General features: G+C 40.1%; 1 protein-coding gene and 1 long non-coding RNA gene across 2 annotated transcripts; one reads left to right on the top strand and one right to left on the bottom strand.

Moving 5' to 3' along the window:
* Positions 1-38614: 38614 nt before the first annotated feature.
* Positions 38615-45724, bottom strand: LOC131949980 (SUMO-interacting motif-containing protein 1-like). Its single transcript, XM_059311956.1, has 6 exons — positions 45653-45724; positions 41834-43015; positions 41615-41673; positions 40981-41056; positions 39526-39766; positions 38615-39379 (listed from the first exon to the last, which is right to left on the bottom strand). The coding sequence occupies exon 2, from the start codon at positions 42995-42997 to the stop codon at positions 42149-42151; it is 849 nt and encodes a 282-aa protein (XP_059167939.1). The 5' UTR covers positions 42998-43015; positions 45653-45724; the 3' UTR covers positions 38615-39379; positions 39526-39766; positions 40981-41056; positions 41615-41673; positions 41834-42148.
* On the top strand, positions 44015-58015 carry LOC131949981 (uncharacterized). Its single transcript, XR_009388266.1, has 2 exons — positions 44015-44212; positions 57074-58015. It is a non-coding gene; the product is annotated as an uncharacterized LOC131949981 (long non-coding RNA).
* The last annotated feature ends 14074 nt before the right edge of the window (positions 58016-72089 follow it).

Here is a 72089-nt window from a genome sequence, read left to right as displayed (position 1 = left end):
ACAATCGATCAATCTTTGTTTAGGAATGAATAGACTTTTATGAACTAGCTGCAGTGTTTAAAAATAACAGCTCAGCATATAAAAAAAAATTCAATATATCTATTTTTATGACATTAATACCACTTTGCGGTAGAAAAGAGGGTAATAAAACAATCAATTATTTTAGTGCAATCGATTAGTGGTTGTAATGTTGATGTTAGAGCTCACGCAATTTTTAAAACAATATTTTGAGTTAATTAAGTGTTCCTCGTTGGCTTATGCTATTCAGCTCGTTCTTTTGTCTTCCGAGTTAGTTAGCTAATTGTCTATGTACCTGTCTACGTTGTTTATGTTTTGTCTTCCAGTTAGTTAGCTAATTGTCTATGTACCTGTCTACGTTGTTTATGTTTTGTCTTCCAGTTAGTTAGCTAATTGTCTATGTACCTGTCTACGTTGTTTATGTTTTGTCAAGCCTATGTGTCTTCTTTATCGGCTGGCTTGTTGTAAGTACGTCAACAATGTTGGGGTATTGTCACGGTGACTACTGTGTTGGTAATAATGCCCTGGGAGTATTAGGTTTATCTGACGTCATTCTATCCTGTATATTTTTGATAGACATATGGTGCTATGACTGTTTTAACTGGTTGGGTTTATTTCTTTTGTCCCCAGTTTATTGTGGATGGTATGTGAGGTTCAGTGGCGTAGCCAGGATCGTCTCAAGGGGGGGGGGGGGGTTCAATTTTTACCCGGGGACAAACTTTCGATTTGCACCCCCCCTCAAACTTTCGATTTCCACCCCCCTCATAATTTATACCTAGGGGTCTATGGGGGGGGGGGTTATGACCCCCCCCCCCTTACCCCCCTGCCTACGCCACTGGTGAGGTTACTGTTATCCATTTTTTGTTGTTCAATTCTGTATGACACCAGGTTTAAAAAAAATACTTTTCTCATGCATGAAATAAGTAGCCTGCTCAACAAGGACGATGAAGCGCTCTGATACGAGTTATATGTATTTATCCTCAGTTATTGACTGTAAGATGTTCGTCACTGGAGTTTGTTCAGTTGTTGTCTAACACAGATCTAAACGTCAGATTTAGTCAGCCATGACGACACGTGACCAATAATCAATCAGACAATACTTGTCGAAAGTTTGGTCATGAGTTGAGTGTTGGACGAGTAGACTGGCCTTCTCGTGTTATGTTCCACCTGTCTGGTAGCCATCATCAAGCCTGAATAGATTGTTGTCAGTTGTTTATAAGAAGCGTGAGTTGACTACCACAACGACCCCCTCCTCACAAACTACACCCAGCATAAGTACATCCTTCCTCTGTCATGACTCTTATTGCTAGTTCCTGATTCTGTTTGGTTTAGAGTAGACAATCAGGCGTGAGTATCGATTCATTGATTATATTGATTCATTGATTACTAATTTCACCAGTGTGGTGTGATTAACTTTTTTGATAGGATACAATCAATTGATCATTGAATCCGGGATGATTTTCTTGATAATCACTGTGTTGACTTGTGCTTTATTACACCGAGGAAGGAAATGGCGTAAGTCATTAGTTGTCTAGTGACGCTCCAAGGGATTGAGGAAGGAAATGGCGTAAGTCATTAGTTGTCTAGTGACGCTCCAAGGGATTGAGGAAGGAAATGGCGTAAGTCATTAGTTGTCTAGTGACGCTCCAAGGGATTGAGGAAGGAAATGGCGTAAGTCATTAGTTGTCTCGTGACCCTCGGAGGGATTGAGGAAGGAAATGGCGTAAGTCATTAGTTGTCTAGTGACCCTCGGAGGGATTGAGGAAGGAAATGGCGTAAGTCATTAGTTGTCTAGTGACCCTCGGAGGGATTGAGGAAGGAAATGGCGTAAGTCATTAGTTGTCTAGTGACCCTCGGAGGGATTGAGGAAGGAAATGGCGTAAGTCATTAGTTGTCTAGTGACCCTCGGAGGGATTGAGGAAGGAAATGGCGTAAGTCATTAGTTGTCTAGTGACCCTCGGAGGGATTGAGGAAGGAAATGGCGTAAGTCATTAGTTGTCTAGTGACCCTCTAAAGGATTCTGTACCAAATCACAAGTGGCTCATCGGACTCGGGTTACATTAAAAGGGAGATTCCCTTGGTGTAGTATCCTGGTAAACAGTTCAAAGGTCAAACACATTTTTTTACTGGACAGCTGAGACATTGATTTTTTTTCTAGTGTTGAATCTGAATTTAGTTACGGGGAAAGGAATTCTGGGTATGGGGAAGGAATTCTGGGTTTTATGACTATTTTCCTATTTATTTATTTTTTTTGGGGGGGGGGGGGGGGGGGGGGGGGGGATTTACTTATTTATTCTTTAAAAAGGGGAGATAATCACGGCGTTTGTTGACTCTTATAACGGACATTCAGTTATGGCGTTAAGTAACTGTTTTGGCCACTTTCACCTAACCAGCATTCATTCTTTGATAAGGCTATTAGCTGTTCGTGATGGGGCAATAGACCCGTTTTGGTGTTAAACTTGATCCGTCGCCTGATGTGTGAAGTATGCCAAACACTTTGATTAGCGTTATCTCCCTTTCTCTTCACTGTATCTGAAGTGGAGGTGTTGGAGTTAAGAAAGAAGATATCATCTTGAGAACGTGCGACACGGAATCTGTTATCAGTGTACTCATTTGTTTTAACTCTACGGCCTAGTTTTTAACAAAATTCTAAATTTTAAACTTTAAAAACAAATAACAGGAAATTAAATAGTAACCAATATAAGATGTGTCTAGTAGCAATATGTGTAGTTGACTGACTATATATGAAAACTGTATTTCTTCTACATGTAATTCAGGCTTACACATTTTATTTCTATTCTGTACAAGGCACGTGCAATTTTTAAAACATTTATTGATTGGCTTGTAAACTTTCTATTCTAAGAAAATGTCGTCATTTTCTATTTTTAGTCCACCCACAGGCAGTCTATTTTTACAGACACATTCTATGTTTTTTACGTTCGTCGTTCTATTAATAAACCGTAATATATCAATATTACATTATTGCCTTTAGCAAGAAAGGGCTTTAATTCTTGCAAACAAGTCAGGTTAGGGGAGAACACCTGTTGTCAAGTCGAGGTAGCGCAACCCACAATACAACCAACATAATCTCGTCTTTGGGTGCCACGGACGGTGGGATGTTATCTTCGGAGCTAGACAATGTAGGGGATAAATATAGACGTAATGAAAGCTATCGTGCTTAATCGACGGCGGCATTGTATGTATTCAAACAGGAAACTGAAAAGTGCACGGCTATAGGGGAGGGGAGGGGGGGGGGGTAGTTGTGTATCTGAGGGGAGGGGGGGGGGGTAGTTGTGTATCTCACAAAAAAAAGAAAACAAAGAACTAATCCTGATATCTTTTCTATAAGATTGGTCAAACGTAAATCTACGATCGACTAAACATTTATCGTGAGCTGATGGTACGAGTCATTGCGTGACTTCCTGAAGCCACAAGTATTTTTGTTGACACGTGTAACTAGCCGTCAAGTAGGTGCTTCATAAAACAGAGCACGGTCACGTCTGTCTAAAATCCGACAGTTTTAAATACAGTATCGCGTTCAAGTGTTATTAACTGTATATTGCTGTTACGGTGAAGGTCAGGTTTAAGCTCCAGGGCAGGTCTAGGATCAGATTAAGACTTATTACCCAAAGGCAGCGTCGAGCATATCATGTTATGTATTGATTAGCACCCCAGTCAATAGCTATTACCATGTCAAATGTTGCACTTTTGATACACGGCCTGCACTCAGATATCCTGATCGTCATAAACCATGTTGGTAGACACGGAGCTCACTAGAAGGGTGGGGGAGGGAGGGTGGTGGGAGATTTTTATTGATTGGACGTGCAATATTGTCTTGTGCTTCGCTTACGGGAAACTGTAGAGTTGTCGGGGTAAAATGTAGAAGGTGATGGATACAGTTTGTTACGTGTAGTGTTAAACCATATGTCGTTTGATAGACGTCTTATTCTATGATGTGTTTGAAGAATAATCAGTGTTTTGAATTTTTTTTTTCCTTCAGCAATCTCTCAGGTCGTCGCCCCCCCTCCCCCTAGTTACGCCACTGTGTGTTGTGAGTACCGGCACGTCTAGCAAAAATAAAAAGTACATCTGTAACAGCGGACATTGAGCCAGGCCTTGTTCAATGTCTATCTGGAGGTTTAGATTAGGGTTAGGAATAATTTGTTAGCAAAACGTGATCGCACATTTGAAGCCAAGCTGTACAATGACAGAACGTCGCTGTATCGACAACTAACATTGTCTCTACAAGGATGGCGCTATTGTGTGTTCCCTAAGTTAGGCCGGCAGCACAGTGGGCGTTACAGCCAGAGGCGTTACATTCTGTGATATCAATACAACTGCTTAACGACTGTTTGATGGGCACATCATGCACGAAAATGTTCCAGGTATCCATGGGGCATTCAACGAAGGTATGGTGGTAACGGGTGGTTAGGCATGATGGTAACTGGTGGTTAGGCATGATGGTAACGGGTGGTTAGGCATGATGGTAACGGGTGGTTAGGTATGGTGGTAACGGGTGGTTAGGCATGATGGTAACGGGTGGTTAGGTATGGTGGTAACGGGTGGTTAGGCATGGTGGTAACAGGTGGTTAGGCATGATGGTAACGGGTGGTTAGGCATGATGGTAACGGGTGGTTAGGCATGATGGTAACGGGTGGTTAGGCATGATGGTAACAGGTGGTTAGGCATGATGGTAACGGGTGGTTAGGCATGATGGTAACGGGTGGTTAGGCATGATGGTAACGGGTGGTTAGGCATAGTGGTAACAGGTGGTTAGGCATGATGGTAACGGGTGGTTAGGCATGATGGTAACGGATGGTTAGGCATGATGGTAACGGGTGGTTAGGCATGGTGGTAACGGGTGGTTAGGCATGGTGGTAACGGGTGGTTAGGCATGGTGGTAACGGGTGGTTAGGCATGATGATAACTGGTGGTTAGGCATGGTGGTTACGGTTGGTTAGGCATGATGGTAACGGGTGGTTAGGCATGATGGTAACTGGTGGTTAGGCATGATGAATTGGCAGTGGTTAGATAAACTTAAAGGTTGAAGAATGGGGATAAAAAGATATTGAAGTGAATGGAGTGAAGGGATTTGTTGAATTAGAGACACATGTACCGATATTCAAATGCCCCCTCCACCTCGCAAGAAACGCGCGATGTGCGATGAAAAATAAGAAAGACCTACGTGCAAAATAAAAGCTGAACTTTGAACTTCCTGGTTTGATGTTTATGCTAGGCCGGCCTATAGAGACATCACAAAATTATGTTTTAGTGACGCTTGAAGTTATGTACTAGCTGGGTCAACCCCCGTGTCTTACTCTCTTAACCTACTTGCCGGGTCAACCCTGTGTCTAACTGTCTTAACCTACTTGCATTTATTGACAAGACTGGCCAAGCCGTGAGTCACGCCATTTTTCAAGGAAAGGAAAATATTTCGCAATGTTTTCTATTCCTTTGATACTGCGATGTAATTGGTAGCTTAAGTGTAATAGGCCTTTACTTAAACATATAATTATATTTGTATTGGTTTAATTTTTACAAGTTTCCTTTTATTTAAATGCTCATATCGTCATCTTTTCATGTTCGTGCCCAAGACACATGAGACAGATGAAAACAGTTCAGAGACATCGGCTTATGAAAGGATAGTGTGGTCAGCACTATGTCCAGCCGCCTTTGTTTCCCTAACGTGAGTTAGGTACCCATCAGAAATGAATGGATTCAGGGACATTCTAATGACTTGAATCCATATTCGAACTTAAGACTTTCGGAAGAGCAATCTAGTTCATGCCTACCACCAGTTATCAGCTACAGGACATCACCCCCCCCCCCGGAAATTACCCCCCTGGACATTTCCCCCCGTATTTACCCCACGGTGCAAACCTTAAGAAAAAAACAAAAACCTAAGCATCCACCTCAGCATAAAACTTAACACTAAACCAAAACCAACGCTAGACATTAGTTGAAGCCTGACCCTAACCATAACCCTAGCAATGGTAATAGCCCTAACCCTAACCCTAACAATGGCAATAGTCCTAACCCTAGCCCTAACCCTAACCCTAACCCTAACCCTAATCCTAAACCTAAACCTAAACCTAAACCCTAGCAATGGCAATAGTCCTAACCATAACCCTAACCTTAACCCTAACCTTAACCCTAACCCTAAACCTAACCCTAACCCTAACCCTAACCCTAACCCTAACCCTAACCCTAACCCTAACCTTAACCCTAACCCTGACCCTGAACCTGAACCTGAACCTGAACCTGAACCTGAACCTAAACCTAAACCTAAACCTAAACCTAAACCTAAACCTAAACCTAAACCTAAGCCTAAGCCTAAACCTAAACCTAAACCTAAGCCTAAACCTAAACCTAAACTTAACCTAAACCTAAACCTAACCCTAACTCTAACCCTAGCCCTGTTCGGGGGGTAATGTCCTACTATTGAGGGGGTAATTGACAGGCGGGAATTATTCCGGGGGGGGGGGGTAATGTCGTGGGGGGGGGGGCGGAATTTCGGCGGGTAATTGACGGGGGGGGGGGGTAATGCCCTGTTCCCGGTTTTAGTAGTGTAGTGGTTTACAAAACAATATAGTCATCTATCTATATGTATAATTCTTTTCTTGGAGACCCTAGATAACACCAAGCTATAAAAGCGCCTAGCAGGCCCCTCTCTTCCTCTTTAGGCATATCACTACCACCCCCACCCCCACATGGTCTGATGAGCTGTGGTTCAGCTAAATGTTTACAATCGTAGAGCCGGGTTTAGTGAGGCTATTATGGGCAGATAATTTAGTTTGAAACGATTGTAAACTTAGGGGAGGTAACCATGAGGGGGCTGCTCTCACGGGGGGGAGGGGGGGGGGGTGTAGGGTAGGGGTTGGGGTTTGGGGGAAGGAGGGTAGGGGTATCGTCCTTAACGACCTACTGATAGTGTTTTAAAGCAAATATTTTCAGTGGCAGCATTGGTGCTGTCGAATTCACAAAATATTAATTACTGAAAAGTAGAAAATAAAACAACTAAATAGCAGCATATGATACGCCGCCGGTCGGCTCGTAAGTTTTAAAACAAGGAATAGGAAGTAACCAGTTTTCACACTTTCATCCTCATTCGTAAAACTTTTAACCAGTAGATTGGAAAACATTTTATTATGACTGAAGAACACATAATAGCAATAGAGTGGACACAAAGTTGTTTCAGTGGTTAGAAGACATGTTGGAAAGGAGAGGAAAATCGATGCATTTAAAAATGAACAGCATTTGGGGAAGTCGCTACAATGTTTAAAAAATATTCAGTTCGATAATAAAATCAATACACGATTAGACTCGTGAGCTATACAACCTGCCAGTGAGCTATACAGCCTGCCAGTGAGCTATACAGCCTGCCAGTGAGCTATACAGCCTGCCAGTGAGCTATACAGCCTGCCAGTGAGCTATACAGCCTGCCAGTGAGCTATACAGTCTGCCAGTGAGCTATACAGCCTGCCAGTGTCTATCCCCCTCCTACCTGCGCTACTTTGTAGTGAGTGTGGGTCACACAGCAGTCATACAACAATATCGTTTAGTGGCTTACAGTGGAGGTTACTAAACTGAATACAGAGGCGTCGTGAGGCGGGGGAGTGGTGCGGTACGCACCGGGTCACACCATTTAGTGGGGGGGGGGGGGGGTGACACCAAGACAAAAAAAAACTGCAAGATTTAGAGAATAAATGTTTTTCGCCAGTTCAGCGATTAGTTAATTAGAGTTTAAACACCATGACGTAAGCATTCAAACTAACGACAAAACAACGCTATAACCAGCTGTACAACCAACCTTAACTAAAAATCATCAGAATTAAATGTGAACACATCAAAGATTTTACCGGAGGGGAGAGTGTGACACGTACATCAAAATTTACAACAACAAAAATGGTGCGGAGGGGGGGGGGGGTGTAACAGCTTCTGAATTGTGTCTGTTATCTCTTAATGCGAGCTGAGATAAACACTTAAGTACCTTGATAAAGTAGAAGAGATAAAAGGCAGACATGGTTTACCCCCAAGAAATACCATTGGCCGTAAATGAGTATGCAATCTTAATCATTGTGATCTGCTAAAGTTGTTTTAGGGTTAAAGGTTAGAGGTCACGATGCTTGACCAGAAGCGAAATCCAGAATACTTGGAAAGGAGAAGTAAACATAAACTATTTCTCTATTAAACTGGGCAACATAAACTTTTCTTTTTTTAGACTGGGGAACATAATTTTTTTCTCTGTGTGTGTGTGTGTGGTGTGTGTGTGTGTCTGTGTGTGTGTGTCTGGAACCGGTTTAACAGCAGTTTAACGCAGGTCGACCCATGTTCATGTTGATTTCTTGTTTCTATTTTTTTGTCATTGCATCATCCTTATTTTAATGTGTCGCCTGCCAAGCGCCACCAGGATACACAAAGTAAACGGTTTCTCGTTTTAACTTCGGTGTGACTCATCCATTTATCCATGTTATGATTTCTCTAGTCTCGCTACTCTGACAAACTGCCCTGGCACGATGGTAGCATGACCTCTAACCCCTAGCCCAACCAGAGTCTTATCGTAACAAAAAGAACCAGCGATGTAATTCACACAAGGGCAGATAAACCGCGGGAACTCTCAGCCGGCTGTCTAGATCGATGCTGTAATTGGTACCGATACTGTGGTGTCAAAACAGATGGGTATCGATACTGTGGTAATAGATGGGGATCAATAACGTCATCCGTTTAAAACAAATTTTAATTTCAACAAATCCAAGCAATAGGTTTAGATCTTCTGATTAATACAATTGATTCAATTACTCAGTTTGATGTAGCTTTTAATTATAATGGAACAGTTATTATAGGTGTTTTATCTTTATTAAGTGGATGTCCAGTGTATCTGGTAGAAGAGTTGAGTATTTTTTTATTTTCGTTGCTAGTGGGACATTAGTTTTGATCGTCCAGTTAGTGTAGGTAAGTTGTGTGGGGTTAGGGTAGGTTGTGTGGGTTTAGGGTAGGTTGTGTGGGGTTAGGGTAGGTTGTGTGGGGTTAGGGTAAGTACTGAGACATTGCGCATGGTTAGTGTTGGGATCCAGAATTTTGGAAGGCTTGACTGCACTGGATTATTATGTTTGATTGTTTCGACGTCACACGTGATAGGCTCATAAAGAATTGCCAAATTGTTTTGTTTGTAAATTCATTAAATTGTCAAGCGAGACAGCTTTCAGAACACGCACATGTGTGACGCCTTGCAGCACCCCCCCCCCCTGTTGTCACCCAGGGATAATCTGCCGTGTCATGCCTGACCGACGTCCGTCGCTGCACACAAGAAGACACCAAGACACGCCCAACCCTAGGGCGTGGGTTATCAAAATAACATCTGATCTGTACAAAAAATATATCATTTTTTTTTACAAGATATTTTGTTCAGTTTGTCATTGAGAGTTGAAACGGTTGGGGGGAGGGGAGTGCAATTTTGAATTGTCTGTAAACTGTTCACCAAAAGAATTTTAGATGATTTTGATTGAAGGCAATAGATTTTTGTGGAACAGCTTTATCAAGCATTTCCCAGCTGTAGTGTAATTCAAGTCAAGTCCTTACATCCATGCCATAAGGTTAGAATGTAAATGTGTCCTTTTGTGTGATGTTTGACTGTATCCATGGACCTGAAGATTCCGCCGAGCTGGTCGTTTGCGATCTCAGATCTCGTCCAGATAAGCCCCGCCACTAATGCAAAAAGGGCACGGTTGAAAACTTAAGCCCCGCCACTAATGCAAAAAGGGAACGGTTGAAAACTTAAGCCCCGCCACTAATGCAAAAAGGGCACGGTTGAAAACTTAAGCCCCGCCACTAATGCAAAAAAGGGCACGGTTGAAAACTTAAGCCCCGACGTTTCTTCCAGCTCAAATTCAATGCATGCACGCAACCTTATCAAACTTCTGATGTTGAGACATACGCCATAAAAATGTCTTTATCCGCCGTTAGTGTTAGGGTCAAAGTTAGAGTTAGTGTTGGGTTAGTTTTAAAACTAAAAGTACAAGGTTTTTTTTTTTTTTTGGGTGGCCGAGTTAACTTTTTGGACAATATCCAAACCATGTAATTTCTATTAAAGTCATTCTAATTATAAAAGATCTTGTCGCTCTTATGAAGCCACTCATTGAATCAAAGACCCCTCCCCCTATCGTTGTAAATCACTCAATCTATAGAGCGTGCCTAACCATGGTACGACTTTAACGATCTTTCAAGCTATTGAACTCTAGGTCACTGAACTTTCAAAAACCTGTAATTACCTGTGAGGCATTAACAATACACCCGTAGCCTTGCAGATAATTACACTAAAGCATAATTATTTGTTTTCTACTTTTTAGTACATACAAGCTTGTTATTAAAAACGATTTTTTTAATACTTTAATTTTTTTTATTTAAATAGAGCTGCATGACTAAAAACCTTTGCACACCTAATGAACATGATAACGCGCGTATAATAGGGTTGGATCCACTCCAATTGTTTTTTTTTTTTACAAAGCGCGTGTTTGGTTTGAATTAGGCCTAAGTGGCATGTTTTTTTGGGCGCTCCGATCTTCCTGCACGACGATTGGTTGATAAACACACACCTCCTAGGCAGAGGTTGACCTTGGTTTTATTTTTTGTGGGATATGAAATGACGCGGGATGGGTGTTTGAACTACTTTGTATTTGGGTGTTAAATGACTTAGATATAAACGGGATTGGGGGAGGGGGGATTGCTGATATTATGAATTCCAATAGCAAAGACAAATGAAGTTAGTGCCGAAATAGTTGTAGGTGTTTAAGTTTCAGTACTTCCGTTTGGTCACTACGAGCTTGACCCTGCCCCAAAGATCACCCCCCCCCTCCTCCCACACACACGACACACGTCATCCAGTCCTGCCCCCACCTTATCTATACCAGATAGAAGATGTGTGAAATATAGAAGAGGGGAGATAACCCCAGCTGGTCAAAGACATAAAAAGGATAACGGTACCCAAGTGTTGGGGAAAGATAAGTCGCCTTTGTTGTGCACCTTTCCCCAGAAAATGTGGCGTGTTTAAGTGTAATCACTAAACCCTACCCACAACCCCACCCTTGCTAAGATTTTGTAATAGAGTTTTGTAAAAACGAATATTATTATTGTTTGTTTGCTTTTCAAATTATTTTTTTTTCTTTGAAAACGCGCGGTATTAATTCAGGTAAATGTAAGCCCTGCTAGGGGGGGGGGATACCTTAAAATCTATCTAACTGTCCGGGTCAGTGCAACCGTGGTGAAACCCACGGTGGTTATATCTTATCCTTAGTCTAAATAAAATACTAAAATAAAACAAAAACTTTAACAGTTAATAAGATTTATTTATCAAAATTAAGGAACCAATGGAAAAAAAGAATAGATAAAAACTGACACAAAACAGACAAAACAAAACCAAACAAAACAGTTTATATACAACAAAACATTACGTTCGACCATTTGCTGGTGTTGCACCGACTTATGATGTCTAGGATGGTCCAGGCCCTAACACACAGAAACCTCCCTTCATCCATTCTCGACATCCAAAAGTCCACACCAAACAAAACACTACGTAAAACCACTACGTACAATATGTTACGTACAATACATTACGTAGAAAATACGTACACAACAAACTTTTTACACCAAACAAAACAATTCATATATAACAAAACACCCAGCCAAGTTGCCCAAGCAACCTCACTGGAAGGGGGGGGGGAAGAGAAAAAGAAAAGGAAAACATAAGAAAAATGCATGGTAATGGCAGATATATACATAAATATATACACAAGTTCAAAATGCTACCTACTACGTCTATCTAGCTAAAGCCTCGAGTAAAACTAATCCTTACTATACAATTCTAAAAGCAATTCTCAAAAACACAACTAACCACTGTCTAATCAAGAACCAGCAACTTAAAAATAACGTGTAAACAAATTCATTGTAGAACCAATCTTTCCTACACAAGGAAGCCTGAAGCCATTGGTCTACCTAAACAATATCCATATTGATAACATTAAAGTTAACACACTCCGCTAAGGCCCCAATGAAGGCAGACACAAAGCAAGCGATACTCAACATGACGTTGCACGAAACAGTACACACATTAATTTTAAACAACCTAAAACTCGAGGCAACTAAAATATACTAATCTAATTACTGTCTAAAACAACTGACTATTGACTAAGCCAATCCTAGTCAATAACACATCATAAAACAATCAGGTAAATGCACACACGCATTCACACCAGTTTAGGAAACACTCCTAAACACAGTGACCTAAACCACGTGGTCCGAAACACACGCCACGGGTTTAGAAAACACAATAATACATTTAAAAAAAATAACAAAATAACACACCACGTGCATACCAGACATGCCGATGCTCACTATCTCGTTTTAGACGAAAATGAAAGAAAACGAGAAACATCGGCAGTCGCATTCATACAAAGCACATAACGATAAAGTATAAAAAACAAATACCTCCACGCGTGAGGTGCGCCACGCGCCCACACAGACACCGAAACCTGACCCGACCTACATCTCGCCTAGGGTCAAAAAAAGGAAGAAAATCATCCGACCGGTCAATTTATACTGACCGCTTCGGACGGAAGGGGGACCCCGTGGCCGTTCCCCATTGGAACACCATGCACTCACAGATTCGAACCAAATAAATTAATACAAAATAAATAATCCATTCACCCGCTCACATAAACGTAGACCTCCTATCGACATGTCACCATGGCTTATTAGCTACATCTCGTCATTGAATTCACGCCTGCGTGAAGCCGGTCTGCGGTGGTTAAAAAGGGGAGATAATTAACACACGCCCAGATCCGTGGTGTCTACTGTGGCATAATGTGTATGCAAATAAGTGATCCGGCATAGCAGGGAGGAATATTTTTATGTAAGAGTGGCTGACAGGTGGTGGCTGGTGGAGGGGGGGGGTGTTGTGCATGACTCATGATGAAAGATAGGAATTTCAAAGTTCAGCGTGGAATGTGGGGTTGGGGGGGTGAATTGAAACTTTCGGGCAGTGTGCACTTATATTTCAATGGGTGAGGGGACAGACACTGTTTAAAGTATATATTTTCTGTATAAAATTAGTTTATTCTATTTCGTCTCCGGTTGTTGGGGTGGGAGGGGGGGGGGGGGGGGGGGGAGGGGGCGGTGGACTTGCTTCAGAGTTCTTCCCCCCCCCCCACCTCCACCATTTGTTCAGCTTTGTAAAATAAGTGACTTACGTTTAGTGGTGCGTTCAAGTTTACATTAAAATACTTTACAATACAACGAACACACATTATTTAACCAGTTTGATCAATCTATACAGTTAAACGACTGTGTTCGGGTTAAATAAGAAAAAACCCAGACCAACAAGAATCAAATCATGTTATCTATGTGTATCAAATGTGTACCTCTGTAACAAGCGAGCGATGAAACAACCATGTACAAGAGGTCAAGAACTTGATGTGGGCTTACGGCTCATAAGCGTGCTAATACAGTTTTAATGCTCGCAATCGGTTTTTACTTTATTGTTTAATACGCTCACCATAAACACAATTCCTACCTAACAACATTTTGTGTCTAAACATTCTAGATGTAACATTAAAATACGAATATTTAACAATGGTCACTTCGGATGAGAATGAACCATTAATACTTTGTAACGCGTTGTAAACTTACACAATAAAATCATGTTATTGAACTTATACATTGAAAGTATAGGAGCAGCTGAGGGAGGGTGAGTGGGGCGGCCGTCCTGACGCCGACCCCAAAGGGGCGCCAAACGGGGTAGTAAAAAGAAAGGAGCACAATCTTATTTGTATTACTGAATTGAACACCACCGAAGTTAAGAAAACAAACAGCTCCGTGACTTTACGAACCTATTTAACTGTTTTCCACATCAATAGTATGACACCACATTAAAAATTGTTACGGTACACTGGCTTGTTTGGGACTGATAGTTCGTCACGCTTGGACTGAAAGTATGTTTACAAATGACTGTTAGATTTTAGTGCAGTTCCAGATCGAGGAGGGGGGGGGGGGCTGGATACTTCAAAAGTGGTTAGGGAGAAGTGGTATTATTAATGTTGTAATTTATCGACAGTGACTTTTCTGTTCGTTAACGTGGATGGTTGAACGTGTGATGGAAAGGTAGATTGGGTTAGGTGTGGATTAGTTCCCAGTTACAGAGAATGTTGCATGAAGCGCGAGTCAAATAGGTCACGTGTGTTTTTAAAAAGTCCGGTGGTGATCAATTATACGTGCCCGTAAGATTTAAAACATTTTCAAGACATATTGTTTAAACAGGTTACACTTCCTGGCAACATTTTTTCGCTGCTTACAAGTTAAGTTGTCATCCCGTTAAAAATCTGGCCACTGGTGTACAAGTCATACCTGCCGTCACCTTGGTGTGTTTTATACTGCTCATGATTAGTTGATTATCTGTTTACATTTTGCCACTTGGCCGGTGGTTGGAGCTAAAAAATAAATGGTTGTCACTGCTCTACAAGGGTTGGTGGGAGGTTGTTTAATGTTAGGTTTAGTCCCCATTGAGTGGTGGGGCGTTGTGTAAGGTCATTGTACTAAAAATAGATTTGTAAACAGAAATGACCTATTGTTTTATCTGTGTTATCAGCTGTCTAAACCTGTCTAAACCTGTCTAAGCCTGTCTAAACCTGTCTAAGCCTGTCTAAACCTGTCTAAACCTGTCTAAACCTGTCTAAGCCTGTCTAAACCTGTCTAAGCCTGTCTAAACCTGTCTAAACCTGTCTAAGCCTGTCTAAGCCTGTCTAAACCTGTCTAAACCTGTCTAAACCTGTCTAAGCCTGTCTAAACCTGTCTAAGCCTGTCTAAACCTGTCTAAACCTGTCTAAGCCTGTCTAAGCCTGTCTAAACCTGTCTAAACCTGTCTAAACCTGTCTAAGCCTGTCTAAACCTGTCTAAACCTGTCTAAACCTGTCTAAGCCTGTCTAAACCTGTCTAAACCTGTCTAAACCTGTCTAAGCCTGTCTAAACCTGTCTAAACCTGTCTAAACCTGTCTAAACCTGTCTAAGCCTGTCTAAACCTGTCTAAACCTGTCTAAGCCTGTCTAAACCTGTCTAAGCCTGTCTAAACCTGTCTAAGCCTGTCTAAACCTGTCTAAACCTGTCTAAACCTGTCTAAACCTGTCTAAGCCTGTCTAAACCTGTCTAAACCTGTCTAAGCCTGTCTAAACCTGTCTAAGCCTGTCTAAACCTGTCTAAGCCTGTCTAAACCTGTCTAAACCTGTCTAAACCTGTCTAAACCTGTCTAATTCGTGTTTACCCCAAAGATATGAGATCTTCAGATACTATCTACTATGCACATACCCACACATTACAGAACGTTATCAGTGCTACGAGGTCACGAGGTGGCCTTCATGCATGTAGTAATCGAGAAAGTAGGAAGTAAACGGTGTTTGTAATTTCAATCAAATATTGTAGAATGGATTCCTAGAAATACATTGCCAAGCTTTAATTAATTCAATACATTGAACTAAATTTACGTCATTTATTGTTGTTCTTATATTTTCTTGTATCTGTCGGGAGTATGAGGATTATCTTTGTCATTATATCCTGTAATATAATTCTAAACTTAACACTCGCCCTAACACACAGGAAATCCTTGAGGACTTCATCCGTTGCCGCTGTGTTTTTGAGCCGAACTCATTATATTGGTAATTGTTTCCGGCAAACAGTTAGTCGACATGGACATATGTGAGTGTTAGTAGCGTACACTGCCCCTCATGTGTTAAGTTATGCCCCAACTTCCTAGTTGTACTGGTATTACATCATCAAGCCTGAATAGATTATTGTAAGTTGTTTATTAGAAGCATGGGTTGACTACCACAACGAAACCCCCTCCTCCTCACAAACCTCACCAAACTTAAGTTTAAGTACATCCTTCTTCTGACATGAGTCTTATTGCTAGTTCCTGAATCTGTTTGATTTAGACAATCAGGCGTGAGTATTGATTCATTGATTACATCGATTCATTGATTACTCATTTCACCAGTGTGACGTGATTAAATTGTTTGATTGGGTACAGTCATTGAATATTGAATCCGGGATGTTTTCTTGACAATCACTGGTTTATAGACGAAAGTTATAACGCTGACAAAGGAAATGATGTAACTGATTAGTTGGCCAGTGACGCTAGTGTCATGTCAGAATGATTCGGCAGAAAAATAAATAACAAGAAGTTTTTTCGGCAATCCAGGATTATGCTGAATGTTGTTTACGCGATTAACAGTTCAAAGGTCACGGACACTTATTTATAGATGGGACACCGTCAGGGGGTTTCCGTCAATGTCGTCACACTATGAGCCTAAATAACGATGTGTGTGGGGGAAACGTGCTACATGTTCTTAGTTTAGCCTAATCGTGAAGCAGCTTTCTTCAAACACTGTAGGGTATTTATTTCTTATCCCCACCCGTACAATAAATATGAGGGAAGTGGAAGGGTGGGGGCTAAAGGGGAGGATATTGTCTTAAAAGTGAGCCGTTCGAAAACAAGCGTTTTGATTTGTTTTAACTAAACTATCGACTCATTTGACAACTTCTATTTCCGAAGAGCCTGGTATGTCGGACGCCCAATTCCCTTACATTATAGAGTGGGGGAGGTGAGGTGCAAGACTGCTGGGAACCAAAAGGGGTCTGCTCTCGACCCTAACCAGATATATTCAAACTACACCTTTCATTTCTAAGCTGAACGTGGGACTAACATTTGTAAATTTTATTTATCGCATACTACAAATTTTTTGCTTATGGAAACCCTTTCTACTTTTATTCTATCCAAACAGCTTGTTTTATATTGAAATTTTTTTATAAACATTGTTCATCCATCATTGACTTTTGTGAAACCAGCACTTCCATTATTATAAAAAACAACACCTGTCGACATGAGCTTTAGCGGCAGACAGATGTCATCCACAACACCTGTCGACATGAGCTTTAGCGGCAGACAGATGTCATCCACAACACCTGTCGACATGAGCTTTAGCGGCAGACAGATGTCATCCACAACACCTGTCGACATGAGCTTTAGCGGCAGACAGATGTCATCCACAACACCTGTCGACATGAGCTTTAGCGGCAGACAGATGTCATCCACAACACCTGTCGACATGAGGTGTAACGGCAGGCAGATGTCATCCACAACACCTGTCGACACAGGTGTAACGGCAGGCAGATGTCATCCACAACACCTGTCGACACAGGTGTAACGGCAGGCAGATGTCATCCACAACACCTGTCGACACAGGTGTAACGGCAGGCAGATGTCATCCACAACACCTGTCGACACAGGTGTAACGGCAGGCAGATGTCATCCACAACACCTGTCGACATGAGCTTTAGCGGCAGACAGATGTCATCTACATTGATAGAAAAAGGGGGATAATTGAGGCGTGCTCACATTTTATCGTGCTTATTAATTCGGCGGCAACATATGTATGTAAACAGGTGAAGCAACAAAGAGCATAAAATATTTCTTTTGTTAGGATTGTTTATAAAGGGGGGGGGGAAGTATTGTTTTATCTTATGTAAATTTCAGCCAATCAGATAATACGCTTGGAAAATAACTCTTGGAAATGCGTTGCTGACTCATTACCCACTTGAAGTTAAGGTCAATAGGCCTAGATCTACTTGGTGCCCGTCTACGTCTTTGGCTTAAAATTTAAAATTGTTTTGTTTGTAGTGGTTAAGTGTCGATCGTATTGACTGGAGTAGTTGAGGCATCTAATGGCATTATTTCCGTTATTTGGGGATATCATAGTTCGGGTCGTCTAAAGGCTAGCTGTTTCCATCAAGTCCAAATCCCGACAGTTGTAATGACACCAAATTGTAGTTCTACGACTTTTGAATCAAGTGATCGTTTTAGTTAGCCCAATATAACCTTATCCTCAACACACCCTGCCTGATCCACCCGCTCTAGTACGTCGTCATAGTGATTCAATAGACAAAGACTAAACAGAAAATGTCAGTAGAAATATATTAGTAAAAGTTGTCCTTTGAGAGTCATTTTACTGGGAAAAAACAACTCCTTGTCCCCCTATTCTCTCCGTGACTAGCAGGGTGTGACAACTTCTTGTACTGGCGGGGTGCCATCAGTGCATACAATCCTGCTATCATACCAGTCTAACAGCAGGATTTTCACGTCTCAATAGCTTACAGAGGTTGAAACAAAACCTTGTAGATCTAGCTCAAAATAAACTTTATACACGTGTTGGATATCAATTTGTTAAAATTTTAAGGTACCCGATAAAATCTGTCAAATTCATTAATCCCGACACTTTAAGATACGGACATTCCACACACAAAGATTTGGCACCTCAGGTTCCCTTGTCAGTTCTAGTTGTAGATGTTTTTGTCTCTAACTGTAAATCCTTCTCAAGTAATTTATGTCTGTGTAAAAGTGCCCCCCCCCCCGGTTGGAAAGGTTTGTGGCGCTTCTTACCAGTTACTATCCCGTAACGTTTTCTATTTCGGTGCCACAAAATTGATACTGAAAGCAGTTACTGAAAGCAGTTACCTCAGTGTGTAAAACCGTGTAGTCGTTTAGTTTCGTAACTTTGACTTTGTATAATTCAATACTTCAGCTTAAAACGAGCTTTTAATTTAATTTTTCTACCCTTTTAGGCGCCCCCTTGGGGCAGTAGCGTAGCGAGGGGGGTGGGGCGGGGGGGGGGCATATGTCCCCGGGCGCCGACCTTAGGGGGGGCGCCAAATTGAAAGTTTGAGGGGGGGTGCAAATGAAAAGTTCGAGGGGGGGGGCAAATCGAAAGCTTGAGGGGGGGGGGTGCAAATGAAAAGTTCGATGGGGGGATGCAAATCGAAAGTTTGAGGGGGGGGGGGGGTGCAAATGAAAAGTTCGAGGGGGGGGGTGCAAATCGAAAATTTGCTCCCAAGGGGGCGCCAAATTGAAAGTATGTCCCCGGGCGCCGGGAAGGGTCGCTACGCCTCTGCCTTGGGGTCGGCACCCGGGGCGGCCACCCCACCCGCCCTCCCCTAGCTACGCCACTGTGGAGTGGGGCGGTGCCGTTAATACGGTAAGATCGGAAATTCCTGTTATTACAAATGAGAGGGGAATTATTTCTTACCACCAAGAATCGAGCAGCGTACAAAGACATAATCATCTCATTTACGCTTCTCTTCACGCACTACTTCTCTGACAGATTAAATCTATACTTTTTTTTTAAAACTTGTTCTACTTGATCAATCTGCACGCATGGAGAAATGTAATGCAATGCTTGTAAGATCAATATCTACTGCACTTTATCTTTAAACTACAGTCATCATTGCACGTAACCTTAGATATCTTTATCTTTAAACTGCAGTCATCATTGCACGTAACCTTAGAGATCTTTATCTTTAAACTGCAGTCATCATTGCACGTAACCTTAGAGATCTTTATCTTTAAACTGCAGTCATCATTGCACGTAACCTTAGAGATCTTTATCTTTAAACTGCAGTCATCATTGCACGTAACATTAGAGATCTTTATCTTTAAACTGCAGTCATCATTGCACGTAACATTAGAGATCTTTATCTTTAAACTGCAGTCATCATTGCACGTAACATTAGAGATCTTTATCTTTAAACTGCAGTCATCATTGCACGTAACCTTAGAGATCTTTATCTTTAAACTGCAGTCATCATTGCACGTAACATTAGAGATCTTTATCTTTAAACTGCAGTCATCATTGCACGTAACCTTAGAGATCTTTATCTTTAAACTGCAGTCATCATTGCACGTAACCTTAGAGATCTTTATCTTTAAACTGCAGTCATCATTGCACGTAACCTTAGAGATCTTTATCTTTAAACTGCAGTCATCATTGCACGTAACCTTAGAGATCTTTATCTTTAAACTGCAGTCATCATTGCACGTAACCTTAGAGATCTTTATCTTTAAACTGCAGTCATCATTGCACGTAACCTTAGAGATCTTTATCTTTAAACTGCAGTCATCATTGCACGTAACCTTAGAGATCTTTATCTTTAAACTGCAGTCATCATTGCACGTAACCTTAGAGATCTTTATCTTTAAACTGCAGTCATCATTGCACGTAACCTTAGAGATCTTTATCTTTAAACTGCAGTCATCATTGCACGTAACATTAGAGATCTTTATCTTTAAACTGCAGTCATCATTGCACGTAACATTAGAGATCTTTATCTTTAAACTGCAGTCATCATTGCACGTAACCTTAGAGATCTTTATCTTTAAACTGCAGTCATCATTGCACGTAACCTTAGAGATCTTTATCTTTAAACTGCAGTCATCATTGCACGTAACCTTAGAGATCTTTATCTTTAAACTGCAGTCATCATTGCACGTAACCTTAGAGATCTTTATCTTTAAACTGCAGTCATCATTGCACGTAACCTTAGAGATCTTTATCTTTAAACTGCAGTCATCATTGCACGTAACCTTAGAGATCTTTATCTTTAAACTGCAGTCATCATTGCACGTAACCTTAGAGATCTTTATCTTTAAACTGCAGTCATCATTGCACGTAACATTAGAGATCTTTATCTTTAAACTGCAGTCATCATTGCACGTAACCTTAGAGATCTTTATCTTTAAACTGCAGTCATCATTGCACGTAACCTTAGAGATCTTTATCTTTAAACTGCAGTCATCATTGCACGTAACATTAGAGATCTTTATCTTTAAACTGCAGTCATCATTGCACGTAACCTTAGAGATCTTTATCTTTAAACTGCAGTCATCATTGCACGTAACCTTAGAGATCTTTATCTTTAAACTGCAGTCATCATTGCACGTAACATTAGAGATCTTTATCTTTAAACTGCAGTCATCATTGCACGTAACCTTAGAGATCTTTATCTTTAAACTGCAGTCATCATTGCACGTAACCTTAGAGATCTTTATCTTTAAACTGCAGTCATCATTGCACGTAACCTTAGAGATCTTTATCTTTAAACTGCAGTCATCATTGCACGTAACCTTAGAGATCTTTATCTTTAAACTGCAGTCATCATTGCACGTAACCTTAGAGATCTTTATCTTTAAACTGCAGTCATCATTGCACGTAACATTAGAGATCTTTATCTTTAAACTGCAGTCATCATTGCACGTAACATTAGAGATCTTTATCTTTAAACTGCAGTCATCATTGACGTATATTAGAGATCTTTATCTTTAAACTGCAGTCATCATTGACGTATATTAGAGATCTTTATCAATTAACTTCACACACCATCTAACGTGACTTAAAAAGGGAAAAAAAAAATAAGGTGTGGCTTTATTTGAAAAAAGAAACCAGAAACTTAGTTATAAAACACATCTTATTCTTTTAATCAAACAAACATGTAACTCTTTGTACATTATTATGACGTCTACTGGCTGTGTTGCTTTCTTTATACCACGAAATTAAAATCATCAAAATCAGCTACAACAAAACATAGGCCTACTTGATTGTTAAAGCTAAGGACTATTACTGACATTTGACAGCTGGCCACACTTTAAAGCTAGGGACGGGCCCGCATTTTGTTATAAGCCATAGGAATATACTTAGTCCTCTGGATGTATCTTATCAAGTGACAATAACGTTGAATGCTTTAGATTAATTCGGTGTTTACAGTGTTGTATGACCCATTTACAGAACTAAACAAATATATTTAAAATCTTTCTTTAACGTTTTTGTGGTGTAGGTGTAACTACAGGTTGTAAATTTTTTTTTTATAGACATTTGGCATCGTGCCAGAGACATATTTCTTTCCGGAAAGTTCGATCCGTTTTTTTTAACGACTATGCTATGTATGCAAGAAAAATGGGCCGAAGTATGCAGGCCGACAGAGAAAAAAAGGCCGACATGGACAAAAGGCCGACATCGACAAAAGGGCAACAGCCGAAAGGCCAATATGACATAAGGCCGAAAGGACATAAGGCCGAAAGGACATAAGGCCGAAAGGACATAAGGCAAACAACCAAAAGGCCGACAGACCATAGTGACCCCCCCCCCCCCCCCCCCAAGAAAGTCTACCGCCCTTCCCCCCCCCCGAACGAAATGGAATTTATTTAGAAAATATATACTTTTAACAGTGTCCGCCCCCCAAATATTTTAGTCTGCCCCCCCCCCCCCCGAAAATTTCAAGTGCTCCCCCCCGGAGAAAAAATGTCTGAAAAACACTGATAAGAATTACAAAAGTTATCTAATATTAAAAACTTAAAAAATATACTAAGCTGAGAAAAATATGACGTACATAAATCGATTGCGCCAGCGGAGTGTATTTGTGTGTGTGTGTGGGGGGGGGGGAGGGAGGGGTGTTGTGTTATGAAGTGTGAAAGTTAGATTCCTCTTTAGACTGTAGATATAACGATCTATTGGGAAGACTTGAATGCAGATTCAAATACTAAATATTTGGGTTAGCACTAAAGTACTCGATCTACTGCTAGGTCTCGTCCTCCCATTTTTGTGTCGTGTGGTTATTGTTATTTTCAAGAAATAGCTTTATCTTATTCACTAGAAAATAGGCTTGTTTAAAAATGACATAAAACTAGTTAACCATCCTTTCCCACCCCCTCTCACACACACACACACACACACACACACACACACACACACACACACACACACACGCGCGCGCGCGCGCGCTCGCGCACACATACACACACACAAAAGACGCGAACATTATTGGCCGTGTTTGCTTTGTTAAACTTGTGGTTTAAAATCTGAATGAGTTTGGAGCCATGCCAACAATGTAGACGTGAGCCCGTTCACAGACGCTTAGATGGCCTCTTCAACCTTGCTAAATTTTTTTAAGGAGTGTCGCGCGCGCGATTCCCCCCCCCCCTCCCCCACCCTCACCTTTTTTTTTTATCCTGGTATCGTGGCTGGCGTTTACTGCTGATTTCAACGAATACAAAAGCATGCGCTGTTGAGTCACGCTCAGTTCCAAGAATGACGCAAGCAACAGTTAAATAATCGGACAAGGTAAATTAGGGCAGTGTCCTGTGCAGAAGTAGCTGTTGCCGCCCCCTGCCCATAAAACAATGTTCGTTACATTGAAGACCTTCTCTTAGATTAAATTGAATATAGTAAAGCTATTTCCAGCCGCTGCTTAGAAAAAAAGAAATATTTACTTCAGGTGTAAGTGTCAGTTTGTTTTGTAACATGCAAGTAGCCGGCAGTGGTTAACCACAATCACGTGACCTCATACGTCACACAAAAGAAGTCGGCAGTAGTTAACCACAGACCCGTGACCTCATACGCTAATCGCTGCAGGTAACTTCTTCAGGGACTTTTTTTTTACAACTGGTATGACATGTGACATCTACTAGATCTGTGATTTTTACAACTGGTATGACATGTGACATCTACTAGATCTGTTTTTTACAACTGGTCTGACATGTGACATCTACTAGATCTGTGATTTTTACAACTGGTCTGACATGTGACATCTACTAGATCTGTTTTTTACAACTGGTCTGACATGTGACATCTACTAGATCTGTGATTTTTACAACTGGTCTGACATGTGACATCTACTAGATCTGTTTTTTACAACTGGTATGACATGTGACATCTACTAGATCTGTTTTTTTTTACAACTCGTAGGAGATATGACATCTCCTAGATCAGTGTTTTTTACAACTGGTATGACATGTGACATCTACTAGATCTGTGTTTTTTACAACTGGTCTGACATGTGACATCTAATAGATCTGTGTTTTTTTACAACTGGTCTGACATGTGACATCTACTAGATCTGTGTTTTTTACAACTGGTCTGACATGTGACATCTACTAGATCTGTTTTTTACAACTGGTAGGAGATGTGACATCTACTAGATTTAACTAGATCTAGATCTGTATGATCTGTTGGTGTGGATTGTAGGGCCGGCGAATGTCATGAGATTTTCAGCAATGTGATCGATATGTAGTCTGAATCAATACTAATCACACCTTTAGTTGTTCAATGCCATGTCAGATAGCTTCGTGTGTCGACTTGCCTATAATAACAGTCATCAGCAATATTACATTGATATATTGTTGTGTGTGTGTGGCGATATTAAAGTAAGGTTACATGTTAGCACATCCACACACACACACTCTCTTTCTCACTCACTCACTCTATCATGCACACTCACACAAAAACGCACCAAACTTAGACACAACAAGCTATGCTTCTATAAAGCAGGCTAAATCTGTCAACGGCTAAGCGTCTATTAAAGTATAAATAAGGGGGATATTAATGATTAAAGTGTTTTCAAAACGCCGAGTCACGTCTTCAACCAACAGCTGCCAGCTGACGTGGTCATCCAAACACCACTCGACATGTTCGCCTTTACACCACTCGACGTGTTCGCCTTCACACCACTCGACATGTTCGCCTTCACACCACTCGACATGTTCGCCTTCACACCACTCGACATGTTCGCCTTCACACCACTCGACATGTTCGCCTTCACACCACTCGACATGTTCGCCTTCACACCACTCGACATGTTCGCCTTCACACCACTCGACATGTTCGCCTTCACACCACTCGACATGTTCGCCTTCACACCACTCGACATGTTCGCCTTCACACCACTCGACATGTTCGCCTTCACACCACTCGACATGTTCGCCTTCACACCACTCGACATGTTCGCCTTCACACCACTCGACATGTTCGCCTTCACACCACTCGACATGTTCGCCTTCACACCACTCGACATGTTCGCCTTCACACCACTCGACATGTTCGCCTTCACACCACTCGACATGTTCGCCTTCACACCACTCGACATGTTCGCCTTCACACCACTCGACATGTTCGCCTTCACACCACTCGACATGTTAGCCTTCACACCACTCGACATGTTCGCCTTCACACCACTCGACATGTTCGCCTTCACACCACTCGACATGTTCGCCTTCACACCACTCGACATGTTCGCCTTCACACCACTCGACATGTTCGCCTTCACACCACTCGACATGTTCGCCTTCTCTGAAGATATTCCCAAGTGCCTTAGATCGCATGAATAAAAGAAAAGTTATCGCACACTAGATAATTGTAGCAAAATTTGTTTTTGAAGTAACAATGACATCTGATGTGCACATTGAAGATAAGGACCATCAGAGGCGTAGCTAAGGGGGGGGGGGGGTGGGGTCGGGGGGGGGGGGGGAGAATATGTGCCCCGGATGCCGACCTTAGGGGGCGCCAAAATGAGTTGGAAAAATAAATTGAAAGTTTGGGGGGGGGGGGGGTGTTAATCGAAAGTTTGTGCCCGGGCGCCGGGAAAGGTCGCTACGCCTCTGAGGACCATACGGTGGTTGGTTGTGTTAAGTGTCAGATGTCATAGTAACAGCGTTCCCAACAGATAGATAGATACACAGATACATTCACAGTTAGCGAAACTATTATTATATTGTAATATAAAACAAGTTAAACGATTGTAGGTTTTAAATTTTTGTTCAATGAAATGTTCGTACAGAAAACATTTAATTTTCTGAAAAAAATCTTATTCCTGCTTGGTAAAAAATTTATATTATAATAAAGGGACGTTTTAAAAAATTTCCTCTAATTAAATGAATATCATTCAAAATGTTATTGTGTTTCGTAAAGCATTACTGTAGATTAAAATGTAAAGTTATATTTAATTATTTTTTTTCTCTCAATATTTCATTAAAATTCAGTGACAATTCTATACCAATGTACATTAACTGAACATACAAAAAAGATATTTTTCAATGTTTTCTCTACTGCTCATGTTTTGTAAAATAAACCGGGAGTGATCTCCCCTAAACTTTCTCGGATATTCTAATATAAAACTACGAGGGATGGCAACTCAGGACATAGACAATATTTGTAATCCATTTTTAATTACCTAAACTTTTTATAATAGAATGGAATCTCGTAAAAAAAAAAGAATTGCACACTAAGTGAACGCCTAATAAAATGTGCATAATAGTGCGAGATATTATTAGTACTTTATAAATTTACGTGCGTTTTTTGAGAAATCGGAAATAGCGTAAATTAGTACTTCCGGTCCACGGAAATTACTCAAAATTTGACAGAAGGTAGAGAATTAGATCTTTTACTTACATGTGAAATTTCATTTATCTATCTGAAATAGTACTCAAGTTATAGGCTTTTGAAAAATTCAAAGTAGAAAAAGTACCACTTCCGGTTATCGGAAATCGCTCAAACGTTGAGACGGATCTACGATTTTGATAAAATACTTATATATGAAATTTCATCAACTTAGCTTTAACGGTACTTAAGTAATCGTGTTTACACACAGACACGCACACACACACACACACAGACACACACAGACATACGGTCAAGATTGCAAAATTATGTTTTTCCGTATCACTGAGGTGTAAAACGTCGAGATTTGTAAAAATCTCGATTTTTTTTTTTTTTTTGCACGGTTGCAATACTTTCTCTATACTTCGAATATACGAGAAAGTAATTAGTCGTAAAATCATGTAAAAACGTCGTGACAGTGGCAAAAATCTGTTTGTTACTCGCTGGACAAGGCGTCAGAGTCTTGGAACATTCGCAACAGGTGTAGAGATCACCACACGGCAGGAACAGGTCTTTGAAGGGGGCCGTCCTGCACACTCTACACTTTAGCTGGCTCCGTAGAACTTCGTTCTCTTTCTTAAGCAATGTGACTTTAGCATTGTTTTTGTATCCTTCTTCTATAACTGTGAAGAAATATAAGAGTCCTTTTATATAAAATACGTGAAATAAAATAATGATCCAATTAATTTGTCATTTGTATCTTGTTACCTGGGGTAGTGTGTTGGGACTTGTCACGTGTATCACAGTTACCTGGGCTAGTGTGGTGGGATTGGTCACTTGTATTAGCGCTACCTATTGTGGTGTGTTTGGGCTCTGTGTTGCTAGTGCTTGCTATAAAACAAAAAACGAACAAAATACAATTAGCTGCCGTTTAATTCCTGTCATTACCATTTGTGTATATCACTGCGTACATATGTCATAAAAACACAATTACCTAACTAGCGCATCTTTAATTTAATAAACTGATTGAGTAGCTTACCATGAGATTGCTGCTGACCAGTCTGACGTAACAGAAAAATGACAGGATGGCCGAAATGTTTGATGTTGATCTTCGATGTCATCTCCTGGTTTCCATGACTTAAGACCACGTCCACAGTAGAAACATCGAACACAATCGGCATAACCTTGGACAGATCCTATCTATTGATATAATGTTAGCAAAAGTTTGTACATAGTAATATAGATATTTTAGATCACTTTATTTTGTCAAAAAATAATTTCAAATTTTTATTTTAAATGTATTAATAGATTTCTATTTTTAAAATATTTTGTTTTAAATAGAAACACTTCATATTTCTATTTACTTTTAGCGTTATATAGTGTAGACTAGATTTATTTTATTTACTAAAATCTGTATTTTAATTGTAACATCATGTCGACCTCATAAGTTACGAATCACTTATTTGTTTAATTTTCAATCTATTTAAAAGCTTGTTGCTATATAGTTTTTTTTATTTGTTTAATTTTCATTCAATTTAAAAGCTTGTTGATATAAAGTTTTTTAAATTTGTTTAATTTTCAGTCTATTTAAAAGGTTGTTGATATAAAGTTTTTTTTATTTGTTCAATTTTCAGTCTATTAAAAAGCTTGTTGCTATAAAGTTTTTTTTAAATTTGTTAAACATGATTGGACACAAACTAGATATTAACACAAGATCTCAATTTCAGTGGGATGGGGTTGTTTACAGTATATATTTTGTAAATAAAATGCATTTGTTCTACTTCCTCTCCGTATGTAGGGGGTGGGGGGGGGGCGTGGACTTGTTCGTTGGCTTCTTGTCTTCAAACTTAGTATCAACAAATACGTTCTGGCTAAATTGAACTTGCTGTGGGGCTTGATAAACCCTTTGAGTTGACTGAATAGCCGAAATCAAATTCTAAACTAGGCCTTAACTCAGAAAAACCATGAGATCTGTATACGTTGTAGTGTTATTTTTGAGCCGACGTCACTCAATTCTTTGTTTCAGATCAAAATAAAAAGTTGACAGAGTCCGACTTTGTTCAATAACGTGGGTTTTAAAGCCCAAATGGTTCAACTGTTTATATTAGTGTTGGTCTCCCCCCCCCCCCCGACATTACACACCGGAGTAATTACCCCCATGTCAATTATCCCCTGTCAATTACCCCCCGCCCATGAGGACATTACCTTCCCCGGTCACAGCTTAAGGTACAGTTAGGGTTAGGTTAGGGATAGGGATAGGGATAGGGATAGGGATAGGGATAGGGCTAGAGTTAGAGTTAGAGTTAGAGTTAGAGTTAGAGTTAGAGTTAGAGTTAGAGTTAGGGTTAGGGTTAGGGCTAGGTTAGGGTTTGGGCTAGGGTTAGGGTTAGGGTTACGATTAGGGCTTGTATTATGGCTATTGTTATGGTCAAGGTTAGGCTAAAATCAATGTCTAGAGTTGGTTTTGGTTTAGTGTTAAGTTTTAGACTGAGGTGGATGCTTAGGTTTTGATAATTTTTTTAAGGTTATGATTTAGGAAATATATAGTTATAGAGTTTGAGTTAAAGTTAGGACATAGTTAGGACAAGGGGGGGGGGGGGGGAATTCCCCACGGGGGTAATTGACAGGGGGGGGGGGGGTATTTGCTCCGGGGGGTAATTGACGGGGGGTGATGTCCTCTCCCTCTCATGAAACACTTTCACTCTCCACACACTTCCCCTTTCCTCACACTCTCTCCACACCCACTCTCAACACTCTCCACACCCACTCTCGACACTGTCCACACACACTCTCACTCTCCACACACTCTTCACCTCTCTAAATTAAATGAAATAGTCAGTCACAAACACTTATGTTTTTAAAAATGTAATGTTTATTTTACGTTTGTTGTATGGGTACTGTCTGTATAAAACCATTTTTAAATAACTTCTTTCTACAGTGAGGCACATGTTAAATCACAAGCCTGTAAGATAGTGGTTGTGATGAGTATATTGTTAATTGTGATGGTCGTTAGTCAATTGTCGTAAGTGTTTTATGCCAACAGTTAAGTTATTCTATAGACGAGGAGAGCTGTGCTTCTCAGCATTCTCTATAACAGGAATAGGTGTTTACTCGTCTTAAGAGATTTTCTAAAACCGATAATTCTAAAGCAGGTGAGAAATGAACCCTTCCTCTACTAAAAATAGCATACAGCTACACTTCTCAGAAACGTCTCCATAACGCGAATACCAACTTACTCGTCCTAACAAATATTCTAAAGCCGATAATTCTAAAGCAGGTGAGAAATGAACCCTTCCTCTACTAAAAATACAGCTACAAGTTGTAGTGCTGTTAGCTCTGCTGCCGTCTGATGGCGTGATGGTAAGTCAGGTCCACAGGTTCAGACTGGACATGCACGTCCACATCAGATGGTAGCGGCCAGCACATCAATCTTCGCACATCCAGAGTGACGTCTACATCATCGTGTGTAGGCTGATAAACATACATCCAGAGTGACGTCTACATCATCGTGTGTAGGCTGATAAACATAACGCTGGCCCTGGCAGATGTAAAAATAAATGTGTTACATACCATTTTGATATATACTATTGTTAGCGACAAGGTATTTGCTCAGTTAGAAAATCATTTCTGCTTTTATCTGAACTTTGTTTTTGACTCGACATGCGTGATTGTTGGAACAACGGAAATTACTTATTTGAACTTTGTTTTGACTCGACATGCATGATTGTTGGAAAGGGAATCCACACAGTCTGATTTTCTTTAGAATCAGCTCTGGGTGTTGATCGATGATCTCACCTCTGAGTAGCAGATCGATGATTTTACATGGCAACAGTTGATATTATTTTAGCGCTGTTTTATTTCTTCAACAGCTACCCAGCGCAGTGTTTCTTTTAGGCATCTCCTCGGGAGGAGGAAGGAGGAAGGGGGAAGCATGTCTTCAAGTCCCTTCTCACCCCAGCGAAATATAATTTATATAGAGCATATATACTCCTACCCGTGTGGTGTCCCGTTCCCCGCCATCGTCCCCCCCACCCCCGAAAGTTTCAAGGGCACCCCTTCACGCTCGGAGAGAGGAAAGTCTGAAAGAAACACCGACCCAGCGTCTGATGCTTCCCTAAATGCCTGACTCTAGAGAAATATTTGAGCAAACCGAGATAAGGACATAACTTCTACTCGAGCTTTACCTCTTGGTGGGCAACATTCTCGTAGTTTGGTCCAGGGGCAACATTCTCGTAGTTTGGTCCAGGGGCAACATTCTCGTAGTTTGGTCCAGGGGCAACATCCTCGTAGTTTGGTCCAGGGGCAACATTCTCGTAGTTTGGTCCAGGGGCAACATTCTCGTAGTTTGGTCCAGGGGCAACATTCTCGTAGTTTGGTCCAGGGGCAACATTCTCGTAGTTTGGTCCAGGGGCAACATTCTCGTAGTTTGGTGCAGGGGCAACATTCTCGTAGTTTGGTCCAGGGGCAACATTCTCGTAGTTTGGTCCAGGGGCAACATTCTCGTAGTTTGGTCCAGGGGCAACATTCTCGTAGTTTGGTCCAGGGGCAACATTCTCGTAGTTTGGTCCAGGGGCAACATTCTCGTAGTTTGGTCCAGGGGCAACATTCTCGTAGTTTGGTCCAGGGGCAACATTCTCGTAGTTTGGTCCAGGGGCAACATTCTCGTAGTTTGGTCCAGGGGCAACATTCTCGTAGTTTGGTCCAGGGGCAACATTCTCGTAGTTTGGTCCAGGGGCAACATTCTCGTAGTTTGGTCCAGGGGCAACATTCTCGTAGTTTGGTCCAGGGGCAACATTCTCGTAGTTTGGTCCAGGGGCAACATTCTCGTAGTTTGGTCCAGGGGCAACATTCTCGTAGTTTGGTCCAGGGGCAACATTCTCGTAGTTTGGTCCAGCGAAAACTTCTAAAACGGTGTGCCCACTAGTACGCGATTGGAGTTGGTCAATTTCTGGACGTACTGCGGGCGCTTCTTCCTCCTCGGGCAGAACCGGAACTGCAATTCCCCCATGGTGCATCTCCTCTATGCCATTGTGTCCTGTGTCTGCTACTTGCAGGGTTGGAGCAGCCGGACTGCAGTCCGCTGTAGCAGTTAGGTAACCCATTGTAACTTAGCTGAAAGTAAAATGATAAATGTAATACTTTCAATATTCAAATTAACAATAAACCTACCCCCTACCCATTCGGTAATTATCGATCTAGAGTTAGATTTGTGGATTAGGGTTTATTTTAGAGTTTTAGTTTATGTTGACAGACACCTAAAATGTTTGTTGAACTAAAATAGGCAGCGTCGTTCACGTTTAATTTAATTTTTTTTTTTTAAATCTCTCGAGTATCGAAATTCACACTTTGCTAGCAAGAGTGTTCGTTATTCTATAGATAATCTAAGCAAAGTGTGTAATAAACTTGTTATATTTTTATAGAAAACCTGAATTTTACAGTAGTCTGGTATGTACACTACACTACTCTACAGTACAATACACTATGCTACACCACATTATACCACACGACACCACATTATACCACACGACACCACATTATACCACACGACACCACGCCAACCGTGTACAACCCTATCGATAGCCTGTCCAAACGAGTTGCTGCTTGCTTGCAAAAAACCCTTCCCCACTTCCACCGACCCTCTACACCCCCCCCCCCCCCGTGATTATAAAAAAGATAAGTTATCTTAACATTAACTGCAGCTCGAGTCAATATGATGAAGTATTTTAGTGCCCTGTATTAATCATCAAGATCAAGACCAAATTATCTAACATACAGGTGAAAATCCAACGCCTTCATTAAATAGAAAGAGCCGCATTGACTTAACAGCGCGACACATTTTTTTTGCTACAATTAGGCTACTGACACATTTGAATAATTTTTATTTAACGCTAGCCACTTTAAATCTTTGTAGTTCGATATGTGGTTCTTCTTCTTCTTCTTCGTTCTTAATTATTAGTGTTGAAGGGGATCGAGATTTATCTGCCAGTGGGTTTGAACTCGAGACTTTGTTTGTTATCAACCATGAGCTTTTTGCCGACTCGACCACGCCTCCAACACAATTAAGCGTTACGTGTCAACTGGTTATGCGCCATTGAGGCCATTGACTCCGATTTCAGCCTGCTTTTCTTTTTTGGATTTGCTTCCATAGCCTTAGTTCAACCAAGAACAAACTACAAGGCAGCAGTTGTTTAATTTTGGAGTTGTCTCTCCTAGAAGAGTGGCTGTCCCCAGCTAACGAGCCTCATCTGCCCGAGGGTTCGAACTCGAGACTTTTTCGGTTTAGCAACCATGAGCTTTACCGACTCGACCACGCCGACCCCAGATATGTGGTTATAGAAGGCCTATACTATGTAGTTAAATAGATTCTATCTAGATCTAGCTAAAGCGGCCAGATCAAATGAAATTGATTTGTTCTACAAAATGTAAACCTGCACTAAAGAAGTATGATAAAGGGGTTATTTAGTGTAACATTTTACATTGCAAACAAAGTTTTTATCAGAAGGTCTTACCTTAATCCTCAAGTTCTGAGACACTTTGAAGGAAATATGAAGTCACTATAATTCGACAGCTCAACAAAATTAGAAAACTATTTCCTCCTTGTTAAAGTTCTCTCAGTAAATGAATGAAATAATTAAAGAAAGCAAGGAACGTGTAGGTCTGTACGTGCGCACTTCTCAAAGTCACCAACAACTAAATCAGCCGTGGTACGCGGCGAACACGCACTACATTCGCTTGCGTGCAGGGTTAAGCCGCTTGCTGCATGCAAACCGTCAGAGGCGCTTCTCGACACGACACGATAGCAAAGTGGGTTTTACATAACAATAAACATGCATATTTAGCAGGGCCGGCGCTACCTATAAGGTGAACTAGGCGGTCGCCTAGGGCGCTATCAGTATCGTAGCGAGGGGGTGGGGGGGTGGGGCGGGGGGGCATATGTCCCCCGGCGCCGAACTTAGGGCGCGCCAAAATGGGTTGGAAAAATAAATTGAAAGGTTGAAATTGAAAGGGTGCAAATTGAAAAGTTTGTCCCCGGGCGCCGGTAAGGGTCACTACGCCTCTGGGCGCTATCCAAAGAGGGGCGCTAAAATGAGTAATCGCTATTTTTAAAAAAGTACCTAATAATTAATAACTTTGATTATATAAACTAAAAGGGTAATCTTCAAAGGCGTAACGATCTATTTCGGTGCCCAGGACGAACTCTCAATTTTGCGCCCCCTCTTCAAATTAGGCCTATATTTAGTTATTCGAGTTGGTGAAAATGGCCCCCCCCCCCCAACTCCCTCATTCGGAAAGGTCGGGGTGCTTTTAAACCATTTAATTTGCCTTTTTCTTTTTGGTATTACACAGCTGATGTAGAAAACAATTAAATTAGTCCGTAATGCAAAGTAGCAGTCTATATTCTTTATTTCGACAGTATATAATTCAGTAATGAGCTTTTTATATTATTATCTACCACGTTTGGCGCCCATCACCCTTTTGGGTTGGTGCCTGTGGCGGCCGCCCCGTCCGCCCTACCCTAGCCAAGCCTCTGTTAATATAATGAGATAATTATTCTATTTAATCTAAATTTTTTAATGATTATCTAATTTAAAGTTGATTTAGTGATAATAAGGCTTGTATGTCTGGTTTTGTCTTATTTTAAGATTCATAGTTTTCGGCCGGCATAAATGAGATATTTTATTAAAACTGGATTATTTCAGACCAGAAATGAGTTTCAGCCTTTCATGAAATAGGTTAAATGGTTTAATTTAAAATTGAAAGTGTACTGATATATATATATATATATATATATATATATATATATATATATATATATATATATATATATATATATATATATACATATATATATATATATATATATATATATATATATATATATATATATATATATATATATATATATATATATATAATTTTGGGGCCCGAAAAAAAACTGCAGCGGGGGGGGGGGGGGGATTATCAAGTTTTGCTTAGAGCGCTAAATAACCTGGCGCCGGTACTGATATTTAGGTCAGATAGTGCGTGTAGTATGTGCGGAGAGTGCGGTGAGTGCGGTGGAAGGTGTGTTCGATGTTTCTGTATGTTTGCGTGTATGTTTGTATGATTAAGAATGTTTTTTATACATTACTACACAATTTATACGATTGAAATGCAACTTAGGGTGTTGGGGAAAAAATTGGTTGGACTGCGCTTCAGCAGTGTACGATATGGCTCTTTGGCGTCTACATTCGTTCAAATGAGTGCGATACACAATGGACACGATGCACTACTCTAATCGTTCACTAAAACGATTCAGGTGCGTCCTTCGACAGGTTGCTGTTTAGGTTAACAAGATGTAGCCCTATTTTGATTCAATGACAAAATTTAGGATAAACAATATTTGTTTAATATATTGATCTCACAAATGGTTCAGTCTGTGTTATTGAATTGTAGTCGACTCGTGCCTCCAATGATAGCCGTACTGGGTTGACATGCCCCATCTGCCCGAAGTGCCGGATATTTAGACGCCAGTTATCCGTCATTCACTCCTTCACTTGTTAGTAGAAGTTTCGCTGGGCTTTAAGCCACACTAGCATGCTGGGCAGTTGTCAGACACTATTTGAGATGCCATTTAACAGTATTATATAGACAGTAGGAGCTTACCCCCACTGACACCCTAAGCTATACCAACACTGAAACCTATTGATTTCTAGAGTGAGTACACAAACCTACCGATGGTTTCGGTTTCGGCGTGTAGTAGTGTCGTGATACTTTATTTTTCCAGGTAACTTATTGGTTTTGTCAGCTTGCCAGCGTGTTAATTTTTTTATTCGAAACTGAAACAGCAGAAACAGCTATCGGCTCACGCTGACCTAGGAAGAATGTCACGTGTCGATCATTGAGTTGTGTTCAATCTATCATAAGCCTTCTGTCACGATGTCTATTCACGAAGAATGGGAGCATTAAAATCACTTGCAAGTTGAAAGCAATAAAACCACAGCAAAAAATAAAATGCTTGGCCACGTTATTAGAAACTGTTCTAACAATAATTAGGCTAATTGGCTTCACCAATGACTAAACGACGTGTGTAGGTGAAGAAGAAAACATTTGACGAACTACTCATATGTAGCAACAAAAATTGTACTGTTTTGTTTTGTACGTTTTTGGTCAATCAACAAGAATATGTAGTATCTAAAAATATTTTTCAGATTTGTTCCCATTTGAAAAAAAATATTGCCTAGTTTACAGTGAAACTAGTAGGGCTTCAAGATAGACTTTAAACAAGATAAGCTTTTTTTTAAAATGTGACGTGTGGGCTTTAACTTATTCAAACGTCAACAGGGCCTATTAGCGCGCTAGACACACAAGTCTTCTTCTTCTTCTTCTTCGTTCTTAATTATTAGTGTTGAAGGGGATCGAGATTTATCTGCCAGTGGGTTTGAACTCGAGACAATTAAGCGTTACGTGTCAACTGGTTATGCGCCATTGAGGCCATTGGCTCCGATTTCAGCCTGCTTTTCTTTTTGGATTTGTCCAACCAAGAACAAACTACAAGGCAGCAGTTGTTTAATTTTGGAGTTGTCTCTCCTAGAAGTGTGGCTGTCCCCAGTTAACGAGCCTCATCTGGCCGAGGGTTCGAACTCGAGACTTTTCGGTTTAGCAACCATGAGCTTTACCGACTCGACCACGCCGACCCTGTTAAAATATACATTTTTAGAATTCATTGGTGAACGTCTGTTATCTCTAGATAATAAGATTTGTACATGTAACAATTAACTAAAGATAAAAAAAGTAAAGGTCTATTTGTGAAACAAAGTAGGGATATAAGACACAGTTCAGGTAGTACGAGGGGAAGTTTGGCGACCAATGCGCATGTTTATTGGTTTTGATTAGCTGACGTCGACGTCGTTTCACCGGCCTCTGGTGTGCGTGTGTCGCCTAGCAACAGTTGAATGCTGGTGGAGAGGTCCGGGTATCGCTAGCCCGCAGCCCCAAGTGTGTGGGAGCACGGAAACTCGTTATGCCACAGGTACAGGCAAACAGAAGTCGATGAGGTTAGGGTACATTAAATCAGTTGGTACAGACCAACACAAGTCGATGTGGTTAGGGTACATTAATCAGTTTAAAAAGATCTGCTTCTCTGTCCTCTGCAACCAACATGCCCCCCTCCCCTCGCTCTACTGCTAGCTCTTACTGCCCCGCTACACACCTCCCGCTCACAACACCCGCGCTGTCACTCGACCAGTCGCTTCCCTTGGGGGGGGGGGCGGTCAACATTTTTTGGAGGGGGGGCAGACACTAGTAAAAGTCTGTTTTCTATATAAATTCCATCTCGGGGGGGGGGGGGGAGAAACTCTGCATGACACAGTCACTCAACACAATGGTTAGGTGTACACACACACACACACTCAACACACTGGTAAGGTGTACACACAGACACACTTAACACACTGGTGAGGTGTACACACACACACACACTCAACACACTGGTAAGGTGTACACACAGACACACTTAACACACTGGTGAGGTGTACACACACACACTCAACACACTGGTAAGGTGTACACACACACACACACTCAACACACTGGTAAGGTGTACACACAGACACACTTAACACACTGGTGAGGTGTACACACACACACTCAACACACTGGTAAGGTGTACACACACACACAGCACTCCGTCCACCATAGTCGGTCTGTACTAGCAAGTCAGTGTCAAGTCAGTGTCAAGTCAGTGTCAAGTCAGTGTCAAGTCAGTGTCAAGTCAGTGTCAAGTCAGTGTCAAGTCAGTGTCAAGTCAGTGTCAAGTCAGTGTCAAGTCAGTGTCAAGTCAGTGTCAAGTCAGTGTCAAGTCAGTGTCAAGTCAGTGTCAAGTCAGTGTCAAGTCAGTGTCAAGTCAGTGTCAAGTCAGTGTCAAGTCAGTGTCAAGTCAGTGTCAAGTCAGTGTCAAGTCAGTCTGAGTTGGTATAGTGTCAGTCCTTCACATTCAGCCGTACTCATTCAATACAGGTCATATAAGACCATCTTCTAAGCAGAGATATTACGTTATTTAATTCATTGACTTCTAGTTATGGTAAGGGGGACGTGGGGGGGGGGGGGGGTTGAATGTGTTTACTTCTTGGATACACCATTTTGCTTTAGGATAGACACACAAAAAAAACATTATAGATAAGAAAAAGGCCACCGATCACTACTGATCAGGTATATATTTAGAATTAAATATGTCATTGATTAAAAACTGACATTTTCCGACGTAGGAAGTAACCCATTCAAGTTAATACACCATCTTGAAGAAAAATGTTTATGTGTGCATACTTCGATTTAGAATGTCCAGCAGTTTCAAACAGGTACCGAAATTTAAGAAGTGATAGTGAAGTTAGTTACCACAGTTCTGATGGGTAGCTGAATTGATCTGTGTGTATGTGTGTGTGTGTATGTCTGTGTATGTTTGTGTATATGTGTATGTCTGTGTATGTTTGTTAACCTTCCATCTCTATTATTTTCCCTGCGAACAGGTTAACCCTCCATCTCTATTATGTTCCTCGTGAAAAGGTTAACCCTCCATGTCTATTATGTTCCCCGTGAACAGGTTAACCCTCCATCTCTACTATGTTCCCTGCGAACAGGTTAACCCTCCATCTCTATTATGTTCCTCGTGAACAGGTTAACACTCCATCTCTATTATGTTCCCTGTGAACAGGTTACCCGTCTAGCTCAATCAATGAGCACAACAGCGTGTTGACACATTCAGTTAAAGTAGCCGTATACATTCCCCCCCCCGCCCACTCCCTCCCCATACGGCCAAATTCCACCTTATCTCACCTATTCTCCTCTAACCTCCCCAGCACTTACGAGAGAGACTGGTGCGTTTGCCCTTTTTTTTTTTTTTTTTTTTTTTTTTTTTTAAAGATAGTTTCTTCAATAAATATTTGGGGAATTCCCCTAGATTAAAACGGCATCACTCATTGGCCGATAAAAATAGCGAGCGTTGAACAAAGACGTGTTGACTCGTCCCCAGATTCAAAACAAAAGCACGTGCCAATTTAATTACTTTTTTTTAAAGAATAGAACTTGATTATTTAACTCATTATCTTGTAAGGTAACTGTTGTTCGATTTTCTGTTCACTCATCACCCATTTTTAGCATTTACTTACACATTTATTTCTGCGTAAAGAACATAAGAACAAATATTCGGCACTGGTTTTAAAGTTGCGATGACCCAACATTCATATCTGCTCATGAAACCTTTGCAGGACGTATTCTAGTTCTCGATTGTCTTGTGTAAACTTTACATTAAAACTTAACTTGACCAACTTCTATTGAATTCAATATATCAGAGTTAGTATAAATTGCTGCGAATGACAGTTCTATTCCGACTCTCATCAAACCACCTGACAGTTCTATTCCGACTCGGATCAAACCACCTGACAGTGCTATTCCGAATCTGGTCATGTGTGAAAATATTAGTTGGTACGAAAAATAAACAAAAATGGTCAAAGCACATTCAATATCAGCTTTATTTTTCAATATAAATTATCAACTTTATTTTTCAATATAAATTATCAGCTTTATTTTTGAATATAAATTATCAGCTTTATTTTGATCATGACAACAATAGCCCTGCTATTGATGAGGCACTTGCCCTTTGTATGGCCCTTAAAGAATATAACGTGTATAGAGTATGCGCATATATTTACAAACGTACACATAATACAGGCACTAAACAGTGATGGAATGATAGGTGGAATCAACGTTAATTCACTGTGAGTCATGCCAGTTAGCAGACCAGAATTTTGTCACCTGATTCTCGCAGATCGTGAGAAGCTGACACCTGCAAGCAACCGATCTACGTGCCACGGTGCATGCTGTTACCTCTGGTGTAACTCAGGTATCAGAATCACCATGGCACGGTGCCTGGTGCTACCTGAGATGGAACTCTGGTATTGAATCACAGGTCTTGAAAGCTAATCAGTTATCAAAGTCCTGCATGTTTTACTATGTTCTGGTAATGATATTTTGTAGGCTTGTGAACTTTAAGCGGCTTTTGGACAAACAGCTTTCAACAGCTTCCCTAGACAGCAAGCAGTTTTATAAAGCTGTTGTTGTGGCCATCTCAGCTTCCAGTTTTCATAGACATTTGACTTTATGTTCCGTGTAGCGGATTTTAATTTTGTTTCGTCTCTGAAGGTTTTCTGACAGTTTATATCGCAACTATATGAATATGTAGAAGGAAATAGTTCCCATACAAATAGAGCATCTGCGCATGACCGGCGCGCACCTGGAGCAATTAGTCATGTGACCACACGTGAAGCTTTGAGTCGCAACATCCAACTGGAAGCACGTTTTACATTTTTGTCTCTCTGTAAATGATACATAAATATTTAGGTATTTCAATATTGACACTATGATACACAATTCTGGTGCATCCATTGTACTTTAATATAAAAAAAACACATTTTCAGTGAACATCGAACGTGCCACAGTAAACTGTGAAATAAAATATCACCTCGACGACGGGGCCGTCTTCTTGAGAAATTAAAAACGGTGTATGGGTCAGTTGCAGGTCTGTTTAACGCTCCCCTGAGCTCAATTTGTTCTGGTCTTCTTACAGCTCCCCTGAGCTCAATTTGTTCTGATCTTCTTACAGCTCCCCTGAGCTCAATTTGCATATACAGATCCACACTGATCTCATGGTGAATGTTTTCTTCTTCACATGTGTAGTTATTTGTCTGTACAGCTTCTTCGTCCTGTTCAAATAATTCAAGATATTATTTGCACATGTTACAGAACTGATTTTTTTTAAATGCCAGATCGTAAAAACTTATTAATAAGGTATTCTAATAAAGACCATGATTTTACTGTCGTAGCAAAATTTATATAAACTTTATTATAAACCAGGGGTTCCCAACCTTTTTTTTACTCTAGAGCACATTCTAAAATATCGGTAGGGTGGCGGGCACCACCTATTTTAAATCGACAAACTCCTTCCAGGGGTGTAGCGGCCCTTCCGGTCACCCGGGGACAAAACTTTCGATTTGCACCCCCCCCCCCCTCAAACTTTCGATTTGCACCCCCTCAAATTTTCGATTTGCAACCCCCCCTCCCCCTCAAATTTTTTATTTGCACCCCCCCCCCTCAAACTTTCGATTTGCACCCCCCCCCCCCCTTCAAACTTTCTATTTCCATCCCCTTCAACCTTTCAATAATGTTTATGAAAAAAATTCTGTTTCTATCGAATAGTGAGAGGCGGGCACATACGAATCGTTCGGCGGGCGCCATGGCGCCCGCGGGCACAGGGTTGGAAACCCCTGTTATAAACGCAAAGTGTGGGTCATAAGCACACATAATTCTCTTGGAAATGAATTAGTTTACTCCTGAAAAAAAAATAGATCTGAAAACTACAAAATTTGAAGTAACACGTTTAGAAACAAGTTAATTAAAAAAGTCTAGTGACATTTATGCGCAATTTCCTTATGTTATCTAAAAATAGCTCTGACGTATAATGATTGGGTGCGTTCAAGCTTGAAGAGCGATCGGTTTGTAGGTGTTTATGTAATTTTAAAATTTGTGACCGAACGAGAGGATATTTTTGAAAACTTTCTTCGGCAATACTGTTCTAAATTATGGCAGGAATCGATTGGTACATGTTTCAAGTCGCTAAGTGGTCTGGTTGCCGAGATATGGGCCAAAAACTGCATTTTTTCGAGGTTTTTTTGGCTTTTACGGGAAATACATGAAAGAAACCCGGAATTTTTATGGCCTATGCTCATTCTCGTAACTTGCTTAACATAATTGCTTTTGGAACTAGTCATCGATATTGCTTCGTTGAGGAGGAGATACGACTTAAAGCCCGGACACACATTCATCCATCCATCCATCCATTCCCAGAAATGACGAGTTAATAAACGCAATTCTCCAGAATGGAAATTGCGCTAAAAAACTATTAGAATCGTGGCCTTACCTCAACTGTAACATGCTGATCCATGAAAGTAGTTGTGAAATCGAAGCTTCCCAAACTGCCAACCATTCCACCTGCACTGAAATGATACACGTCTTCTAGTTTGAATTTTAGGTTTGAGTTATAGTTTTATTTTTCGTCTAAGGTAGATCATATTTAAGTGAATGCATAATATAATTGTGCTTTTGGGAGGCCCTTTTGTTCGGTATATACATAATTCTAATTCCACCACTCCTTTACACATTTAAAACGTGTTACAAATTCGATGCTTAAGTTTTTTATAATTATATTAAACAGTTTCTGCGTTTGCACAGAATATGGGATTGGATAATATAGTTAAACATTTTAATTAGGCATTGATTTCTTGTATAAAGTAAAAGCCCCAAGTTTAGAAGCTATTGGTTAAGATGCGCTAAGTTAATGACTTTCTAGCTAAAACCTTATATTTGTGTTTGTTATTCTAATGAGAGGTTAAATGTATGTGTGTGTTATTCTAATGAGAGTTTAAATGTTACGTTACGTTACGTTTGCCTGTATGTGTGTGTTATTCTAATGAGAGTTTAAATGTATGTGTGTGTTATTCTAATGGGAGTTTAAATGTATGTGTGTGTTATTCTAATGGGAGTTTAAAACATACTTGTCTGTCAGGTTCTCTGTGATCACAACAGCAGCCATAGCTCCCATCTCATTGGTGGGCTGTGGATATATGTGTTTGGTACTCAACTTAAAATTGAACAAAATAATCTTTGGATTTTTATTAACTTTTGTTTTGCATATGTTATATTTACATGATTTTTTTTCTCATACGTCACAATATCACCTCAAACTGAATTAAAGTAGCATTCTGTAATGTTACCTCATTGTGTGTTTCAGGAGGTCTCGTCAAAACATTCTGCTGCAGTGGGCTGGGATGGCCAGGGATTGCTGTAGGCCAACCAGATGGCCCGTCGCTCACAGGGTTGGCTGTAGAACCACCAGTACCGTGGTGTCCAGATTGTCCACCACCCGAAGTGTTGACGACGAGCAAAGTTTGAGAACCCTCATCCATTACAGCCGCCACAGAAGCTGTGATGGAACATGGAAGTTCTGGAGCTGTAGCCCGAAGACTCGTGGACACCTGCCTGATCCACATCATGATATCCTGGTGGTGCGTCTCTTGACATGCTAGCGATCACTCGTGGTGCCTCTCCCCCTCGGCTGTCACTGAAGTTCTGGAGCTATAGCCTGACGACTCAAGGACACCCAGCTGATCTAAATCTGCTGTGGCTGACGTGCTGGAGCTATAGCCTGACGACTCAAGGACACCTAGTTGATCTAAATCTGCTGTGGCTGACGTGCTGGAGCTATAGCCTGACGACTCAAGAACACCCAGTTGATCTAAATCTGCTGTGGCTGACGTGCTGGAGCTATAGCCTGACGACTCAAGGACACCTAGTTGATCTAAATCTGCTGTGGCTGACGTGCTGGAGCTATAGCCTGACGACTCAAGGACACCCAGCTGATCTAAATCTGCTGTGGCTGACGTGCTGGAGCTATAGCCTGACGACTCAAGGACACCCAGCTGATCTAAATCTGCTGTGGCTGACGTGCTGGAGCTATAGCCTGACGACTCAAGAACACCCAGTTGATCTAAATCTGCTGTGGCTGACGTGCTGGAGCTATAGCCTGACGACTCAAGAACACCCAGTTGATCTAAATCTGCTGTGGCTGACGTGCTGGAGCTATAGCCTGACGACTCAAGGACACCTAGTTGATCTAAATCTGCTGTGGCTGACGTTCTGGAGCTATAGCCTGACGACTCAAGAACACCTGGCTGATCTAGATCTGCTGTGGCTGACGTTCTGGAGCTATAGCCTGACGACTCAAGGACACCCGGCTGATCTAAATCTGCTGTGGCTGACGTGCTGGAGCTATAGCCTGACGACTCAGGAACACCTGGCTGACCTTGATCCAGCGTCGTACCAACCTCCTCGGGTGATTCCCCTTCAGCTGTACCCCTGAGTGGGACTGAAAGCTCCATCTTTGGTAGGTTTTTCCACTAATAAAAGTAGTATCAAATATATACTTTGGTAGGTTTTTCTTCTAATAAAAGTAGTATCAAATATATACTTTGATAATCAATGATCTAAGCCAAGGGTCTTCAAACTTATCAGCCCGAGGGCCGCATTAGCTATCAAATATAAGTTCGGGGGCCAGAGTTTCTTCCAGGTATTTCTTCAAGGTGGCTGACCCCCCCCCCCCCCCTTCCCCCACCCCGAAGAACGTCTCTTAAAGGAAATGTGATGCAAAACTTGTGACATTGGGAAAGTCTTCCTTGGGCAAATACTTATAAAACCCACCCTCACTTCTTTGATCTTGTCTTTAAGGAGATCATTTGCTGGGCACATGGTCACATTTGCTTCAATGGTAATTGCATCAAAGCTACATTTTTTATTTGTTTTGAATGTTTCCTCAGCCACCTCCGACAAACTTTATTTCTGTGGACAAAACTATCTCTGCGGGACGGATGAGAGGACTTCGAGGGCCGCATCCGGCCCGAGGGCCGTAGTTTGGAGACCCCTGATCTAAGCAAAAAGATTATTACAGATTCGGGGGGCGGGGGAGGGGGGGGGGGGGCGAAGAGATGCCGGGAAGAAACTCTGGTGGCGTTTTAAACCCTCGCAACTACAGGTAACCAAAAAAAACTAATCCAGTTAAAATCGCGATTTAAATGATGTATTCGGTAGTTAAAAAGAATGAAGTTTTTCTACCTAAAATTATGATTAAACATGGGATTACATTTAAGAGAATGTAATGGATTGTTTGGCTTTCTGTATTAAATTTAAGCTTCAAAATCATGTTTTAAACATTGTTGCACCCATTTAAAAATATTTGCCAAGCTGGTGTAGGATGCAGTGTACATGGAGGCCGATTTGACACAACCGTGTCGAGCTACACACTTAGGCAGACACAGGCCGAGCTACACACTTAAGCCGAGCTGACAGACAGACCGAGCGACACACTTTGGCCGAGTTAACACATCCGGACCAAGCTGCACAACCCGCACTCAGCAGCTAGTCTAACAAGTTCTACTTTAGGCTAAATGATTTTCTATACTAGTCTCCGCCCCGTCACGTCAATACACTTGAAAACGCCATTTTGTAAATCCAGTTCTCTGTCAACGTTGTTATCAAATATGGTGTATGGATATGTTTTTGGATATGTGCATATGTGTGATGCCGTGTATGTAACACAGGTGTGTATTTTTCATCATCTAACATAACTTGTCAGCTGTCACACTAAAATTAGAACATATCGTTTGGAGCTTAACAACTGAGCTCTGAAACCGTCTTGGGTGCATAGAAGTAGCCTGGAATACCCAGCCCTGCTTTAGCCGTTGACAGTTAGCGCGCCCCACACATCATGTTCGACGTTTTGGACATACTAGATGAATCTCATCCGTCGTAGTTTGGTTTTGAATTATGTTAAAATTTCATTTTAAATCGAAAGCTTATTACAATAGTGTAGTTATGGTGACGGGAGGGGGGGGGGGGTCGGCTATAGGTCAAGTAGGCCTTGTCGACAGCACAGTAAAAATAGAACTAGCGATTGATCAGATATGACAAGACCTTGACCTACATCAGACAAATGTGTAGGTCAAATAGGATGTCTTGTAATGTGAGTTAATACAAGACATTTGTGTTTTTAAATTATTAAAACCTAAGATTTTTCTCCCCATATAATAACAAAAATACAAGGCCTAACGTTTACAGGCCCACTAATTACACAGTGTGTTCTAGCTTGATCCTATTGGTGTGTTCCTATTGGTGTGTTTCTATTGGTGTGATCCTATCGGTGTGTTCCTATTGGTGTGTTCCTATTGGTGTGTTCTAGCTTAATAGTATTAGTGTGTTCCTATTGGTGAGGCGGATTCCAGCACTCAACATTTACTGTAGCAGAAGATAGAAATCTCAAACAAACCATAAACAATTCTTAACCTTAACTATTGGACTGAGATGCTGTCCATTGATGACGTCACAGACCTAGGGGGGAGGGAGGGGGTGTCTGATTTTTGTCTAGCGAGGGTGGGGGGGGTTCAGAGAGTGTGACAGATACACTTGCACATTTCAATAGGAATGTTGTAAACAATAGTGACCAACCTCAATATAGAATCTATATTTTAGAAAGGAATCAATGCTTTAAAAACACAGAATCTGTTACTGAGGGTGGGGTGTAGGCTGAGGTGTGACGTCGTATAAAGGAGGAGATGGGAAAAAAAATGTTTACAAAGCGCGACGTCGCGTATAAATTAGCCCTTCTTCTGACAGACGAGTTAATTACGAACACTTTGTATTACAGGCCTGCCGGCCATCTCCTTAAGACAGAATGTTTTTTTTATCACTTAAATAGTGTGAATGTGAAACTCAAAACAGATCTTTTATTTAAAACTAAAATACATTAAATAATAATCTGAACTAATTTTGTAAAAGTATAATTAGCCTAAATAAATAAAAAAAAAACAACAACTGTAAGTCAGTTATCGTATTGTACAAGCCTCTTCGAAAATTATGGCTACTTCAATTACTTCATCTGTTAATAGTTCTAATATTTAGAGATTTCACTTAACATTTCAATTATAAACTAACGAAACCAAAATCGTAAATCAATACTAAAAGAGCATGTAAAATAAACATACGTGCTGGGGTCGGTTTCTTGAAGTGTGTATTATTGTAGCCAGATAACATGTAACAACACATCCGTACCGTAACCAGAATGATCTTGTCTGTCACTCGCCCGAAGTTTGGATGTCACCAAATTTTAATCGCTGATGCATGTGTACGCTTCACGCAGCTAACAAGACGTGTGAGTGGGAGGTGGTGGGGGGGGGGGGTAACTAGGCGATACCGCCTGTCCTTGCAATGCAGGGGGAGGGGGAATGCCGTTTAGGAGACGCAAAATCCGCACTAAAAAAACAAAATAACTTTTGATCGTCTAGCGGTTTTCTAAAAATAAAACAGATCAGCTAGGCTTTCTGCAGTGATTGTCCTACAACAGGGGTCTCCAAACTTTTCAGTCCGAGGGCCGCATTAAGTATCAAATTTCAGTTCGGGGGCCAGTTTCTTCCAGGCATGTCTTTGATTTTTCTGGGCAACGTTCCTCAGCCATCACCAACAAACGATTTTTCCGTGGACAAAAAGATCTCCGCGGGCCGGATAAGAGGACCTCGCGGGCCGTAGTTTGGAGACCCCTGTCCTACAATAACAAATACACACTGTTTCGTTGGGAAAAAACGTCATGAGCTAAAGTGCGACTTATTTCCCCGCTTTAAATGGTCTAATAACGGTGCCCATAACATAAATTTCTTTTTAATAGTTTTGCATTTAAGAAATTAATAGTCATATCTTCTTTAAATTTTTTATTTTTTTTATTCAAATAAGGCATATGAGAAAAAAAAAGCTATAAAAAGGAGTTTATTCAAAAATAATAAAATAAATGCAAAAAAAAAGATGTAGATGTAGATGTAGATGTAGATGTAGATGTAGATGTAGATGTAGATGTAGATGTAGATGTAGATGTAGATGTAGATGTAGATGTAGATGTAGATGTAGATGTAGATGTAGATGTAGATGTAGATGTAGATGTAGATGTAGATGTAGATGTAGATGTAGATGTAGATGTAGATGTAGATGTAGATGCAGATGCAGATGTAGATGTAGATGTAGATGTAGATGTAGATGTAGATGGTAGATGGTAGATGGTAGATGGTAGATCGTAGATTGTAGATGCAGATGCAGATGTAGATTAGATGTAGATATAGATATATAGGGGAACTTAAAAATATGTGCACGGGGGGGGGGGACTTTTTAATAGTTCATTCACTGCGTGTAAGTTGCCACAACAACAACTAAATTTTTTATAAGATACAGTTCAGTGTTCTGAAATCATTTCTAATTCAGTAATACTACTCTATAATGTAGCTCTAAACACCAGTTCTATGGTTGGTGTGGTTAACCACTTGTTCAAAACCGCGCTAATTTTTTTTTCTGCCGCCGCGTCGTAGGCTTGAAGCACTTTTTAAAGTCGATTCTCTCCGCTACAAACTACGCATGCGCAGTGCGGGGAAAATTGTCTCCCTTCATGGCAATGTTTTTAATGTAATGTACATGCGTATATTTACCCTAATGGAAACCCTATTCCTTCATAACCAGAGTTTCTTTCAGGCATCTCTTTGAGGGGGCACAGACCCCCCCCCCCGGAGAAAAAGTCTGAAAAAAACCCACTGTACCTAACCCTAATTTCTAATACTAACACTAATACATTTATGACAATCCTTAATGGTAAGCCTAAACTTAACTAGTAACCCATGAAAAAGTTCAGCAGCAGTTTTTATTTACTAAGTAAAATCAGTAAAATAGCTACACTTAACCCAAGGTTAACCCTCTGTTTTATCCCCAGTGTCTGGTTCTATTTATATCCCTAGTTCCTGGTTCAAAGTCTATCCTTAGTGCTTGATCCTAATTCTATCCCAACTGCCTGGTTTCAATTCTATCCCAACTGCCTGGTTTCAATTCTATCCCAACTGCCTGGTTTCAATTCTATCCCAACTGCCTGGTCCCAATTCTATCCCAACTGCCTGGTCCCAATTCTATCCCAAGTATCTGGTCCCAATTCTATCCCAAGTATCTGGTCCCAATTCTATCCCAAGTATCTGGTCCCAATTCTATCCCAAGTATCTGGTCCCAATTCTATCCCAAGTATCTGGTCCCAATTCTATCCCAAGTATCTGGTCCCAATTCTATCCCAAGTATCTGGTCCCAATTCTATCCCAAGTATCTGGTCCCAATTCTATCCCAAGTATCTGGTCCCAATTCTATCCCAAGTATCTGGTCCCAATTCTATCCCAAGTATCTGGTCCCAATTCTATCCCAAGTATCTGGTCCCAATTCTATCCCAAGTATCTGGTCCCAATTCTATCCCAAGTACCTGGTCCCAATTCTATCGCTGGTATCTGATCTTAAACCGGTCAAAGAGAGCTACCAATATATCTAGGTCAGCAATCCACTCTAAACAAGTTTTCTGTGCACCAGGACTTGCTGCGTGACCTCCAGTCGGCGACCTTACCTTGGTTTGTGACGCAAGCGTTATGTCGTGTTGTCAAACAAATAGTATCGATTTATATTATCTATTTATACTTGAGGGTCGATGAAGTTGTTTATCCGCCTATGGTGGGCTTACTGTTGAATAGATTGTGTCACGTGTATTAATCAGTCATATAAACTAAAATCAGAACAAGTTGGTAGTATGTAGGTCATTTTTTTTTAAAAGTAGTAGGCCTAGCGATATTTAAAAATAAAACGATTATCGAACTAGTTAAGAAAGGTTGGATTCCCCGGGTCTATTTATAGTGTAACTGTTAGATGCAATTAGGCTCTGCCTAGTGCTAGGTATTTTCTAGGGGAAAAAAACAGTAACTCTGATCTACCTTGGTTATTGCGCAACAGTAATTTGTTTTCACCGCAACTAGGTCATTTTAAAATTACTTTTTTTTAATTATAATAATAATTGTTAATTTGTGTAGTATTCTATTTAATTAACTCCTCACTTGATTGGTTCGAACTTTTATTTTACACGTTTTGTTGTTACATGCCGACTAGAGTCATCATATATTAAAGATTGTCAGCAAGTGTACGCCCCATTTATTTTAACAACTTGTATGGATAGCTCTCGCTTCTTATATCTACCCTAAATAACTCGTCTGTGATGTATGCATTCTTTGTGCTCATACAATAAAAGCGGCTTCGGTACATCATTAGTACAGTTTAAAACATTACGTTAATCACCACGTTCTCCCGTTTTAAGTAAAAATGTTTAAATATTTGTCAAGCAATAGCATTAAATAAATCTATTGAACCAAATGTTACCAACAAACTAGGCTAGGCTTGCATGTGCGCATATACAGAGAGCTGCCCAAACCAACCAGGTGGAGAGGTGTGCCTGCATCCCATTGCTCCCCACGAACCATAAAGGAAAAATTAGAAGTCTATTTTTTCTTCAAGATTATATTTAAGATTACAAACTGAATTATATCACTGAATTAACGATCATAATATAACAAAATAATTTTTTTGAGCATGCTTAAAAGATTCTTTATCTATAAGCCGTTTTAATAATTAAACACAGTTGTTCACTCAAATATCTAAATTAGGTGGTCATTAATCTCAAGTTTAAAAGGTGTGACACCGTCTCATACATAAAAGTAAAAACCTGCTTATTTACATTTTACACTGGGTATAGTATGTTTGACATTAGTTGAAAAAAATGTTTCAGTCACCTTTACTGTAAAGTTTGTTTAACTGAGTTATTTCACCGAATCGTTACTACGTGTGTGCCATGTATATACAGTTTTTACCCATAACCTACTCCTTCAGTCACTGTTACATTTGTGTATAGACCATCACTCTACAGTATTCATTACCGAGGTACCACAATTCCCCAAAATACCGTCCCTAAAAAATACCAAACAAATGTCACAATTTTACATTTGACAAAAACGTGTGTAACATTTTTGTGTAAAACTTTGGAAAGCCTTCAAGTCAGTGTATCAACCTGTCACCCAGTGTTTATAAATAACAGGAATTTGGCAGAATTAAATAATAATACATGTTCTTTAGTTATAACGAAGAAAAGAAAACGTTGATAGCATAATTCATTAAGAATATAAGATTTCGGGCGACAAACACTTTAGTACCATCAGCTAAAATTAATGTTTTTTTTTTTAATTTTAGTCAATTTAAAAGGTTGTTGTTATAAAGGTTACTATACTATTTTTTTTGTGCTTGAACATCGTTTCTTTTTTTCTTATTTTAGTCATTTTTAACACGTTTTATTAACTCAGCTTCGCGTTTGTTTGTTGTTAAAATTGACAACGAAAATTAGCCCACTTCTGATTGCTCTAGAGATCTGAAATTCGGCATGCAGGCTATTTTCGCCAAACAATTTCAGATGCAATCATAAAAACTAGCAATTAGAGACCTAAATTAGCTTAATTAAATTACGCCCCTTCTCTGTTTAAAGCGTATCGGTCGCTCAAGATTTTTAGTCCGTGTGTTTGTTGACAACCCCAGACCATCACGTGATTCGTGAGTAGATCTCCACGCCAGCTACGGTAGCTACACACCTGTGGGTGTCCATTCCATTCGTGTTGACTGCGTTGAACTGAACAAATCGTTGTGTCATGAGGATTGGATATACCGATATGCGATATTAGACTTCTGAATAAAATACTTAAAAAAAACTTTTTAAAAAACCACGTTTTTCTTGTGGACTAAAAAGAAGAAAATATATTTTTCTTCCGACCCTAGGGGATCTACCAATGACTGCTCGTAGATTTTGTGCTTCCTTGAGCTGTGCAGGTTCTTGTGATGACTGTTCATACATTTGATGACAAAAAACGTGGGTCGGGCAGATTTATGATTAAAGCGAAAAGTACACAACACACGAATTTTGGAAATTTGATGGTGAACGTTTTTTGACATCAAATGTATGAAATTTATTTTCTACTTTTTAGTCCACAAGAAAAACGTGGTTTTTTAAAAAGTTTTTTAAAAGTATTTTATTAAAAGGTTGTTGTTGTAAAGGTTACTATACTCATTTTTTATGCTTGAACATTCGGAACAAAATGGCTTTATATGAATTTTGCAGGTAAAATAAAAAAAAAAAACACAAATTCGTCTTTTTATCAAAATTGTAACATATTCTTAACAGAGCCCAGTGGCGGAACTACAGTGCCGCCAGACCCCGCAATGCGGGGGGGGGGGGGGGGCACGCCGTTTAGGGGTCCCACAGCCGCTAATAATCATTATTTTATAGTTAAAATTATTTTTCTTGCATTTTTGACCTGATGGTTGTTTTGAAAAAAGAATACTGTAGCTGCGGTTGGAGTATCCTTATTCTATAGACACCATCCCACACTCTTGTATATTCTTTTTCCTACAATCAAACACACGCTGTTGTCGGCAAAATTCTTTTGAAAAAAATCAATTGCGCGAGAGGCCGATATTAAGACGGCTTTTTGGGACCATCCCAAATTTGGTACTGATGGATAAAAGCACATCGGTGCTTTGTTGTCCCTTTTAAGTTAGCCTTACAAGAAGCGAATAGATAGCACTCCATTAAACAACAAAGCTGGCTCGAATCGGTGGTTGTATTGACAAAGTAGCGCTCCAACAACTAATATCCAAAAAAAAGTGCCGACATTGTTTACTTTTTAATAACCACTGTTCTAGAAAAAGAGGCAAACGTCTCAAATAAATACACGAATGAGAGTGGGTTTTATATATATATATATATATATATATATATATATATATATATATATATATATTAGTATCGTCACTGGCACCTTGATAGTGGTTTTGTAAATAATAAACAGATAACAGATCTAATACAGTAGTGATATTATATAGTAGCTAAGACATGCTACTGCATAAAAAATAAAATTAATAAACTGGGAGTGATCTCCCCTAAACTTTCTCGAATATTCTTATATAAAACAACAGGGGATGGGAACTCGGGCTATAGACATGATTTGTAACCCATTTTAAATACTTAAAGTTTTAAAAATAGAATAAAATCTCGTAGACAAAAGAATTGCACACTAAGTGAACGCAAAATAAAAAGTGCATAATAGTGCGCAATATTATTAGTACTTTAAAAATTTACATTAGTTTTTTTGAGAAATCGGAAGTAGCGTAAATTACTACTTCCGGTCAATGGAAATTACTCAAAATTTAACAGAAGGTAAAGAATTAGATCTTTTACTTACATATGAAATTTCATTTATCTATCTGAAAAAGTACTCAAGTTATAGGCCTTTGAAAAATTCAAAGAAGAAAAAATACCACTTCCGGTTATCGGAAATCGCTCAAAAGTTGATACGGATCTACGATTTTGATAAGATACTTATATATAAAATTTCATCAACCTAGCTGTAACGGTACTCAAGTTATCGTGTTTACACACGTACAGACAGACAGACACACAGACATACGGACAGAATTGCAAAGCCCAGTTTTTCAGACTGGATTACGCATAAAACCTCTTAATTTTGATAAATCTGGATTGATAATTTTAGCCCGATTAAAATAAGTCTATACTTCGGATGTGATGAAGGACTGAGGTGTAATACGGTGAAAATTGTTAAAATTTCAAGTGATTTTTGTGCACGATTACAATACTTTCTCTATACTTCGTATATACGAGAAAGTAAAAATATACACATGAGCTGTAGTATGAAAGATAGGCAAACGTTCAAACCACTTCCATAAATTATTTCCCTTTTTCAAATGGTCAAATAGGGGTGCTCATAATAATAAATGAAATGAAGTTAAAATTAATAATATAAATACCAAAAAACATAATAATAAACATAACACGAGACACCATTACTTATACAAAGCTTCATGATTTATATACTTTTGACCGACTTAAGGAATAGAAGAATTAAGGCAAACATAAATGAAAACAGAGATTTTCAAAACAGACCAATGCACTCACAAACATGACATGTTGTTGTAATTAGATTTAATTGAATTTTTTTTTCAAAACCCGATCAGGCCAGAAATGAGTATCCTATGTTCGTATTGTGTGTTTATATATATATATATATATATATATATATATATATATATATATATATATATATATAGGTTATTGTTACGGGTCAGTTGTAGGTTAGACTAGAATAGGATAGAATGATCTAGAATTAGAGGAGAGTGAGTGTGTGAGTTGAGTTTACCCTAGAATATTGTTAACCCCGGTGTGTTTGTGTATTGTTATCCCAAGGTCGAATGCGGTATAAAAGCTGGAGTGAATGGTTGTCAGGGGTTAGTTGGTAGTGTTTAGGTCGAGGGCTATTCTGTAATGTGATAAGTGAGACAGAATAAACGTATTGAACGTTAACACGGGTCGTTCTTGAATTCGAATCTAACCCAGACGTAACAGCTATATATAGGGGGGGCCTATATATACATATATGGGGGGGGGGCCTAAAAAACTTTTTGCTGGGTGGCCCATTTTTTCTAGTTCCGCCACTGACAGAGCCCCTAGTTAACAGTAGACCATCTAACACTTGACAGAATCTATTATTTAAAGTTGCACATCCGGTCCATTGTTCGCCCTTGACAGAACCCCATTTACATTTACCCCAATCCTCCCCCGCACACGTGCTATGCAATCGTAAATCGAGAATGTTCTGATCAATTCAGGTCAGCTTGTAATAGCTCGTTATCTAAATATGTCTGCTCTATTTACTATTTATAGTTCACACCAAAACGAGGCTGTTTCTTACACTGACTGTGAACCATGAAGATCTAGCAGCTTTGACGATTTACCCTTGTGACGTCAATTGTTTACCAAAAGTGAACAAAGTTGAAATCCCCGCAGACTTATTGATCCACAACGTCTGTCTAATGCAGTCGTCTGAACTTAACCACTGTGATCTCACAGCATATCCAGGCATCTGCGCCACGCAATAAACTAACCTGCTTTGTCGTCACAGATCTATGAGCTGGACAAAAGCGGAGCTCTTTTTTGTCAATCCAGTACTTTTGATTGGTGCTTATCTCACGGTGTTGGTCAATCCCGCGGTCAAGAACGATAATATCTCTGTATGTTGTATGTTGTATGTTGTATTTTGTATGTTGTATGTTGTATGTTGTATGTTGTATGTTGTATGTTGTATGTTGTATGTTGTATGCTGTATGTTGTATGGTGTATGGTGTATGGTGTATGGTGTATGGTGTATGTTGTATGTTGCATGTTGCATGTTGCATGTTGTATATTGGTGTATGGTGTATGGTGTATGGTGTATGGTGTATCTTGTAGCCTGTAGCCTTTAGCATGTAGCTTGTAGCTTGTAGCTATATATATATATATATATATATATATATATATATATATATATATATATATATATATATATATATCATGTTGAAACCGGCCCCACCCATCCCATAACCTTGACCCGCGCCATTGATCTCAACCGTTTGTTATCACGTGTTACTCTGTTCTCGTGATGTCATATGCTAATTTCAGGCTCAGCAACAATATCGAATGTAAACAAACACATCTCTCGGCCTTCGGATACTTGTCGGTGACCTTTCAACTCTGGGATGGGCTAATACCACCACATATTTGCGAAATGATTCATTCTTGTCTGTGGTTTGTGTGGTTCATTCTTGTGTGTGGTTTGTGTGGTTCATTCTTGTGTGTGGTTTGTGTGGTTCATTCTTGTCTGTGGTTTGTGTGGTTCATTCTTGTCTGTGGTTTGTGTGGTTCATTCTTGTCTGTGGTTTGTGTGGTTCATTCTTGTTTGTGGTTTGTGTGGTTCATTCTTGTCTGTGGTTTGTGCGGTTGATTCTTGTCTGTGGTTTGTGTGGTTCATTCTTGTTTGTGGTTTGTGCGGTTGATTCTTGTCTGTGGTTTGTGTGGTTCATTCTTGTTTGTGGTTTGTGTGGTTCATTCTTGTCTGTGGTTTGTGTGGTTCATTCTTGTTTGTGGTTTGTGCGGTTGATTCTTGTCTGTGGTTTGTGTGGTTAACCACTTGTTATTTTCTAGCCCCTTAATATTTGTATCCGCCTCATAGAACATCGATCCTGCCCTGCCTTTCCGCAACGGCTGTTGGTACGGAATTTGGCATTGATCATTTTTATGTAAAGGCTAGAAGAAAGCGTTCGGAAAGTTTGACAGGCATTATAGTCAGCTCTAAATTAAGAACGAGGCTGTAAACGGATGTATCTGAACAAGCGATTAAAAAAAATAACCGGAACAACAGTTATTTGCGCTTCGTAAATAGTTTTCTGTATGTTTATGTTATAAAATATGTTATGGTAACAAGTCTTGAATTAGCTGAAATATTCAGTGTTTAATGATGATTAGTGATGTTTTCCTCAAATCGGTCACGTGATCGGTCATTTGGTTCTGACGTCACGTTCTAGCTTCGTGCGTCTAAATCTTGGGAACTAAATGACACATGCACCTACGCTTGCTCCTTTCAGGAAATTTGAATAACAGCCATGAACTGGGCGGATCCTTTGTTGATTCGGTTCATTAAACTTCTTGGTAATGCCTGGCTCTGTGACGGGCAAACACATAAGTGGACTGATAAAACACAGGAAACTGTTGAACAAAGCTAATTGACATCCATCAATGACAATTAGCGAAGGCTTCACACTCAGTTGACCTAAAAAGCTGAATGATAAAGCTGACTGATAAAAAAAAAAACAACAACTCGTGAATGAACAACAAAGACGGCTGACACAAAAACAAAATAACTGACTCACAGAGTTTCTTCCAGGCATCTCTTCGGGGGGGGGGGGGCGAAACCCCCCCCCCCCCGAAATGAAATTTTTTTACCGCCTCCCCCCGAACGAAATGAAATTTATATAATTTATATAGAAAATGTATACTTTTAACAGTGTCCGCCCCCCCCCCCCCCGAAGAAAGGGATACACACACTACATTCTAAAATTACAATTTAATATACAAGTAACAATGCGTTATACTGGGTGAAATATTTTATGTTCATCAAACGTCCCCCCCCTCTCTTCACCTCTGTTGCTATGTAACACTGACGTCACCACTTTCCGTGGTTAACCCTGTTTATTTGTTCCACATCAGCTTGTCTGCTAGAAGTCCAACCCCAACCCCAACCGCCCCTTACACCATTAGAGAAGGCAAAAAAAAACTAGTGCTATTTTTTTCCGTGAAAAAAAATAAACTGGGGATTCCCCAAATATTACTAATATCAAAGGGGGATTTTCAATCATAATTTAATTTAGCAGCTTAATTTTTTTTTCTGTAGCTGTGGTCATCTAGATTGCCGGCTAGTTCTTCATTCCAGTTCTAAACACCTCATACTTAAACACCTTATACTTAAACAACCTCACATACATTAAATTCCCCAACCAAATATTCACCTCTCTACCCTTTTCTTCCCCACCCCTATTCACAATTTAGCACCCCTACCTTCATCACCCCTATTTACAATTCGCCACCCCTACCTCCAACACCCCCACCATTGTCGCTCTACCATTGTTTAACTAGCCGCTACCCCTAACCCTAAGCCATAGATCAATCTGCTACTGACCCACGTGACTGTACAGCCACTCACACCCCGCCACACGCACGCTACACAACAACTGGGTCATAATGACCTCATTATAACCCTGAGGTTAACCCTCTAAGGCCACGTGTGTTGAATAAAAAAAGTGTCAGAGGTCACAACACATCAACACGGAGCTGAGGTGTTGTGGTGTTTGTTTGTTAGATATCCAAAGATTTGAATGGAAATATTTACAGTACCCACGAGTGTAGCCCGTGAGTTAAACGGAATGTGTGCTGGGGGAGGGGATGGTTGGGTGGAATTACAGTGTGCCATTGAGTTTAATAGAGTGGATCGATAGCCGAACATTTAAAAATAAAATGTTGACATGTAACATACTCCCAGGGGGAGACGGTGGGCAGGAGGCTTTCATACAAGTTTTTTTTTGACCTCATCAGACAATAAAGAAAGTTTCATTCATGCATTTTTTTAGTTTTCGGTGGGGGGGGGGGGGGAGACTTAAAATGTATTAAAATGTGTTTGTGTGTGTGTGAGGGGGGGGGGGGGAGCAGTAACGGACATTCCGGTAATTTTGTTCATAAGTAGGTCAATTGTTGAAAGGTAGTAGCTGCAACCAATCAGAATTTTTTTTTCTTTTATTAATAGTGTATTGATTCTCCTAGTCTATTTTTATTTTAAAGGGTTTCTAATAGTGATGTCGAACTCGGGGTGATTAAATTATTTAAAAAAAGAATGTGCACTGTTAAGTTAATGAGCATTTACACTTCTTGTGCTTAGTTAATTACCACTTACACTTGTTTTAAGTTAATAACAACTTACATTTGTGTTAAATTAATCACCACTTAACTGTTGTATTACATGAACATAAGAAAATCACATGTATTAGAAACAAAACATAACCCCTGAGTTTATATTGGCCCTATTTACATTCTCAAATTATTCTTAGTAGAATGTATACTGTTTATAAACTAACTCTGGCTTGTTACTTTTCAGGCACCGAATTTCTCATGCAATGCACCGAAAAACTTTCAAGAGATTTGCTGTGGATGACAGAACCTGCCTCCAACTTCAACATTTCACAGGAGGTGATGGGATGTGGGTGACACAACCTGCATCCAACTTCTACATTTCACAGGAGGTGATGGGATGTGGGTGACACAACCTGCATCCAACTTCTACATTTCACAGGAGGTGATGGGTTGTGGATGACAGAACCTGCATCCAACTTCTACATTTCACAGAAGGTGATGGGATGTAGATGACAGAACCTGCATCCAACTTTACCATTTCACAGGAGGTGATGGGATGTGGATGACACAACCTGCCTCCAACTTCACCATTTCACAGGAGGTGATGGGGTGTGGGTAACATAACCTGCATCCAACTTCAACATTTCACAGGAGGTGATGGGTTGTGGATGACAGAACCTGCATCTAACTTCACCATTTCACAGGAGGTGATGGGATGTGGATGATACAACCTGCATCCAACGGCAAGATAAATACTATTAAATAGTCGTAGTAATGATAAGTTGATAACTGAAGGCGGACCAGATTGCCTTAATGCTAGCCCATGCAAATCCACAGTGTTTTAATGCTAGCCCATTCAAATCCACAGTGTTTTAATGCTAGCCCATGCAGATCCACAGTGTTTTAAAGCTGTTCCATGTTGCACAAAAAGTCTGTTACAGAAACCTGTAGGGAACACATGTAGTCTCTAAGACACGAGAAAACACTGGACTAATGTCCTGAGCTGGAATAAGTTCACTGACCACATATTCTTTGGGTCTTTAACTCACTAGTCTACACAGAAAAGGTAATAGTGAAGTATTCTATATGTTTATTCAAATTTGTTTAATGTTACATCAACACACTTTGCTAAATTGTCATCATTTTTAATCTAAATTTAACATAAATAAAAGTAGTTGTTCCTAAATCACAGTTTACTTAAATTCTTAACTTTCTGTTGTGTGGTAAAAATGAATGGCACGACTCATAAAAAAAACAAACAACAACAACAACTTGAAATAATGTTACAATCCAACGGTTAATTCAATAATGACTCGATACATGTATAAAAACAGTAGCTGTACAGAACCATACACCCCAATACAGGATCATAGACTGATATGGTTTACCACGGGTATGTTTAGAGAACAGTACACCCCAATACAGGATCATAGACTTATATGGTTTACCACGGGTATGTTTAGAGAACAGTACACCCCAATACAGGATCATAGACTTATATGGTTTACCACGGGTATGTTTAGAGAACAGTACACCCCAATACAGGATCATAGACTTATATGGTTTACCACGGGTATGTTTAGAGAACAGTACACCCCAATACAGGATCAGAGACTGATATGGTTTACCACGGGTATGTTTAGAGAACAGTACACCCCAATACAGGATCATAGACTGATATGGTTTACCACGGGTATGTTTAGAGAACAGTACACCCCAATACAGGATCATAGACTTATATGGTTTACCACGGGTATGTTTAGAGAACAGTACACCCCAATACAGGATCATAGACTGATATGGTTTACCACGGGTATGTTTAGAGAACAGTACACCCCAATACAGGATCATAGACTGATATGGTTTACCACGGGTATGTTTAGAGAACAGTACACCCCAATACAGGATCAGAGACTGATATGGTTTACCACGGGTATGTTTAGAGAACAGTACACCCCAATACAGGATCATAGACTGATATGGTTTACCACGGGTATGTTTAGAGAACAGTACACCCCAATACAGGATCATAGACTGATATGGTTTACCACGGGTATGTTTAGAGAACAGTACACCCGAATACAGGATCATAGACTTATATGGTTTACCACGGGTATGTTTAGAGAACAGTACACCCCAATACAGGATCATAGACTTATATGGTTTACCACGGGTATGTTTAGAGAACAGTACACCCCAATACAGGATCATAGACTTATATGGTTTACCACGGGTATGTTTAGAGAACAGTACACCCCAATACAGGATCATAGACTTATATGGTTTACCACGGGTATGTTTAGAGAACAGTACACCCATACAGGATTAGAGACTGATATTGTTTACACGGTAGTAGTATATTAGGTCGCTTTTGGAGCGTATTTGGGTGGCGCAAAGGTTATATAGCAAAATACTCACCCAGCCTGGGACAATGACATATAGCAAAATACTCCCTAGGGTGGCGCAAAGACATATAGTAAAATACTCCACCAACTGGTGGTGGCGCAGGGTGGGGGTGGGGGTGGTGGGGGAGAGGGGGAGTGGTGATGGGGGTGGAGAAGAGTGGGGTGGTGGGGGAGAGGGGGAGTGGTGGTGGTGGTGACCTGGGGGTGGGGGTGGTGGTGGATGTACAAAGACATATAGTAAAATTCTCCACCACCTGGTAGAGGGTGGTGGAGCAGTGGGGGTGGGGGGTGGAGAAGAGTGGGGGAGAGGGGGAGTAGTGGTGACCTGGGGGTGGTGGTGGTGGCGCAGCAAGGGGTTTGTTTATTTGATTTCTTTGTATGTATGTTTAATAGTAAACGGAGAGGGGTGGTTGAGGGGAGGGGTGAGTAATGATGGGTTTGAGGGTAGGGGTGTGCTAGTTGTACTTTGTGAATAACATCCATTAACCAGACATGTAACACCTGTTACGTATCGACCGCCCGCGAAGTTTTCAGGGCTGTGCGTTTTGATTATTTGTTTACTTTTTTTAATTGTTTAATTTGTTTGTTTAAATTTTATAGTTGTTTATTTATTTTGTTTTGTAATTTTTATTGACGAGTTACGTAATTGGATTATTTGTTTGATTTTAATTAATTTGATTTTAATTACTTTGTTTATATTGTGTAATTTTTATTAACGAGTTACATAATTTGATTTTTATTTTTTTTTTTAATTTTTAAATTTTTTATTTAATTTTAGTTTAATTATTATTATTATTAACGAGTTACGTAATTTGATTTTAATTTTTTGAATTTTTAAATTTTTAAATTTTATTTCTTTGATTTTAATTACTTTGTTTAATTTATTTATTTGATATATTTCTTTTCTTTGTTGTTTAATTTGTTGGTTTGTTTATTTGGTTGTATGTATGTTTTAAATAAAAGACTAACACTAGCGTGGACTTTGTATAGGGACCATTCAGCAACACAACGAACGGTTACCGAAAATAGAACATTCATTTAATCACATCTGTTACTTAGCGATCCACGATCCTTTGTTTTTGACACGCGCTCCCCGTTTTTTTAATGGGAATGTATTGATCGCACCAACGGGCCATCACACCTAATTAATTTGGTCACGCCTCGTGGGTTTATGTGTTGTTCACTAAAGCGAACACAGCAGGGGGTATGATAATTAATTGAAAGAGCTAAGTGTCTCTCCGCGAAGCCAGCGTTAAGTGTGGGAACACCTGTTACCACGTTAATCGATTTTTCCCCGCTCGGTTACTAGAGTGGGAAGCCATCACGTAACAGCTGGTGCTGTAATTACCCTGAGTAAGGACATTGGTTGTAACTATTCGCTTATAGCGAGGGTCAGCGAAAACAAAATATATTTAAGGGTTGGAATTTTCTTTCAACCACCGTTAAGTCAGGTTTGAGACGAAACAAAGTCTCGGTAGGTTCGTGTTTTTTAATTGGCGACAGGGCGACTTGGTGCGTTGGTACGTGAGGTATGCGGGGTAGACATGTTTTTTTACAAGTCTGGAAAAGTATGACCGTTCCGATTTTCTTTTGATCTGACCACCATTTGACCACACTGAGCCAGATAAATTTAACAAATGTTCAATACATAGTCGCTTATAGTAACATGGGTGAGGGGTGTAAGCAGGCGGGTGGTGGTAAGGTGGTGGTGGTAAGGTGGTGGTAAGGTGGTGGTAAGGTGGTGGTAAGGTGGTGGTGGTAAGGTGGTGGTAAGGTGGTGGTAAGGTGGTGGTAAGGTGGTGGTAAGGTGGTGGTAAGGTGGTGGTAAGGTGGTGGTAAGGTGGTGGTGGTGGTAAGGTGGTGGTAAGGTGGTGGTAAGGTGGTGGTAAGGTGGTGGTAAGGTGGTGCTAAATTTGTTTGGAGTAAAGGATATATAGTAAAAGATTCCACCACCTAAGTGAGGTGGATTTTAATTTTAATTTTTTTATTTTATTTTTTTCATCATCTGTTAACTTTAAGGTTCTATAACTCTATATATTTTAATACGTTTTTTTTTTTATTCAAATGAGTTTACTCCCCCTAACGTAAGTACATGTAAAGAGGGATTTCCTATAGATCTGTAATGAATTAGGCCTTTTTGACTATGACTTGTTGCCCAGGTGTTGACATGATACACTTTTTTGAGATACATGTACACACACACACATACACACGTACACACACACACACACACATACACACACACACACACACACATACGCGCGCGCGCGCGAAATTCATACTAGGTCGATAAAGGCGGAGAGAACTTATAGGTATACATTATCATGGTGACAACAAAAGCGATCCTTATTTTATTTACATGAAAGCGTGTTTTCCAAAAAGTGTCGCCATGCCGTTGTCATTTTCGCAGCGGGGTTTATTTTAAGTGCACCTCGTGCACGTTTGTTTACATTTTAAAAGACGTAGAGGTACGGTCTGTTTATCAAGCGGGTGTTTAGGGACGGGGGTGAGGGCGGCGAACAAAGTTGTCGATGTAGGTAGGGTGCAAGAGATATTCAACGAGGAGTGGCGTCTACAAGTTACATAGCCCAGTCTGTTGGAGTAGTGTCTAGGGGTTGTGATATTAGTTGAATAAATATTTGTCTTTAGGATTGTCTTACAGCCTTTGTCTCTTAAATGGAATAGAATGGGTAGTGTTACGGTCTGTGTATCTAGCGGTTGGTATTGAGGTTAGGGATGGGAGAAGGGGAAAAGAGTTGTGGACAAAGGGAAGGGGAAGGGCGAATAGTGATAAAAATAACTCACCCAGCCCCTTAATCAATAAAAATTATTGATTTGTACTTTAGAATGATTATATTGAATGATATGTATGCTAATGTCATATGATATTTAGTTTTTACGTCATTATTTTGGTGAAATTTAAATGTAGACATTTTAAACTGTGTGTTATTTGACACGACGTACTATAACGTTGTTGATTTTTAAAACTTGAAGTTTATAATCTTAAGCAAATTTTTACTAAGGTGATCAAAAATTAAGATGACAATGTAAGATATAGAAAAACAAAATACATTGAGTGGTAAAAATAAAAAAATTGTTATTAGACGTAATGAATTATGTATAAGTAAACTTTCTTAAAAATTAAAGAAGTTCAAGTCAAAAAGAAGTTTGATGAAAACTGTAATACTAAAGCGAACATGGAAAGGTAATCTGCTGCAAGACTAAGATATATATTCGTCTTCCTTCTAGGTTCATTGCTTTTTTTGGTTGAGGTTAAACATCGCCATGTTTTCAAATATCGCGATGGACGTCACGTTCTCTCCCCTCTTACCTAGTAATCGCTTCCTCTACCTATTGTTTACAACACGCTTACAAAGAAAAAATATCCCACCCCTCTACTTGAGACATAAAATACAAAAGTGTATTGTGCCTTGTCGTCACAGGAAACAAAAACGGTGGCGTCTAATGTTGTTAACCCTTGTCTTCCTAAATTATTTTTTAACTTGTTAAAGAAATTGAATGTTTAGTTAAGGATTCTGACGCGAGTTTTTTCACAAGGGACGCTACTCGTGGCTGTAAACAAGGCTGTTCTAATTTTAGAACAGTTGTCTTTCCTCTCGTTTCTCTATTAGGGAAGACATGTGGGGAAGACACGCGACACGTCTTTTAAAATGTAAACAAACGTGCACGAGGTGCACTTAAAATAAACCCCGCTGCGAAAATGACAACGGCATGGCGACACTTTTTGGAAAACACGCTTTCATGTAAATAAAATAAGGATCGCTTTTGTTGTCACCATGATAATGTATACCTATAAGTTCTCTCCGCCTTTATCGACCTAGTATGAATTTCGCGCGCGCGCGCGTATGTGTGTGTGTGTGTGTATGTGTGTGTGTGTGTGTGTGTGTGTGTACGTGTGTATGTGTGTGTGTGTGTACATGTATCTCAAAAAAGTGTATCATGTCAACACCTGGGCAACAAGTCATAGTCAAAAAGGCCTAATTCATTACAGATCTATAGGAAATCCCTCTTTACATGTACTTACGTTAGGGGGAGTAAACTCATTTGAATAAAAAAAAAACGTATTAAAATATATAGAGTTATAGAACCTTAAAGTTAACAGATGATGAAAAAAATAAAATAAAAAAATTAAAATTAAAATCCACCTCACTTAGGTGGTGGAATCTTTTACTATATATCCTTTACTCCAAACAAATTTAGCACCACCTTACCACCACCTTACCACCACCTTACCACCACCTTACCACCACCACCACCTTACCACCACCTTACCACCACCTTACCACCACCTTACCACCACCTTACCACCACCTTACCACCACCTTACCACCACCTTACCACCACCTTACCACCACCTTACCACCACCTTACCACCACCTTACCACCACCTTACCACCACCACCTTACCACCACCTTACCACCACCTTACCACCACCTTACCACCACCTTACCACTACCACCTTACCACCACCACCTTACCACCACCCGCCTGCTTACACCCCTCACCCATGTTACTATAAGCGACTATGTATTGAACATTTGTTAAATTTATCTGGCTCAGTGTGGTCAAATGGTGGTCAGATCAAAAGAAAATCGGAACGGTCATACAAAAACGTAATTACTTTTCCAGACTTGTAAAAAAACATGTCTACCCCGCATACCTCACGTACCAACGCACCAAGTCGCCCTGTCGCCAATTAAAAAACACGAACCTACCGAGACTTTGTTTCGTCTCAAACCTGACTTAACGGTGGTTGAAAGAAAATTCCAACCCTTAAATATATTTTGTTTTCGCTGACCCTCGCTATAAGCGAATAGTTACAACCAATGTCCTTACTCAGGGTAATTACAGCACCAGCTGTTACGTGATGGCTTCCCACTCTAGTAACCGAGCGGGGAAAAATCGATTAACGTGGTAACAGGTGTTCCCACACTTAACGCTGGCTTCGCGGAGAGACACTTAGCTCTTTCAATTAATTATCATACCCCCTGCTGTGTTCGCTTTAGTGAACAACACATAAACCCACGAGGCGTGACCAAATTAATTAGGTGTGATGGCCCGTTGGTGCGATCAATACATTCCCATTAAAAAAACGGGGAGCGCGTGTCAAAAACAAAGGATCGTGGATCGCTAAGTAACAGATGTGATTAAATGAATGTTCTATTTTCGGTAACCGTTCGTTGTGTTGCTGAATGGTCCCTATACAAAGTCCACGCTAGTGTTAGTCTTTTATTTAAAACATACATACAACCAAATAAACAAACCAACAAATTAAACAACAAAGAAAAGAAATATATCAAATAAATAAATTAAACAAAGTAATTAAAATCAAAGAAATAAAATTTAAAAATTTAAAAATTCAAAAAATTAAAATCAAATTACGTAACTCGTTAATAATAATAATAATTAAAGTAAAATTAAATAAAAAATTTAAAAATTAAAAAAAAATAAAAATCAAATTATGTAACTCGTTAATAAAAATTACACAATATAAACAAAGTAATTAAAATCAAATTAATTAAAATCAAACAAATAATCCAATTACGTAACTCGTCAATAAAAATTACAAAACAAAATAAATAAACAACTATAAAATTTAAACAAACAAATTAAACAATTAAAAAAAGTAAACAAATAATCAAAACGCACAGCCCTGAAAACTTCGCGGGCGGTCGATACGTAACAGGTGTTACATGTCTGGTTAATGGATGTTATTCACAAAGTACAACTAGCACACCCCTACCCTCAAACCCATCATTACTCACCCCTCCCCTCAACCACCCCTCTCCGTTTACTATTAAACATACATACAAAGAAATCAAATAAACAAACCCCTTGCTGCGCCACCACCACCACCCCCAGGTCACCACTACTCCCCCTCTCCCCCACTCTTCTCCACCCCCCACCCCCACTGCTCCACCACCCTCTACCAGGTGGTGGAGAATTTTACTATATGTCTTTGTACATCCACCACCACCCCCACCCCCAGGTCACCACCACCACCACTCCCCCTCTCCCCACCACCCCACTCTTCTCCACCCCCATCACCACTCCCCCTCTCCCCCACCACCCCCACCCTGCGCCACCACCAGTTGGTGGAGTATTTTACTATATGTCTTTGCGCCACCCTAGGGAGTATTTTGCTATATGTCTTTGCGCCACCCTAGGGAGTATTTTGCTATATGTCATTGTCCCAGGCTGGGTGAGTATTTTGCTATATAACCTTTGCGCCACCCAAATACGCTCCAAAAGCGACCTAATATACTACTCACGGTATGTTTAGCACCAGGGTTTCTTTCAAACATTGTTCCACGGAAAGGGAGGGGGGGGGGGGGGGTAAATATAACGATTACGTTACATATTGCCTCTCCTGCTCCGCCCTCTCTCCTGGAGAAATATTCGAAAGAAACACTGGTTAGCAAGGATATGTCTAGCACGGGTCCTGATTAACTGTACTACCTGTACAATCATTTCCTGCATCTTGTGCTACTACGGTGTTACAGTAACGGATAAACACTGTAACACATATATGTTAAAGCAAGGCAGTTTATAGAACATATACATGAGGCTTCATACACATAACTTAACTGCTTTACTAACGTGTGCGAACACATCAAGCAGCGGGCATGCTGACATAACAGTTGTGTTTCACTAATCCAAACCAGAGTCTACTAGAAATGAGTGCAATACATCTAACATGTGCTTTACACTATGTTGTGTGATATGTGCAGTTACTCATGTGTACTAAGCAGATAGACTGACTGACGAATAACCATGTGCTCGTCAGCACTGGCTCTAAGATACCCAAACATTGTCGTATGCTACAATGTTTGGGCTGACGTATTCGTTTGTCAGGCTATCTGCCTGCGTGAGCTTTCCATGACTGGTATACACAATGTAATCATTGGGCTGACACACTGGGTTAGGGAACACACTATCGATTGGGCTGACACACTGGGGTTGGGCTTACATAGACGGTTTGGCTGACATAGAGGGTTGGGCTAACAGGGGGTTTGGCTGACATTGAGGGTCGGGTTGACATAGAGGGTTGGGTTGACATAGAGGGTTGGGTTGACATAGAGGGTTGGACTAACACGCTAAAAATAGATTACACCAGGCAAATGCAATGCTGCAAGCTGCAGTGACCCATATACATCTTTCTTTACTGTCGCCGTATGGCGTGCTAGATGATGAGGTCAATGACCCCAGGATCTGCGTGCACGTCAAAGTCTGTTGGAAGTGGGACCCCAAGAGATCTCATCCAGCCTAAGACCACGTCAACTTCTTGCGAGGGCTGATAAACATACCACTGACCCTGAAAGAACATTCAATTTATCAACGGGATTGACCTTGACAGATAGGCGTTGGTTATCTGTGATTTGTGGACAGTTGATACGTTGTAGAAAATGTGCTGTGAAAACTGTGTGACAAGCCGCAAGTGTGGGTACAGCTGGCGAGCATGAACCATGCCAGGATATTGTAAGTAAAGCTCTAGCATGCGAACAGGGAGCTGTGGTCACGATTACCAGTCTCAAGCTCTGTACCTAGACGTGTTCGCATACCGTCACTAACCAGAGGAACCGGAGAGAGAGAGAGAGAGAGAGAGAGAGGGGGGGGGGGGGCTCAAGCTCTGTACCTAGACGTGTTCACATAACGTCATTAACCAGGGGTGGGGGTGTGAATACAGGCGACAGAACGGGTACCTGGCCCCCAATGTCTATAGCGTCGTAACAGTCTCAAGCTATGAGCAGAATGTGGAATCGAGCATCTCTTGCCTGATCTTAACAATAATTCCAACCGCTAGACCACTTAGTTCCAACTGACTAGCTCAGGCTGTCGAGAATATTCACACAATACACACTGGCTCACACAACACATGCTGCTGGCCCATTGATTGGGTTGGTACTAATGATTGGACTCGAGCTCAAAATCACCTGACTAGGAAGTGTCGACAAACGGTAGACGTTGAGTTTTGGCTTTGAAAACCAGCATCGTCAGCACGGCCGTGGTAGCTACGTCATAGAAACAGCACATCGGGCTCGCCACTTTCTGACGTAATTCACCAAAGTTTGGTTAGTTTCTTGAATTTTTAAAAGCTCAATAGAGACTAAATAAGGCGATTTTTGTTACAACAGCATCTTAATCTGTCTGTCTGTCAGAGGCGCAGCTAGGGGAGGGCGGGTGGGGCGCCAAATGAGGTAGAATAAAAATATAAAAAAGTTAGTTCTGGGCTGCATTACTCAATTATACACAATCAGAGTTAAGAAATTAGACTAATACTTGACCAGACATGCCTACTTCTGGCGTCTAAAAGTGCGAACAGCCTACATGCCTGCTGTAATGAAAGTAGCTTACACTACTCATAGGATAATAGCTCATTAGGGGGGGGGGACTATCCTTGGTGTTATGAAGACTACATTTCTAGACGACTCGAAGAGTGGTAAAAGACTATATTTTCATTTTCAATATACATTATATTTCGTTCAGGGGCGTCGATGGTAGACGTACTTGGGTCTAAGAGATGCCTAAAAGAAAAACTGCTGCCGTCACTATTGCGGTGAAGGCTGAAGTTATTTTTAGAGCTGATAGGACAGTGTACACTTTAGAATGAATAAGACGGTAATAGTTAACAGAATCGAAAGTCATGTTGAATCCTTATGGATTTCTTTTGCCAATTTTTATTCTTGTCGATTCATTAGGAATCTATTGGTCTTTTCAAATTCTATTTAATCTTTGCGCTTATGTGTTGTTGTTTTGTTTTGTCCATTAAAACGTTGTCTTTTATGTGTATCAAACTACCTACTTAACACAGTGGCTCTGTTTTTTTCTTGGCGAAACCGAAACTGGCTATTTCAGGGATCGGCTTTCAACAACGTTTGTCTGGTACACATGAATGTTGTTAACCTTTCCACTAGGCCTAGCACGTGATATGTATATTTGGTCGTTGCCCCAGCGGCTGTTAGTAAGCTCGTTATTATGGCATAACGTCCACTGACGGTCACATCCCGGATGAGAGGTGTGGGGGGGGGGGGGGGGGAAGTTTGCTACATATTCTTTTTTAATTTTCTTATATTTTAGGACATTACAATTTGTATTACAATTTGTATTCCCACTACTGTAATAATGTTTTATTCTCCCTACTGTTACGTCATTGACATATAGTTTCCCTTGATTGTGTGTGTGTTGTGTGCTTGAACGATAGGAACCCTTTTTTTGTTTATCGTTGTATTTGTGTTTCCATAGAATGAGAAGTGTTTACGTGAAGATTGTCAGTTGACGGTGACAGAGCGTGTGCTAGGGTGTGTGTACAGCGAGAGGACGGGTTGCATTAGTTTTGTCAAATCTGTTGTGTTGTGCTATACGTTGTCCGGCATTATTATAAGAGACAGATGAACTCAACACCTACAGCAATTATGTTTTATTGCCCCTATTGTACTGATATATTATCGCCCTTACTGTAATTATGTTTTATTGCCCCTATTGTACTGATATATTATCGCCCTTACTGCAATCATATTTAAATGCCCTTACTGCAATGATATTTTATTGTCACTTCACTTTTATCGCCACTATTGCAATAAGTCATTGCCTAATTTGATGCGCCTGCGGCACCGACAAGTGCCTAGGGGTCATCCATAAATGACGTCACGCTTTTTTTGACGATTTTTACCTCCCCCCCTCCTCTCCGTCACACATCGTCACAAAAAGCCAGACCCCCACCCCTAAAATGACGTCACACCTCAGTCTACAACCCCCCTCAAAATTGCAGTTGAATTTTTCTTAAATCATCGATATTTTTCCAAAATCTTGTCTGAACTCTGTCATCATAGAGTACTTTAATCAATTCCTATTAATATTTATTAAAACTGTTTTCTAAAACCCGAAATAACGTCTAAAATAAGTTTTCTAACATGGCTGTTTTTATAATGCAAAAGTGTGACGTCGCACCATCTGAACCCCCACCCTCCCCCTCATCACACACCGTCACAAAATTACGGACCCCCTCTCCCCCCTACGAATGTGACGTCGTTTATGGACGACCCCCTAGCTATCGTCTGACCACTATAGATTCATGAAAAATTAGGGGGGGGATCACTCCTGCTTTATTTTTATTATTGTAGCTAACGTGAATGATAAATGTTTTAAAAATTGTATATTAGAAGGCTTTTACGTTTGTTTATTTTTATCTAGCCCATAGCTCAGCTAGCGAAACAGTTATATTACCTTACCTCGGTCTCATAGTGGGGGGTGGGTGGACTAAGGGGGCTGGGTGGGGGTTGTGTAAGCTTTTGAATAGGATCCATTAAAATATTACTAAAAGGTAACGACACTGCTAAAATAAATCAATAAAATAGACCAGTAGCGTTACAAGACAGGTATGAAGGGTGCGGTCCACACCAAGTTACATCATTTTAGGTGTGACCCACTACAAAAAAAATCGTAAAACAAGGCTTGATCCCGCTAAAAACAAAATAAATTGTAGGGGAAGAGAATGACACCAAACTGAAAATGAAAATTTGTTGGAGGAGGGTGGGGTAATACCCTCAGTTACTGCACCGGGTGGCACCCCACCTAGTGACTCCAGTGCACTAGTCCAACTTCCTTGGATGATAAACTTAAAACCTACAACATAAGTTGAATCCTTAAGCCAACAACAACAAAAACAAAAATAACATTTTTCTGTTTTAAATAAAATTTTACCAACTCTAGTAACGTTTCGGCACCCCTTGCCCAGTGTTTCTTCCGGACTATTTTTTTCCGGGGGGGGGGGGGGGTGATTGATTTGAACATTTCGGGGGAGGGGGGGAGGGTCGGACTAAAATTTCCTGGTGGTGGTGCAGGACACTGTTAAAAGTATATTGTCTATATACTTTCTATTTCGTTCAGGGGGGGGGGGGGGTGAGCTCCCCAAAGTGATGCCTGAAAGATACACCCATTGCTCTTGCCTCACAACTGACTCTAAGCTGTTTAGGCAATGCCTCTCCCCTGGTAACCATTTATTTACAAATCGTAATTATCCAGTCGTCCATGAGGGCTAACATTCTGCAACAGGAGCCAGATCAATTTTTGCATTGCCAATGTTATCTATTGTTCTCCGATAAGTAATAAAAGTACTTTGCTGGTGTTTTTTCTTTTGTTTATGATTTTGTTATCGTAAATTTAAAAAGTTTTTTTCCCAGTAATCATAGTAGATTTTATAATACTTGATGTAAAATTACAATACGTTTAAAATTTAAAACTAAACCGACGAAAAATATTAGTTTTTGCACTGTAGTTCTTAGATTACTTTGAATCACTATTTTTTGACAAGACAGACATATGCTTAATTCTTACTAACACCTTGAATTAATGTTAGGTTTTAAAAACAGCATAAAATTGAAATTAGGTTTAACGGCTAGGATGTTTGAAAAGTTTTTGTTGGAGTTAGATTAGGGTTAGATTTTAATCGTTTCGAGTTATACCAAGTATTACTAATAATGAAACGACGAAATTATTTCGACACGTCTGCAATAGAAGTGTGTAGTGTGTTTAGTTATCTCGTTGTTTAACATCATGGTACAGCAATAAATTAACTCTCACTCTAAAAGTTTACACGTCAAATGTATTATAATTTAATTGGCTTTTTCACGTGATTGGTTTCGTCACAGTTGCTGAACACATAAATATGGGCAAAAGGATTCTGCTACAGCTGTTGGCTTGCTTATTATTTTTGTCTGGTAAGTTGTTCCGTCTGTTGACTATTTCTACATGGTAAACTGTTCTGTCTTTGAATTTGTTTCCTATTTGTAAACCATTTCAATTTTGTTCTTGTCAGTATTGTATTATATAAAGTGTAGCATTTTACATCTAATTTTCAATCAAAGGTTATAAAGCAAAATAAATCTAAATTTTTCGGTCTAAATGGTAGCTCATCCATCCCAAAAACGTCATCACTTCCAAAATGGGTTTCGTGGAGTGAATTAAGTATTAAATGAAGCTAGTATTAAAAAAAAAAGCAAAGTCCTATTTTCGATTTTTCGGCCAATTAGGCACGTGAAGTAGAGTTCACCAGTTTCTGTGACCTCGTCATTAGAAGGGATATTGTAGTCAGCATTACGCCAAGCCGCCTTTATTTTCCATTAAGTAAGGTGGGTAATTATCACAGCGGGGTGGTCTCAGGGAAGTCTCAATGAAACCCTGATTCGAAAGCGGGAATTTTATCACCTAAACTTTCTTGTCTTCTCTTATAAAACAACTAGGCATGCTGCCCAGCTTCGCTTAGGCTTTCGAAAACATTGAGAATTTGAATGCTTAATTAATTCGCCCGAGGGTCGGTCTACGACCTCAGGAGTTATGAAGACGTTCCTACGTGGACATTTTTTTTCGATTTATAGATCATATAAGGCGCCGGTCAGTCGAGGTCAGTTTTGACCCCCTCATCGTAGACTTTTCGGCCAACCGGCCCCCGTGTTCTGTCGCCCCAAGGCAAGATCCTGCCAAATTTGAAGCGCCTGCGGCGAACCCGACAACTTTGCTTTATATATTATATAGATTAGCAAATTGCATAGATAAACAAAGATTTCGATAAAGTAATTAAGGCCTGAAATACTTTAGGGTTTACGGCCGGTGTGTAAAATACAATATCAGGTCCGATGACTACGGGTCAACTCAATGCCCGCAGTTTACGGCCTGTAGTAAAATAATAACTATAAGTTACTTAAAAACACAAAGTTACTGCAATATAACAATTTTATTTATTATACTTTTAAAAGTTAAAAATATGAATTACACATATATTTATTGGTTAGAAACAATGTAGTTATTATAAAATGAGCTAAAATAGATAATACAAA

Source organism: Physella acuta, unplaced genomic scaffold, assembly GCF_028476545.2.
Source record: "Physella acuta isolate Inbredline_101_S28 unplaced genomic scaffold, ASM2847654v3 ptg000724l, whole genome shotgun sequence".
Lineage (NCBI taxonomy): Eukaryota > Metazoa > Mollusca > Gastropoda > Physidae > Physella > Physella acuta.
Note: the sequence above shows the minus strand (reverse complement) of the source record. Positions and strands in the feature narration are given on the sequence as shown.

What these genes read in the sequence shown, in the direction of transcription:
- LOC131949980 (XM_059311956.1), bottom strand. Translation starts at nt 42,997, where the DNA reads ATGGAGCTTTCAGTCCCACTCAGGGGTACAGCTGAAGGGGAATCACCC.